Here is a 64,498-nt window from a genome sequence, read left to right as displayed (position 1 = left end):
AGATAGTTTGGCTTTCCAATTAGACATTATTGCCCCCTCCCCCTCTTGGCAATCTCAGTGGGCATGTGGGAATGATGATGATTATCAGATAACCCCTTTCCCCTAGTTTATTGGCGGGGGGGACCCCAATTTTGTACTTTGCTTGACGGTTACTAGAGTTCTATACGTTAAATGACCTGTGATCTGTGTGGGTGGGGGGAGTAATGGCAGAGATTCGTATTTTAATAGAAGCATAAATGCGAAAAACCGTTATTGATTTCTGCGATAACCGCGTCGGGATTGGAACAACGAAAACGAATACTGTCATAGCCAGTATACTCCGCAAATAGCCAGTTTACTCCGAGTGGAGTTGTCAACTAAAGAACCTGAAAATTTGCTAAAAATATAAAATATGCAAATTTGATGAATTGCATTTTTTAGCAGTATTTTTTACCGCTTTCTGCTAGTTACAAATTTGTGCAAGTTTTCACGGCTTGAGGGATGGTGAAAAGAGAGGCTCTTCGCCATAATAGCTCCCCATTACTCTTTAATACTTACTGTATTTATGGGGGTATAAATTCGTGGGGGGGGGGGGGGGCAGATAACGAAAAACACCTTTAAAATTATTCGCCATCAAGTTGACACTGGTTCCTGTTTTCATGGTTACAGAATACTTTAATCAAGCTTCCCGCGTTACCCCCCCCCCCCCCCCCAGTATACTGGACATGTAACGAACAACAAAAAGGGGTTATGGTTTTCATTGAGGGGCGCAATAATGCGCAAAACCCCCCAAATTTACATGAATTGATACATGATGACCAAGTTTTATGACAAGTGTTAGTTAAATCTGAACTAACAGCTAAACAGTGGCGACCACCTTAGCTGTAAATAGCAAGAGCATACATGTCTCGAGTATGCTATGCATTCACAAAAAATTTGGATAAATTCTGCAACCCCCCCCCCCCCCCCCCCCCCCCCCAACCAGTTAGTGAACATATAATTTTCACGCCCCAGGCGAAGATAATATTTTACACATATTAACTTGTTAAATAAAAGAAGTGAGAGGTGGAAAACAGAACATATCCAAACGTACTCCAACGCTTTTCACGGCAATTTGTCGCTAATTTACAAAAAAAAAATACTTTTCACCATAAATAGGTGTGAATCTGTACGAAACAATAAAACATTTAAGGGAGAATTCCGAAAAAATTCTCCAAAAAGTAAGCTGACTATCATGAAAAAACTTCACCAAATTACATATCAGCGATATTTTATATAAGATGAATATTACTACAATATTCCTTTATCCGCTTGAAACTTGGAGGAAACGGTGCAAAAAATTTCAACTTAGTATTTTTTTGAATTGGTTTTTTGTTGCATTTGACTTTTTAGAAACAGCCATAAAAGTAGGTATAACTGACGATTCATATTATGACTAAGTGATCACGACAGTCCAGAAAAAAATTCAAATTAGCAACCGAATAGAGAAAAAATGGAAAATCCCTAAAAAAAACGGGTTCTTCCAAAGAAGAAAATCACATTTTTCAAGATTTTACAAGAACACAAAGTCTGCTAACGAAAAGACAAAAGTCAACAAGAGCTATTCTGAGTTGGCCACAACATTTGTTTTCACATAGATTATGATCAGAATGTGCAGATTCTGGATTTATGGTCAGATTTTCCAGCTCGTAGCTACTAATTTAAGACTGTGAAAGTCTCGGTTGACACCCCGTAAGCGACCCTAGTGGATCTGCTCAGAGCCTGCTTTGGATGCGGACCTCATTTTGTAAAGTGTGAACAGTTTGGCCAGCAATTGAAATTAGTATAAAGTATATTCTTATAAGATCCGTTCAAAAACCACTCCAGACGCTGCTCTAACTGTCATGCATTACCCTAAGTTATTATTATACAATTTATGTCGTGCTAAAATTTACACAAAGAGTACCCATTGATTCGGAGGGCATAACAAGGGGTCATAATTTTTTCATGTATTTTGTGTGGGTTATTATTCACATTTATCTCTAGAATCAATGCTCCCTGTCGCAAACTACTATCTGTTCATATATTTTAACTGATGCTAAATCGATTTTTGTTTTGTGCACTGTGTAGAAGATGCACATATTAGTTTTCTACTTGCCTCTCTTCTAAACAGCTGGGCTACTGAGAAACTCATTGTATTCGCTCTGCAAGTCAAAAGTAAATAACTTGCTACGGGTACTTGCTAAACAAAATCCGTTTCTCCAATTTTGAAAGCAAGCTCAATCTTGAAAGTTTTCTAACGACCAAGTGTAAAACATGTCGCAGGCTTAGGGATCTCACAAAGAAAAATTTTAGTCATCGAGTTATTTCTGGAAAATTTGGCTTGGAAAAGTGGCAGATTTGTTTGAAATCAGAACACTTTGCAAAAGGGGAACGTTATACTCGGCTTAATTCTTGGCCCACAACCTGATCGTATTCAATTGCCTCTGAACCCATATGTTATGGTTAAGTGACTCTGCTTGAAGTCACTGAGAATTTCTGGCGTCTATCGAGAACCGCGAAGCGGTTCGAGATACTAAGTCAGAATTTCGAAGTTACTTCTGCAGAGTCACTTAACCATGCTTAAAACACGAAACTCACACCGTTTAAAATGACGAAAGTCAACGAAATTCGACTTGTGGCTAAGTAGCAACTTCTGGCATTTTAACTTCTGGCACTGCAGACTTTCGGCATCTTAAAATGTGCACGTGAGTGTTTTATATGAAGATGCAATCTCTAGAGCTTTGAAACAATCTGAATGCAATAGAAATGCTGAAATTGTCCAACTCAAGCTGGAATGGGATTTTAGATGTCAAAAACAACTGGAACGTGATATAATGTGGAGATCAATCTTGGAATCAAGTTGATCGAGGAAATTTTTTTATAATCTATCAACAATTTGTTGATGTTGTTTTGTCACGTTCATCTCAAGATGGATAATCTCCCCACAATTGAATTACTGGTGTTTAAAAGAAGCTTTCATTTGATGGCACGATGTACTCACCACTGTTTTTTAAAACAAATAAGAGAATAAACAGAACAGTTCTTCGGAAAACTGAAAGATTTTTCGGGAAACTGTTGTCCTGGAAATTAGGAAGACAAATAACTCTCAATGATTTTACTCCCAACGAATCTAGCTAAAAACATTGAACTTGGAACTCGTATTCAAATGCAATTTTCTTGTTGTTATTCCGCTCCGCATGTCGACACAGTTATAAACTAAGGCCCCTTCTGCAACTCGAAACCCAGACCTACTCCAAACAACCCCCAATCCCCAACCATGCAACTCAAACAACAATTGCCGAAATTGCGATCTTCTCTGGTTTCCAAGTCGCAGGTAGAAATGTATCGCCAAGGGACTAGCAATAACTAGGTTTCATAAATCTTTTGCACCAGAAAAAAGTTCAAAAACAAAGCCCACCCCACAATTGAGACAATCGATACAACCGATTCCTTTGATGATACTGTCAGTGCAATAACTAGCGAAGATTACAACGCTGAGTTTGATTCAGCGATTGAAAGTTAGGATGACATATTGAGGCAATCATCAATAGCAGTACATTAAAAGATTAACAAAAGATCAAAACACTCTTTTTCAAACTAGCATCATTTAACAGGGCCTCTTTGTTGACTCTTTGAGAGTATGCAGGATTTCTAATCAATGCTTAGCGGAAACGATTGTGAAGACTTCTCGACACACAATTCATCGTTGTATCAGATGGACTCAGGTCCCCCATTGACCGTGAAATGATCGACGCATTCGACCTCGCAGTTACTCAAACAGTTAAGCCTGCCAATGCTAAGACGATCAATAGCATTGCAGCGTTATGGTATGAGCTTTTACATGGAAAATCCTGTGAAACGTGAATATCTGGAGAAGTTCCAAGTCAGCGCCTTTTTAGAGAGGTGATGCAGTTGAAAGTCTCTATCTTTGGAGTGATCAATTGAAGGAAGATTTTCGCAAGGGTAAGCTGATTTGAATGAGTGTGTTGCTCCATATTCAGTTGAACATATAACGAGGAATACTAGGGACGTTTTTGGCTGTCCTGGAACGAAAACCGTTTCAGTCGAGTTGCCAACTGAGTTTGGTGTTAGTAAGAAGAACCGTCAAGTGTACGAATTAACAGAAAGGCAAGCTTAGCAAAATTTTGTTGTGAGTATACGCTTGGGCACATAAAATGGATGGAGAGAATCAATAGCGAAAGTGGTTTATGGATCACAGATGTAGATCGTTACTGGTGAGGTTCAGGCAAGTGTTGATTTATCCAAATTATCAACACATCACTCTCTGTGTGAATTTCTCTGTAGTGACCGTGAGGAAGATAATTTTCAACGGCGAAGGAGGATGAAAGTTGTCGACTGGAAGTCGATTCTTCTATCATATTGCCAAGGATGTTATCGTTCTGCCCAGTTTTGCCGCTCATACCGTTGTGACAGAGGCTAAATTTAATGCTAATGAGCGTAAATGTTGGTCGCATGTCACTGGATTTGAAGCAATAGGGGAAACTTTGATGCTGGAAGATGACTGACACTAGTGAATCGCTTTGCAGCAGGTATCAAAGGAGGTGTCATTGACAAAGGAATAGAAACTGACGGTTTAGATAAACTTGTGCGATTACTAAAAATAAAGGAGTACCGAATCCAAAATGGTGATCAGACTCCAAGTATTCAAAGACATGTGAAGCTCTGTCTCTGTTATGATTACGATTTGAAGGCTAGTTTGGCAAGTATTGATCCGAATAAGTTAGCATTTAGGCATCAGCGTCCTGCCAATCTACCCTGTGAACTGCCTGATTATAAAACTAAGTTACCGACGGCTGCAGAATTGAGGAATTGGATATGAGAAGTGCTAATCGAGCTGGACAAGACCACCAAAAGAAAGTTAATACTTTTAATCAAAAGAATTGTTTTTTTTTGAAATTTTTGCCTGAAAAAAATTGTACCAGTTTGTTTGAACTGAATTGTATATGCCAGGCCAACGGAAGCAGCATTGTTTGCTTGCATATAAAACTTGCAAGTAAAGGTACTTTGTTTTTTCAGCACGCCGTTATTACAGAATTCGAATTTGAAACAGTTTTTGAGGCATGTTTTGTTTTGGATTTCTCGATTTTTTTTTGCTTTTTTTTTCAATAAAAAATTTCAAAGTGTGTTCTCTAAAGGTTGTTGCCAGTGTTTTTAGCTATCGAATGGGCTATCGGTTGTCAAATTCGGGTTGGTATCTATGAAACGGTTGGACGTACAGGTATCAATTTTGACCGACGGTTTTTAAGGGTCAATTTAATTAAGCTGGTTTTTTTTAAATTTCATAAAATCCGCCACTTTTTTTTAAGTTGTTGTCAATATTCATGGCCAGAATATGAGCCATTAATAGTTAGAATTAAGTCGATAGTTACGAAACGGATGGACCGTAGAGTTGTCAATTTTGCCAGAGCAAGCTTTCGGAAGATTTGGAAGATTCGGTACTGTTTCGTTTTATTTTGCAAACTGCCTTTCTTTTGAGGTTTTGCATAATAAATCTCAAAATTGTTTAGAAGTGGAGCCTTGTTTTTATTGTCAGGTTTGCCAGTAGCGTGTTACCCATTTGATACTTGAAGTCTTCCTGCAATCAGGTTTTGGTTTAGCTTATTTTCTCTCAGCTTCAATCAGAATGTTTGTTTGAAATCGCAAGCTCGATTGGTAAGAATTGTGACTAACTGTGACTGGTTCTAGCCTTGGTGGATTCCGTAGTGGTTGGGGTAGTAAAGATATGTGACAGTAGGTTAGTGACGTTTCTCTAGTTGGTCTGTTTTTCATTTTCTTTCCAATTTGGCAGAGTAAAGGCTTATTGACGTTTTCAATGATGAAGAGTTATCAAGTTTCTAAAATTTTAGGTCGACAAACCGAATTGTTGCCAAATCATGATTAGCATGTCCAAAAAAGTTGAAGATATCATTTTGAAGACAGAACCTCTGTTCAGACTGCCTAAACCACTGTCCTTTTCGGGAAGCGCTAAAGTGTTCAATCTGTAATTCAAGACCATGATCTTCAGATTGCATAAAGCCTTCGGGAGGTTATAATATGTGGGTTTTTACTGTCATGTACCTCTTGGTGTCAAGATTGAAGATAAAACTGATTTTGGCGGGGTGTTGTTATGACAGAATTGATCCAATTTTTAAGTGCTTTTGCATTAAGTGTTTTTAAGTGTTTTGTGCCAGCACTTTTATCTTTGGATAGATGTTGTTCAGGTGCCTGCCTAAACCTTCCCATCTTGAAGTCACTGGATACACGGTTGGCATCAGAGGCTGGTGCGGTCAAAATATTGTCATGCCTGGTAACTGAGAATAGGAGGCGGATTTTCTAAAACTGACTAGATTTATGTCCTTATTTTGTGTGCGTTTTTCCTGTTTTGTTGAGCTGCGACTTGATTCTTGCTGGTGCTTCACTATGCTGTGTTAAATTTGGTCTATTTTAGTATCCCTCGTTGGTTTTTTTTAATTGTTTTGACCTTGGCACTGATTCTACTCTAACTGTCCGTTTTGTCTCTCTGCTTCTGCTCGCCGCGGTACTTTGTTGGGAACATGAAGATTCGTTGTTAATGAAAATAGTGCCCCATACTTGAGTTTTTGGAACGGGAAAACTGTAGAGCGTTCTTTTTTTGTCCCAGTGTAATTTTTTCCTGGGAAAATAGAGGCTTGGTTTTGCTGTTTGAAATGGATTGGGTTTATTACTACCGGTTTCATGAACAAGAATTGTGTCATCAAACTTAAACGAGATAGGGGCGTTTGGCATGTAAATGTCTTCTTGATCACTTAATGCTGGAGAATTAGCTTTATTCCGAATCCTAAATGAGCACGCAGTGCAACTATGATAACAGCAATTTTTACGACTTCTCTTGATTTGTTGGTATTGGATTTTTGTTTTCTGTCGTTGAGTCATATGATGTTTCAATTGAATAGTCATCAAAAAATCCTGGCTGGCTTTTGTCCTCTTGCCATATTGGATCGCGTTGAAATTGTTTTGCATCAACTGGAAAAATGTCCTCAATTGGTGTGTTGATCGTCTTGCTTCTAATTCAGTGCACGGACTGTCTGTAGGTTGTTCTTACTTTTCTTACGATGTTGTTAGCGTCAGTCAGCTTTTTTTTCGATTCGGTACAACGGTATCCCTATTTGAACTGGCTTTCCATGAAACAGCTTGTGCGTGGTAAACTTGAGATTCAGGCGCTGACAAAGTTCTTGCTCTGTCAGTGGTTTTGCTGCTGCTTTTTGAACGTAAAATTTTTTTAGGGCTGATAGTATTCTAGTAAACATAAGTTGTTGTCTTTGAAACTGACTAACATTGCATCTTTAGGCTGTTCTTCGAAATCTGAGCTGGCAGTGACTGCTTTCATTGCTCTTCCCGAAAACTGCAGATCAATTGGCTTTGATAGCTCGTGTTTATGAAAAAGGACTGTTGGGCAGCAACCTCTTGACGTGTGATGCGATGTGTTGTGTCTTTTTTCGGCCAATAGTACTTATGTCAACTGCTCAGACTTTTTTGGTATTTTTTTGGAACTCGTTCAAGAGCTGCATGAAAACTTTCAGTACCACCAGTATTTTGGGGATTTTTTATTGAAGCAGGTTTCAGTATAATTGTGAGTAGTTGGGCTAACATATGCAGTAACTATGACGTAAACGTAGTGCCCAGGTCACGCAAAACTCTGTCTGGTATATAACTGTGCTTTAGAAAAATTTCAAACGTTCCCCTGCAAAAGTATCGGCGCCATTTGTGTGTGGTACAGCTAAAATGTTTTCCGAAAATACATCGATTCCACTTCGAACATGTTTTTAAACTGGGGACATGAATATGCTCATTCGATCGATTGGTAACATTTCTCCTGGAAACGCTTGTACATGTTTCTCTGTTGCATGCTTCTATAGGAGGCATGTTTAACAGTTCTTGATGATATCAAGGAATTCTTCGGTAAATCTCGGAAAAAATAATCTAGTTCGGAATTTTTATTGACTCGTAAGATTCTGATTTGTCCTGCCAATGTCGAAATATGCAGCCTATATAAATCTTCAGAGATGTTTGGGGGAAGCAGTGCTGTAGTGTCGTCAAGGAATGGTCTGTATGAATCTCCGTCTTGTGCCATTAGTCTCGAATTTTAAATGTAAGGACTGGTTGTTTTCTTTACAATCTACAACTTTATGCGCCATTGCATCTTTGTTTTTCTTGTAAATCAAAACTGCAATTGCGATCATGGAGATCGTTCAGAACGTCCAATGAATTTGCAATCTGCATTTCATTTAATTAAGCTTTATTTGGCGTAAAGATGTCAAATTTTCAGTGTTTTCTGCGCTGTTTTGACGCTCGACAAAAGATTCATACAGGCCGCACGGTTTTAATTGTTGGACAAATTTAGTATAATTGTTTCGTCTTCAAAATGTTCAGCAATATCTTTAATTGAGTTCAGTGAAACGTCTGGTGATTCCGCTGTGGTATTGATTCCTCTATTTTATCGGGATTATGTCTTGCATTTTGAGTGATACAGTTGCTTCTCACTCCGTTTGTATTCTTGAAAAAAAATGGCAGCATAATTTGCGTCTCAAATTATATCTGCCCTAAGTATATTTAATGATACAACTCGGACGAGAAGGTGCCAGAATGTTTGCGGAATTGTCTGTTTGAAAGAAGAGTGTCAGGTTTTTGTTATCGCTTATAATTATTCGTGGCCTGTTGGAGCAACAAAGGTAATCTTAAAAGTTAGTTAGGAGCAAAGTATAGAACAACTAATTCATTAGAATAAATGAAAAATTTCATTTGAGCTGTGTTAAACAGATATGAAGCAAGAAAAACTGGTGAAAGTGCCTTTTATTGTCCGGCTTCTTTGTTTTTGAGGTAGTCTTCCGCCGCGAGTTCAATGCCGACGCCAACTTAACTGGCATCACAAATTAGAATGTATTATAATTCTGGCTTTGGCAGACATAGTGTCATTTTCATGACCAAGTAGATCTGTTTCGAGTACATGTACTTGCAATTTTTTTACGAGTTGATCTTTTGTAAAAATTGTTGTCTTCTCACAGAAGTTGCTAACATGTCTTAAGTTTTTCCCTAATCTAGGTATTTAGTTTTAAAAAAATTAGGGAAGCATTCAGTTTTTTCACCTAGTTTGTCGTCTGTGGCATTTTTCTTTGTTCTAGGACTTTTGTGATCTACCATGGTTTTGTGGACATTCCTCTGGTTGTAATGACGTGATCGAGGAATTTCAATGATTAGGTAGCTATCTCGAATTTTTCAGGTGACAATCTCAGGCCTGATTTACGTATTTAATCAGATAACTGTTTCTTTGTTGGAATAAGATTATCGAAGTTTTTTTACAGCGCATACTATCTCGTCAATAAATTTTGTACACGAATCTGCCTCATGGTGGTTCCTCCAAATAGAGTCTAATGAAGAAACTGGAACCCGTTACTGATTTTCTAAGCCCTTGGGCCAATCAATTGTAGGCATATATGCTGGAAGCAGACTTAAAATTTAACAGTTGAACTGATAAGTCATCCGCCATTTAGACGCAACATTTTTCTTGTGAGCGATCAAATGTCCTTAGTTTTGATTTTCTTGCAAAATGATTAGTGGCGTCAATCATATTTGCAAAATTTGGTTCCGGATAATCATTCTTCAGTAAATGGTTCAATCTTCTCGGGTCAATAAAAGGCGCAATTTTCTGTGGGAGAACAAATCTCTCATATGAGTTGACTGTGAGAGGGTTGTTATAAGTCCATAATAATGCTTTAAAGCAAACTCAAAGTGCAATATGTTGGTGTTGGCGGGTTCTACAGTACATAGGTAAAAGGGGGTTAATTGATAGTAGTTTGAGGGGATAATTGTTGTTTCATGTTTCTTGAAGAATGTATTAAATATTATTGATGAGTTTTTTGTTGGCAGTAAAAGAAGATTTTCAGAAAAGTGTTGGTGTGTTAGGTTGAAAGTAACTTGAGTTTCTTTGAAACAATGGTTGTTTTGCTTCCAGACATTGGCATTTGGATCCAGTTTGGTTCCAGCTTTTTGGAAAAATTCAAATTTTTATCAGCTCTCAGCTCTACGTTTATTCTTTTGCTAATGACTTTGGCGCAAGCCACCATGTCTTGTAAGGCTCGGTGCTTTCATGTGGGCAAATATTTGAGCTTAATACAGTAGAGCTGATAGATGATGATTTATTAGGCAATAGAGATGAGATGAATAGTTGATATTTTTAATACTTTCTAATGGGCGGCTTTTTTCCCCCTTCATGTCTATTAAATGGGAATTGGATGCTTCTTTTTGAGCTTTAATGTCCTCTTTGTGAGCGTTGACAAGTTTTGTGGTTTGTATAAACACAAATATAGCATAAAATTTTACTAGATGGTGGCACTGAAAAATTTATTGAGCTTAGGTCTCGCATTTCTGTTCGGGGCCTTACATGGTGTCCACCCAAGATACTCCACTGGTTTATGGTTTCATTCAAATTTGTATAAACATAGCTTCATGGACATCCTCTTTAGAATTTGTGAGGTGTGAATCTAGGAAAATAGCTTTTGTATCCACCTCTTATTTGCGCTCTTTTAATAACCGCCTCTATTTGAATTAAAGGGGTTGTTGGGGGTTGATTATTGTCGATAATTGGGCTGCCTTGAGCAATAAGCATAGCCAGGTTGTTGCTGTTGTTGACTATTATCAGGAAACGGTAGTTTTGCTTGGTTTTCTTTTATTTTTTCGTCAATCGTTTGTTATCAATTGTCTATTGATTTTTGGGTTGCAAATTTTATCTTATGAATAATCGTCTCTTCGGCACATTTCAATTATTTTCTTTGTGTCATAACTCCGAACCTGATAAAATGGGATAAGTTTTTCCCGTTATCTAGGTATGTAGTTTCTAGAAAAATGAAAGGAACCGGTCAGTCTGTCATCTGTTTTGTGTTTGATCTTCCGTCATTCTGTGGATATTCTTCTAGGTGTACTGAAGCTTCTCAAAAATTTAACAGGATAGGTGGCTATATCGCATTTTTCTGGCCTGATCTGCGTATGCAACCAACTATTTTTTTAAATATTGGAACAAGATTATCAAAACTTGCTACTGTGCATACTTTGTTGTAAAAAAACTTTGTACATAAATATGCAGCAGGTCTTGGGTCCATATAGTGTCTACGAAGTTACTGAACCTGGCACAGATTTTTGGAGGCCTTCGTCCAAAAATTTGTATCCATATGTTAAAGGCTAACAATTGAACTGATAAATCAACTGCTATTTGGACGCATTGGCATTCCTGCGAGCAGCCACGTGTCGTGAAAATTGATTTTCTTGCAAAGTAATTGGTGGCGTCAATCATATTTGAAATGGCAAATTTTTTTTAAAGATAATCGTTCTTTAGTAATTGATTCACTCTTCTCAATGCAATCAAAAGTTGCAGCTTTGCCGATTTTTTCCTGTGAGAGAACAAATTGCGACAATGTTTTGAATGCGAGAGGGTTGAAATAAGTCCACAATAATTTATTAAATCAAGATCAATGAGCTATTTGTCCCGACTATTGAAAATTTGTCCCGTGGTTGGCGCGTTCTGATCGTACAAAGGTAATGTGTGTTGTAACAAATATCAAATCTACGCTTTTTAAAAATATCATAATAATCTATTAAAAGTGGTTCTGATTGGCGTTGTTCATCATTAGAAAGAACAGAGCTTTGCAACTGAAAGTTATTTTACGAAATCTTTTTGCTGTAAGGTTTCTTTTGGATCCAAAATCTCAGCTTGATGTAATTTTAAAATTTGATCTTAAATACCTCCTTGGAGTAGAGGCAAAGCCTCTGGCGAGGAAATTGTTCCGGATGGAGGAAACCACAACTTTTTGTGCTATGGTTTTAGTTTCTTTTATCGTGTTTGGCCTTTTTTTTAAAAAATCATGGATTAGTTGGTTGAACAAATATTTGTTTTGCGAGATAAATTAGTTCTGGGTCAATAAAATTAAAATTCTCTGCTTTCTTTTGGGCTTGGAATAAAAAACTTGGCGTTCTCATGATTTCAGTATCTTAATCGGATGATTGGCTAGCTTCATTGGAGGGATGAGGAGCGCGTTCCCCTGGCACAGAGTACTAAGTCAGGGCGTTAAATCGATTTGTTGTTTTTCAAGAATTTGGTTTGGAATTATAAAACCACCACCAGTTTTTTAATTCATCACTTGTCTGGATTGACCGACACGAATTTCTGACGTTTTGTTTCAGTTGTACGATTTGTGTAAATTGAGATTTTCCTTGGCCTAACCGTACGTCTTGGTTCGTGTTGATACTTTGCTTCATCTTTTTATACGGTTTGATCAATCAGATGAAGTGGACTTTTTGGCTAATGGTTATGTCACGTATCTTGACAAATGTATTACCTAAAATTGTTGAGTTTGCTAATGGCAATACAGAAAAACTTTCAGTAATTTGTTGTTGTATTTGGTTGAAGATTAAATGATTTTCTTTTGAAACTTGGACTGTTCAGTCTTCGGGCATTGGCAGCGGGCTCCAGGCCGGTTTTTAGTTTTGGAAATTTTGGCCAATGAGGGCGCGGCGCGTTCATGTGGGCAAAAATTTGAGTTTGATACAGGTTATTATAGTTCCGTTAGTTGAACCGTTAGTCAGGTGTAATAAAGGCAATTGAGATGAGTTTAATAGTTGTCTATAGTACTTATTTTGAAGGTGGTCTTATTAAATTTTGTCACATGTCTAATAAATGGGAAACAGTTGCCTCTTGAGTTCGAACGTCCTCTTCGTGAGCATTGACTACTTTTTGTGGTTTGGATAGCCACATGTGTAGCAATATATCATACTGGATGGTGTCACTGGGAAATTATCTGAGCTCAGGTTTCTGATTGCTCTCCGGGCCTTATTTGTTGTCCTCCAAATTTACACCATTGGATAAAATTTTGATTCGAATTTGCATACATTTAACAAACTTTCTGTACAAAATTCGAGGTGCAAAAAATCCAGGTCTATTGTTTCTGTATCCACCTCTTAGTTCCGAAATTTTGCAAACTGACTCTATTTGAATTGTAGGGAAAATTTGGGACGCTTGTTTGTTGATAATTTGGCTATATTGAGCAAAAAACCTAGCCAGGTTTTTGCCGATGTTGGCCATTATCGGTGAACGGTTTTATGCTTGGCTTTCGTTCTTTCTTCCATCGTTTGTATTCTTTTCTCTATTGATTCTCGTTACGCCGTTAACTTCGACGAAGCGTTCATAAGGTTGTCGTTTACTTTGGTAATTATTTCCTTAAATCCATCATGAGGGTAGTCGTCTTTTTGGCATATTTCTGCTATTGTCATCTGTTGACGGTCTACCGTCTAAGTGTTGCAGCTGCTTATTCCATCAATTTTGACCGCAGGCGATCTGGTGGGCTTTATAGATGCGCCTTACTTGTTCATTTGTATGTTCCTCGTCAGCTTGCAGGCGCGCTGCTCTTGCTGCCGTCTTGCCATCAAGGTGTGTCTGCTCTGCTGCCTCTTCTGCAGCATTTGTAGCATGAGCTGCTATTTTAGGTGCAATGTTTTTGGGTACCTCAAGTGTCGGACACGGCATTTGCAGTTTAGTCTAAAGTGTTAACAGAAAAGTATCTGGTGTGCCCGTTTTGGGGTAATTTTTTGTGCTCAAGTTTTAAGATATGCACCTCTTGTAATTGAACAATGCAAAAAAGATTACCTAAAGTTTTCAATGGTATTTCAACATCTGCTCGATTTACTGCATCGGTTGTCTGGAAATATCGAAAAAATGCGTTGTGTAAATGTAACAGGAGAAAGTTTCCCTGTTGTCTGGCTAGTAATGCTGCAACACCGGGTAGTCCTTGGAAGAAATGTTTAGTTTTAAATTCAACTTTAGGTTTCAGTAGTAACATGTGCACTTGCATACGTAATGTTTAAGTGTAGTAAGAAGCGAGAAGTTTAAATTTCAAATTAAAACTCAAATTTGACTTTAGTGAGATCAAAAAAACTTTCGGTTTTGATTTCTGATACTGCTGACATATAGTTGTCAAGATCTGAAAATGAAATGATCGTGATAACTCTTGTAATATAAACCTCAGAAAAAGCAAGGAAGAACGAAAATTTGAGTTCCCTGTTTACAAACACTCTATGAACCTCTGCTGAAGTGTTGGCGTCATTGTAGCTTCAATAAAGTCTGAGATCAACATGGATTGATTTTTTTCTGTGCAATTGATTGAATTCCCTGAAATTGATATTCATGACAATTCATTGGAAATAGTTATAGAAAAAGTTGAGGTTTTCGGGCCTGTCTGTCAACGGATAATTTAGATACTCTGTGTAGTTTCGTCCCATGTTTACTCGGTAGTCAATTTGAAACTAAATACTATTAATTTTCCCTTGTTGTACTCTGTTCCTCTTGATTTTGATGTACACTGCATTAATTCTGTACTGTTTTGAGCAATGTGACTTTGCTTAACAATACACAGCTCGGTTATTTGCCTAGCGAGTCAACACACTAATTTTCTATCGCAAAATCTGGGAGTGAAAGCGATAATCAAGAATAACTGATTGGGCAACTGTAAACGAGGAGAAAAATGAAGAGAAAAAATTTAATATATACTTGAAACTCAAGAACAAAATTTTTTTTCCATTTTACTGGTGAAGAATATTGGTGAACTGGACCTGACTTCGTAAAATCCAACTTTCAATAATTGTTACAATAAATTAGTATTAATTTTTACGGCAGTAGATTAGGATTAGGAATATCATGTATGAGTTTTCCCATTTCTTAACAGATTTTCAATTGCACAATTTGAAAACATTAATAACCAAAATAATGAAAAATTTTTAATTGTTCACCGATTCAATAGAACTAACAATACATGTGTTGGTCATGAATAGCTAAAGATAGCAATATTTCAAAGAGTTCTACGGTTTGTTGCTCAAAGTTTACTTTTGTAATTGTTCGTCATCAAGATTCATTTTGATTTCTTCCGGTCTGTGCTCTGCAGGGCGAATCAATGGGTCTCTTGGAGAGATATTCCCAATAACCAGAGTGGGAATTGGTTTGGAATAGGCTCCAATTGAGAAGCCTTGTCAACGATTGATTGAATCACACTTGGCGGGTGAGATTCAACACCTCCTGCTCGCTTTTGAATTGGGTGTTATTTGAAGCCAGGAAGACATGAATTCATAGAATCACCAGACGCACTGATTTTTATCAGTGATAAGTCATTGAATTTTTTATAAGTAATGGAATTGTTGGCTTTGTTCAGTTCTTCTTCTAGCTGGAGCAATTATTTCATGAAGGGCCTCTTGTGGTGCACATATGGGTTGAAGAATTAGTTCAGGTGGAGATCTTGGTGGAGCTGGTATTGATGGTTGAATAATTTCAAAAGGTTGGTTTTGTGGCGCGTACTCAATTTTCGCGTGGCAATTTCGAGCGAGTTGATGACTTTGTTGTCCTTTATTCGGTGGTTAATCTCTAATCACTCTTCTGAATTCGGACTAGTTTCATTGTATTTGTTGCTATATATGCATCGGTAGTCTTTCCGAGACTTCTCATTGATTGAAGTATTGTTTTATATATGTCGCATGATCTTTACGTGTTTCAAGTTTTGTAATGTCACTGTTTTAGACAGTTACATTTAATCGGCCGGGTTCTTGGGAGACTGATGCTTGTCCGCCCATTATTTCAACGGTGGAGCCGGGGACTTTGACTTCAAACAGACCGTCGAGATTCTCATTCAATCCTCAGTGGGATGTCTTTTTCTTGCCAACGTCAATTCCAGAGCTGTCTTTTTCAAGTGAATTGCTCGGGGCCAGAGGTTCGATTTCAGTAACCAGCTCTCGTCATCCGTAGGAGACTCTTCACTTGTTCCGTATTCGCAAGTGGCGGAACACATTTATTTCTCTATCTGCTCGTCACTACGGTAACCTAACCAGTGTTCATATAGGAGGAGTTCATTAGGGACAACCATTTCTTCAGCTCAATGGTATTTCATTAATTTATCATAGCTTAAAATTGTATACTTAGATGAGGTACTAATACTGTTCTGCGGCGTATGATCAAGACGACCAAAATATGCTTCGAAAGGCCAGACCTGGCTTTTTTGTTTGCATATTTTTAATTGGTAAAACAGTGGTATAAGTGCTGGCTTTACGTTAATGGAGTTAGTATCTCTGTGCGCTACTTTTATACAAGCAGGGCATGATTCTATTGTACCAATAAGTCTTTCTACAAAAACAATTGCACATTGTTCATTAGTGCGTGCTGGATTTAAAACAAAGTTCTTTCCACGAAAGTTTTTTTCTTGATTATCGATAAGACAACAACTTCGCCAAATATACGAGATCTGGAAACAGCATGATTTTGTATTTAATTTTCTGGAAACTTAAAACATTTGATGCCTTTGCTCAATCAAAAATTTCAGCCGAAGGAAAAATCTCTCTTCGAGTATTAATAAAAAAATTTAATATTCTTTTTCAAAAATAATTGGGCCTGCCAAGACAATAAGATTGGGAACTATACATGTTTTATGTAAAACACTCTTCTGAATTCGGACTAGTTTCATTGTATTTGTTGCTATATATGCATCGGTAGTCTTTCCGAGACTTCTCATTGATTGAAGTATTGTTTTAGATATGTCGCATGATCTCTACGTGTTTCAAGTTTTGTAATGTCACTGTTTTAGACAGTTACATTTAATCGGCCGGGTTCTTGGGAGACTGATGCTTGTCCGCCCATTTTTTCAACGGTGGAGCCGGGGACTTTGACTTCAAACAGACCGTCGAGATTCTCATTCAATCGTCAGTGGGATGTCTTTTTCTTGCCAACGTCAATTCCAGAGCTGTCTTTTTCAAGTGAATTGCTCGGGGCCAGAGGTTCGATTTCAGTAACCAGCTCTCGTCATCCGTAGGAGACTCTTCACTTGTTCCGTATTCGCAAGTGGCGGAACACATTTATTTCTCTATCTGCTCGTCACTACGGTAACCTAACCAGTGTTCATATAGGAGGAGTTCATTAGGGACAACCATTTCTTCAGCTCAATGGTATTTCATTAATTTATCATAGCTTAAAATTGTATACTTAGATGAGGTACTAATACTGTTCTGCGGCGTATTATCAAGACGACCAAAATATGCTTCGAAAGGCCAGACCTGGCTTTTTTGTTTGCATATTTTTAATTGGTAAAACAGTGGTATAAGTGCTGGCTTTACGTTAATGGAGTTAGTATCTCTGTGCGCTACTTTTATACAAGCAGGGCATGATTCTATTGTACCAATAAGTCTTTCTACAAAACCAATTGCACATTGTTCATTAGTGCGTGCTGGATTTAAAACAAAGTTCTTTCCACGAAAGTTTTTTTCTTGATTATCGATAAGACAACAATTTCGCCAAATATACGAGATCTGGAAACAGCATGATTTTGTATTTAATTTTCTGGAAACTTAAAACATTTGATGCCTTTGCTCAATCAAAAATTTCAGCCGAAGGAAAAATCTCTCTTCGAGTATTAATAAAAAAATTTAATATTCTTTTTCAAAAATAATTGGGCCTGCCAAGACAATAAGATTGGGAACTATACATGTTTTATGTGGATTACAACGATAGGCGGTTATACCGGAACACAATCTCTAAACACTCTTCTGAATTTGGACTAGTTTCATTGTATTTGTTGCTATATTTGCATCGGTAGTCTTTCCGAGACTTCTCATTGATTGAGGTTTTGTTTTAGATATGTCGGATGATCTTTACGTGTTTCAAGTTTTGTAATGTCACTGTTTTAGACAGTTACATTTAATCGACCGGGTTCTTGGGCGACTGATGCTTGTCCGTACAATTTTTTGACGGTGGAGCCGGAGACTTTGACTTCAAACAGACCGTCGAGATTGTCATTCAATCGTCAGAGGGATGTCTTTTTCTTGCCAACGTCAATTCCAGAGCTGTCTTTTTCAAGTGAATTGCTCGGGGCCAGAGGTTCGATTTCAGTAACCAGCTCTCGTCATCCTTAGGAGACTCTTCACTTGTTCCGAATTCGCAAGTGGCGGAACACATTTATTTCTCTATCTGCTCGTCACTAGGGTAACCTAACCAGTGTTCATATAGGAGGAGTTCATTAGGGACAACCATTTCTTCAGCTCAATGGTATTTCATTAATTTATCATAGCTTAAAATTGTATACTTAGATGAGGTACTAATACTGTTCTGCGGCGTATTATCAAGACGACCAAAATATGCTTCGAAAGGCCAGACCTGGCTTTTTTGTTTGCATATTTTTAATCGGTAAAACAGTGGTATAAGTGCTGGCTTTAAGTTAATGGAGTTAGTATCTCTGTGCGCTACTTTTATACAAGCAGGGCATGATTCTATTGTACCAATAAGTCTTTCTACAGAACCAATTGCACATTGTTCATTAGTGCGTGCTGGATTTAAAACAAAGTTCTTTCCACGAAAGTTTTTTTCTTGATTATCGATAAGACAACAACTTCGCCAAATATACGAGATCTGGAAACAGCATGATTTTGTATTTAATTTTCTGGAAACTTAAAACATTTGATGCCTTTGCTCAATCAAAAATTTCAGCCGAAGGAAAAATCTCTCTTCGAGTATTAATAAAAAAATTTAATATTCTTTTTCAAAAATAATTGGGCCTGCCAAGACAATAAGATTGGGAACTATACATGTTTTATGTGGATTACAACGATAGGCGGTTATACCGGAACACAATCTCTAAACACTCTTCTGAATTTGGACTAGTTTCATTGTATTTGTTGCTATATTTGCATCGGTAGTCTTTCCGAGACTTCTCATTGATTGAGGTATTGTTTTAGATATGTCGGATGATCTTTACGTGTTTCAAGTTTTGTAATGTCACTGTTTCAGACAGTTACATTTAATCGACCGGGTTCTTGGGCGACTGATGCTTGTCCGTCCATTTTTTTGACGTTGGAGCCGGAGACTTTGACTTCAAACAGACCGTCGAGATTGTCATTCATCGTCAGAGGGATGTCTTTTTCTTGCCAACGTCAATTCCAGAGCTGTCTTTTTCAAGTGAATTGCTCGGGGCCAGAGGTTCGATTTCAGTAACCAGCTCTCGTCATCCTTAGGAGACTCTTCACTTGTTCCGAATTCGCAAGTGGCGGAACACATTTATTTCTCTATCTGCTCGTCACTAGGGTAACCTAACCAGTGTTCATATAGGAGGAGTTCATTAGGGACAACCATTTCTTCAGCTCAATGGTATTTCATTAATTTATCATAGCTTAAAATTGTATACTTAGATGAGGTACTAATACTGTTCTGCGGCGTATTATCAAGACGACCAAAATATGCTTCGAAAGGCCAGACCTGGCTTTTTTGTTTGCATATTTTTAATTGGTAAAACAGTGGTATAAGTGCTGGCTTTAAGTTAATGGAGTTAGTATCTCTGTGCGCTACTTTTATACAAGCAGGGCATGATTCTATTGTACCAATAAGTCTTTCTACAGAACCAATTGCACATTGTTCATTAGTGCGTGCTGGATTTAAAACAAAGTTCTTTCCACGAAAGTTTTTTTCTTGATTATCGATAAGACAACAACTTCGCCAAATATACGAGATCTGGAAACAGCATGATTTTGTATTTAATTTTCTGGAAACTTAAAACATTTGATGCCTTTGCTCAATCAAAAATTTCAGCCGAAGGAAAAATCTCTCTTCGAGTATTAATAAAAAAATTTAATATTCTTTTTCAAAAATAATTGGGCCTGCCAAGACAATAAGATTGGGAACTATACATGTTTTATGTGGATTACAACGATAGGCGGTTATACCGGAACACAATCTCTAAACACTCTTCTGAATTTGGACTAGTTTCATTGTATTTGTTGCTATATTTGCATCGGTAGTCTTTCCGAGACTTCTCATTGATTGAGGTATTGTTTTAGATATGTCGGATGATCTTTACGTGTTTCAAGTTTTGTAATGTCACTGTTTCAGACAGTTACATTTAATCGACCGGGTTCTTGGGCGACTGATGCTTGTCCGTCCATTTTTTTGACGTTGGAGCCGGAGACTTTGACTTCAAACAGACCGTCGAGATTGTCATTCATCGTCAGAGGGATGTCTTTTTCTTGCCAACGTCAATTCCAGAGCTGTCTTTTTCAAGTGAATTGCTCGGGGCCAGAGGTTCGATTTCAGTAACCAGCTCTCGTCATCCGTAGGAGACTCTTCACTTGTTCCGTATTCGCAAGTGGCGGAACACATTTATTTCTCTATCTGCTCGTCACTACGGTAACCTAACCAGTGTTCATATAGGAGGAGTTCATTGGGGACAACCATTTCTTCAGCTCAATGGTATTTCATTAATTTATCATAGCTTAAAATTGTATACTTAGATGAGGTACTAATACTATTCTGCGGCGTATTATCAAGACGACCAAAATATGCTTCGAAAGGCCAGACCTGGGTTTTTTGTTTGCATATTTTTAATTGGTAAAACAGAGGTATAAGTGCTGGCTTTACGTTAATGGAGTTAGTATCTCTGTGCGCTACTTTTATGCAAACAGGGCATGATTCTATTGTACCAATAAGTCTTTCTACAAAACCAATTGCACATTGTTCATTAGTGCGTGCTGGATTTAAAACAATGTTCTTTCCACGAAAGTTTTTTTCTTGATTATCGATAAGACAACAACTTCGCCAAATATACGAGATCTGGAAACAGCATGATTTTGTATTTAGTTTTCTGGAAACTTAAAACATTTGATGCATTTGCTCAATCAAAAATTTCAGCCGAAGGAAAAATCTCTCTTCGAGTATTAATAAAAAAATTTAATATTCTTTTTGAAAAATAATTGGGCCTGCCAAGACAATAAGATTGGGAACTATACATGTTTTATGTGGATTACAACGATAGATGGTTTAACCGGAACACAATCTCTAAACACTCTTCTGAATTTGGACTAGTTTCATTGTATTTGTTGCTATATTTGCATCGGTAGTCTTTCCGAGACTTCTCATTGATTGAGGTATTGTTTTAGATATGTCGGATGATCTTTACGTGTTTCAAGTTTTGTAATGTCACTGTTTTAGACAGTTACATTTAATCGACCGGGTTCTTGGGCGACTGATGCTTGTCCGTCCGTTTTTTGACGGTGGAGCCGGGGACTTGGACTTCAAACAGACCGTCGATATTCTCATTCAATCGTCAGAGGGATGTCTTTTTCTTGCCAACGTCAATTCCAGAGCTGTCTTTTTCAAGTGAATTGCTCGGGGCCAGAGGTTGGATTTCAGTAACCAGCTCTCGTCATCCGTAGGAGACTCTTCACTTGTTCCGTATTCGCAAGTGGCGGAACACATTTATTTCTCTATCTGCTCGTCACTACGGTAAGCTAACCAGTGTTCATATAGGAGGAGTTCATTGGGGACAACCATTTCTTCAGCTCAATGGTATTTCATTAATTTATCATAGCTTAAAATTGTATACTTAGATGAGGTACTAATACTATTCTGCGGCGTATTATCAAGACGACCAAAATATGCTTCGAAAGGCCAGACCTGGGTTTTTTGTTTGCATATTTTTAATTGGTAAAACAGAGGTATAAGTGCTGGCTTTACGTTAATGGAGTTAGTATCTCTGTGCGCTACTTTATGCAAACAGGGCATGATTCTATTGTACCAATAAGTCTTTCTACAAAACCAATTGCACATTGTTCATTAGTGCGTGCTGGATTTAAAACAAAGTTCTTTCCACGAAAGTTTTTTTCTTGATTATCGATAAGACAACAACTTCGCCAAATATACGAGATCTGGAAACAGCATGATTTTGTATTTAGTTTTCTGGAAACTTAAAACATTTGATGCATTTGCTCAATCAAAAATTTCAGCCGAAGGAAAAATCTCTCTTCGAGTATTAATAAAAAAATTTAATATTCTTTTTGAAAAATAATTGGGCCTGCCAAGACAATAAGATTGGGAACTATACATGTTTTATGTGGATTACAACGATAGATGGTTTAACCGGAACACAATCTCTAAACACTCTTCTGAATTTGGACTAGTTTCATTGTATTTGTTGCTATATTTGCATCGGTAGTCTTTCCGAGACTTCTCATTGATTGAGGTATTGTTTTAGATATGTCGGATGATCTTTACGTGTTTCAAGTTTTGTAAAGTCACTGTTTTAGACAGTTACATTTAATCGACCGGGTTCTTGGGCGACTGGTGCTTGTCCGTCCGTTTTTTGACGGTGGAGCCGGGGACTTGGACTTCAAACAGACCGTCGATATTCTCATTCAATCGTCAGAGGGATGTCTTTTTCTTGCCAACGTCAATTCCTGAGCTGTCTTTTTCAAGTGAATTGCTCGGGGCCAGAGGTTCGGTTTCAGTAACCAGTTCTCGTCATCCGTAGGAGACTCTTCACTTGTTCCGTATTCGCAAGTGGCGGAACACATTTATTTCTCTATCTGCTCGTCACTACGGTAACCTAACCAGTGTTCATATAGGAGGAGTTCATTAGGGACAATCATTTCTTCAGCTCAATGGTATTTCATTAATTTATCATAGCTTAAAATTGTAAACTTAGATGAGGTACTAATACTGTTCTGCGGCGTATTATCAAGACGACCAAAATATGCTTCGAAAGGCCAGACCTGGGTTTTTTGTTTGCATATTTTTAATTGGTAAAACAGTGGTATAAGTGCTGGCTTTACGTTAATGGAGTTAGTATCTCTGTGCGCTACTTTTATACAAGCAAGGCATGATTCTATTGTACCAATAAGTCTTTCTACAGAACCAATTGCACATTGTTCATTAGCGCGTGCTGGATTTAAAACAAAGTTCTTTCCACGAAAGTTTTTTTCTTGATTATCAATAAGACAACAACTTCGCCAAATATACGAGATCTGGAAACAGCATGATCTTGTTTTTAATTTTCTGGAAACTTAAAACAATTGATGCATTTGCTCAATCAAAAATTTCAGCCGAAGGAGAAATCTGTCTTTGAGTATTAATAAAAAAATTTAATATTCTTTTTCAAAAATAATTGGGCCTGCCAAGACAATAAGATTGGGAACTATACATGTTTGATGTGGATTACAACGATAGGCGGTTATACCGGAATTAGGTTTTTTACCATTCGGAGTGCAGGTTGTGCACACGATAGCACGAACCAGTAACTCTTGGTTCTCGTATGGCCGCCAGTAGTGCATGGCCAAAAAAACTTTTCCCCAATTGTCCGGGTGACTTGTATGAAGGACCTCCCCTCTATCATGGCCTCTTTGATTGCGCGTTGTGTACCGCTATTTTTTCTTCAGCGCAAATACAACCACTGCTAAAGAGGAGGTCTCGACAGCGAACAGGATTGAGATGCTTTAACCGGAATTCGTCATTGCGGGGAATACAAAGCCTTACCTCCTTAAGTTTTTTTAAAAGTTTTCCGCAGTACCTTATAAATGAGAGAACTTGGGGACCATCAGTGAGCAGGCAGTTTGCTTGAATTTGAGTTGGAGGGTGATATGCGATGCGTGTTAGCTATCGGGTCAATCAAAAAATTATTCGCGGGGCAAAGCACGTGCTGATGCGGTTTGGGTAGATTCCTCTAAAAGAATATGCTTGAATCATATTTGATGATTTTGAGGACATTTGATCACATTCGGGGATTGAGTTTACTGAAAAGTTGAGCAGGTGCTTCTTAGGATTAGAATAGGCAAAAAGCAAATTATATTGTTTGCTAATTTTGTACTTTAAAAAGCTGTGATTTTTTAGTGGATTTGATTGATAAATTGTCAAGGTTAGATCTTTTATAATGCACTGGATTTTGAGAAATTACAGACGCAATTACAATTTTTTGCAGCGCGGAATGTATTATTAGACTACTATTTTGCATTGTAAAATAATTTGTACATGTAATTTGAGCAATGTTTTTTTGGACATTTGAATAGATGCGCAAAAGGTAATTCATTTGGAGGGAATAACTGATTTTGAAATGGATGTAGTGATTTGCTTGGCAAATGTAGATTTTTTTTGAAGCAAGAGAACACGCAGTGCATGATCTAAAATTTGAATTGGGGATCGAAGTCAGGCTGATTTCTAATTGCGTCTTGCCCGCGAGTGAACATTTGTTTTGAGTTCTGCGTAGAGACAATGCATCATCAATGTTATATACTATGGAATTCTCAACGAATGGATTTTTGTGATATTTGGCTCTGCATTTTTATATTCCGAAAAAAACTTTGTTTGAATGATTGGCTGAAACAATTTTTTTTCTCTTTCGTTGTGTATTTGTGCCAGATATAACAATTAACAATGTTGCAACTAAACATAACTCATCATATGCCTGTATGATTTTGCTGGTTGATATGGATTGCGGGATATACAATCCGCTAAAACCATTTTAGCGCCAAGATTACGTTCTCTTTTAAATTGGAATTGTAAAAGTTGATGTACCCATTGTGAGAAATTATACGAATTGTTAGAGCGGTGTTCTTTAAGTGGAGGTGCCCGATGATCAGTTATGATTTAAAAAAATTTGCTTAATAATAATTTTTGAAAAAACTATTGACCAAACTAATCCTATTTATTCTAACTTAATCACACTATGCATCTTGTCATTAAAACTTCAAAATTGTGATGCGAAAGAAATAGTTTTCCATCCATTAACGGAGAATTGTTCAGGAGCTGCTACTAGGCCAGAGCGAGCGAGAGGCATCACATTTGGCACGTGCTTTGAGATGTTGTTTGTAGAGTATTTTTTGGTGTGATTTGCGATGCAAAGAGCACTAAAGCGGTTAGTTTTTCAGTTGATTTTTTTTGATTTTTCAGAAAGGGTTCGTAAAAAGTGGCACAAGTCGTCTAGGTTAGGTAAAGTTTTGCTCAGGTAATGTACAGAATCAAGAAAAGAACTAAGTTTTTTAGGTGTCATTGGGGGTTTGGTTGCAAGAATTACTGATGTTTTAGATTCAAGGCGTAACATACCTGATTGAGTTAAATTATATCCGAGTCATGAAGTTTCTGATTTTACGAATGACATTGTGGTAAGTTTATCCGGAGGCCATCTGAATCTAGTTTTGCAGGACATTCAATAACCAATATGATATGTTGGTCTTCAGAACCTTTAATGTCTATAAAAACATCGTCTAGGAAGCCAAAAATGTTTTTGAGACCGAGAAGTAAGTAGTCCATGGCATTTCGGAATTTAGCGGGTATGTCAGTGAGTCCATGAGAACCAGTTTTAAATCTGTTTGTACCATTCATATAACCAATCTTATGCTAAAGTTGCTGTGTTTTGCTGTTTTAGGAAAAAAATTTTGTTGAAAATAGACGTATTTAAGATTGATATTTGTAAAGAAATGAGGTTCTCTTTGAACATCTGTATTATTTGTGATATAGAGTCCCTTAATGTGTCCATGTTTGACATTTTGTATTTATTTTTGAGAATAGAAATTTGAATCAAGTGCTAATTATATGGTTTGATCTCTTTTTACGGTAAAAGCTTTTGGTTATATGAGATATTGGTCTTAGTAACTGTTTAATTTTTTAATGTGTCAGTCGGTGAGAAATCTTCTTATTGTCAGTTGGTGAGTAGTCTACTTGTTGTCTTTAGGTGTTTAGGTTAGAAATTTTGGTGGAATTTGGATTTTACAATGTATTTTTGAGCGGCTAATGCGGTTCTTTGATTTTTGAAAAGATGTCGCTATTAAAAATTTATAGGACATTATGTGGTAATGGCGTTAACTGTACTATTTTCGGTGAAGTTTGAAATTTGGTTGATAAAAATGCCAAGAGCGTAAAAGAGGTCTCGACACATAAAGAGTTTCACTTCATTGCTTTCTAGCACAAACTCCGAGTCTTCGCTTTGTCTACCATTAGTGGATACGAGAGTTTGTACTACTCTTATTACAGGAATCATTTCCTAGGCAAAAATTATTAAGTCTTCAGCAGATACTGTTGCTAGCCGTTGTGCAAAGGAGAAGTTGTCCACAATTTGAGTGGCTAATGACTCCTTCAGAATGCTGCATACAATTCGCGAATCAATGGAAAACCCATGTCTGTGTTGTCCCTATTGAGTGCTTTGCTTCGAGGTTCCATTTGCAGAGACGTTCTTGCAATATTGGCAAACCATGTTGTCATCTGAGTTATCATAAATGTTTTCAAATTCAGCATTGTACTTACTATCGATGATGGCATTTGATATATTCTCGGAATTAGCATTATGCGTAGCATTTAGCGTAGAATAAGCATTTCGCTGGAGATTAGATTTTGCTGTGGACCGCAATTTTTACAGGGTTTTCACTTTGCGACTCATTTAGCTTTATGAATTACAGATCAAAAAAGACTACAATTGCAACAGTTCTGATTCGTGCGACAAGTTTATGGTTGAAATTATTTGGTGTATTTGGTTTGCAAAAGGGCGCTGAATTGTTATGAACAGCACTCGGTGGGCGGTTTGGCTGTTAGGGACTTGCAGTTAATTGCAATTAACGAGTAACATATTTATAGCCAATCGCAATGCTTGAGCCCAATCTACAGTTTCTTTTCGTGTTCTCATTGAATTTCATTGTCTTGCATGTTCGCTATAAAAAGATGTCTTGTCAGAGTATATTCTTGATTGCCCAACTCACAGTTTTATGACTTTTTTTAAATTGTTACAAAGAAGTGATTGATAGATGCTCCTTTATCTTGTTTTGTCGTAAGAAAAACATAGCCTGCATGTTCGCTATAAAAAGATGTCTTGTCAGAGTATATTCTTGATTGCCCAACTCACAGTTTTATGACTTTTTTTAAATTGTTACAAAGAAGTGATTGATAGATGCTCCTTTATCTTTTTTTGTCGTAAGAAAAACATAGCCTATGAAAAGCTTGTTCTATGAGACGCCAAAGTCCTTGTGAAATTTATGTTTCTATCACGAGATGCAGGTTCCGGCTGCAATGACAGTTCTTCCTTCTGCTCAAAAGCTAGGATATTTTACTGATACCTTTTTTTGATCCGCTAGATTCCAAGGTTTATCCTCACACATGATTCCAACTTGTAAGCGTCGTTGACATCAATTTTTCCAGTTCAATTTGAGTTGCGCATTTTGAGATAGTCTTTCCCGTCTGATTGTGCTGAGGATTCTTCGATAGTTTGTTCTTAGTTCGGTTCGCGTGGCAATTGAACAATTATGCGCTGAGGGCCGAGTATTGTGTCAAGGGTGATACTCTTGTGCAACTAGGGCTATTTTCAGTTGGGTTTGCCATTTTTCACACTTAAGTAGAGCGTCCGCGATTGGCGTCACCCAGAAAATCTCAGTCTCCAAAGGCGTCTGTTCGTGAGCAGCTGACTGCGCCATGTTGCACACTGCTAGAATTTTGTGTTCTTTTCTGACTGGCGTGTTTGCTTAGCATTTTACAACAAGCCTCTTCGCCTTTTGGGTCAACTCATTAATTCTGTTTACAGATATCTGTGATTGAAAACGATTATCAAGATTAACTGAAAGAATTGGTATCAGTAAAGGAGAGGCAAAATGAGAAGAACATATTTATTATATACGTGATACTCAAGAGGAAATAACTGTTCCCAGTGCGAGAAGCATAATAGTAGACATGAACTTGAAGCAATAACTGTTGCAAAGAACTAGTGAACTGGTCTCGACTTTTGAAAATCAGACCTTATACAATTTAAACAGATTGTTTTAAATTTTACTGCGCTAGATTGGGATGGGGATATCATGTATGATACTGTTTTTGGATCCGCTTGATTCCAGGGTTTATCGTAAAACAGAATTCTAACTTGTAAAGGTCGTTGAAATCATTTTTCCCAGTTCCTTCTGATTTGTGCATTTTGAGCAAGTCTTTCCCGTTCTAAATGTGCTGAGGATCCTTGGATAGTGTGTTCGTAGATGGCTTCGAGTGGCAATTGGACAATTTCGGGTTGGGGTCCCTAGTCTGGCGAAGGTGATATTATTTAGGGCTAGTTTTTTTTGAGTTCGCCAATTTTCCTACTTGAGAAAGGCGTCGTAGATGGGCGTCGCTCAGAAAAGCTCAATGCCTAAATGCGTCTGTTTTTGATCAGCCAACAGCGCCATATCGTACCCTGCTTGAATTTTGTACCCTTTACTGCCTGGCATGTTCGCTTATTGTTTTACAGCATTGTTATTTATCTTTTGAGTGAGCTCAATGCTTCTGTTTCATAAGATCTGGGAGGAAAAACGATTATCAAGTTTCACTGATAGAATTGGCAACTGTAAAAAAGAAGCAAATTGAAAACAATAAATTTAGTAAATACTTGACAATCAAGAACAGTTTCCAGTACGAGAAATATAATAGCAGACTTGTACTTGAAACAATAAGTGTTGAAGGGCACTAGTGAACTGAACTCAACTTCTGAAAATAAAACCTTTTTTAAATTAAACACATTGTATTAATTTTTACTGCATTAGATTAGGAATGGGGATATCATATATGACAGAATTTACAAAAAAATAATGGTCGGTTTTTGGGTTCACGATTGACAGTTTTGAGTTAAAAAAATCTTTTTTTTCTCTGTAAAGTCTTAAATTAATCAGAGGCAAGTTCATTTTAAAGATAATTGTATTATATTTTTACAATTCTCCCTAAATTGTTTATTTGACATTAAATTTGATGAAAATATGCGAAATGTTTTTGTTTATTTCTCAATCTCTTATCTCATATCTAAAATAGAAGCACTAGGGGTAAATATGTTAGCTGCAAAAAAGCAGAAATTGTCAATTAAAAAATGATTTGATTTAAAAAGCGAACGTTTTTGAACTTTGCGTTTATCGTCAACTGATTCATAATCAAAATAATTGTCTACAAAGTATGTATTCGCGGGCTTCGCACTGTCTATCGGGTTCTACAAAATGAGTTACAGTAATATCGATTTTTCAAATTAAACACAGTTAAGATCACATTTACATTTCTCCTATATTTAATAATCCAAATAAACTACAATCTTCATTTGGGAGTTTTCAAAATTCCCGTGTATTTCGTTTTCACTTCATAAGAAGGAGTTTTTGCTTTCAATCTTATCTGTTATGTTTTGTTGGTGATGACAAAAATCTCGATATAAAATTTACAAGAAAAATTTTTGAATATCAAATTTTTTGTGTTTTTGCATTTAAACTAATACTTCAATGTGAGTTGACGCTCTCTTGTGGCGCGTATTTAGCTAAGGTTTTTTTTTCGATGCAGATTGCTTCTTTTGTCATTATTTGTCATCCCCGCTACATGCATCAAGAATGATCCATTCAAGATTTTGCGCTCTATCACTACAATCAAAGAGGTGTTGTCGCACAGGAGGATATTTTTTTTGATGATCCGAATTTCAAGTGGTAACTTGTCCGCTGGTTTTGCCAACATAGATGGACTTTTATCCATTACAAGTATCTTTACATACAACATGCGATTTCCAACTTTATCAATAGTTGATTTCAGTGTTTGCAAGCAAGTTCTTAAATTTCTTGTTGTGAATATGATTAATATGATTTGAATATCACCAAATTTTTCCAATCTGCTCTCAAAAAGTTAAGTGATGTTTTGTCTGTATTGAACAAAAAACATTGGTTCAAGCTAATTTTTGTTGAGATTTTAAATTGTTTTGAGATATTCATTTGTGGGGGGTTCTTTTGTTTTGTGACTATTTTATTCATCGTCTCATTAACAATACTGCAAAACCATTCAGTTGCATTCTGATTTTTAGCCAATATCTCCATATTTCTCTCAAGAGCTACGTCAACATAGATTAAAACATTGAGAAGATATAATTTCCAAATACATAAAAGTTTTTATATTCCGTATGAAGTAATTTCAGGATATCACTTAATTTTTCATCAAGGACCTGGACTTGTGTATAATTTTCAAGTAAATGAGTATGATGCTTTGCGCCATTTGTAATTTTCCCGCATTATATATAAAATTATCATAAAGTTGACATGGTAAAAGAAAATTCAGGCAAAAGATACTTTGAGCATGACAAAAAAATCTGAATGTGAAAAAGTTTCACGATGAACATAAACTTAGCAAATGTTTGTTTTAAATATTAGAATTAATTCTAATTTGAAAAGTTTGTTTATTCTATATCAATTATTTTGTTAATGTCTCGAAAAAAGGGCCTAAGGAAGGGCTAACTGCAAAATACTTTAAAAATTATTCTGTTTTTTAGCGTTTCAGCTGGTATGACTTATATAGATTATCCAAGATTGTGCACCTTTTGAATAAAACTTGCATCACCACGCTGTAATTAGGTTTCCATATTCAAGCAAAAAATAGTTTTTAGGGAAAGTCACATCGGTTCACGAATTTTTTTTTCAACAGAATTTCCACCAGAAACTGTTTCAAGAACGCAAAATATCACCATGAAGGTCATCTGAGCAAGAGGAAGGATTTGGTGGTTTGACACAATCTGATAATTAACACGATCTCTAATCACAAGTCAAACATCTACCAATCCTGCAGCGTACCGGAGTTGATAACATTATTCCTAAGCATAAACAAAGACCACTTCAGTGCTAATGTTTACCGTCAACAGGTTCGAAAAGAAACTAATATTCAGGAGCTGTTAAAGTCCAATGAACTGATGATAAGCGTAACGAAGCATCTAATTTCGACGCAGCTTGACAAGTAATGCGAGCTGAATCAGGAACTTGGATCGGAAGTTAGGACCCTCGACATAGTATTAGGCAACTAAAACTTTTTAAGAGGGATGCTCAGGAAACGAAAAGGGAAGAACATGAGCAAATGGCAGAAGAAAGCTAGGGCCATTGCAAGGAGTGTACAACGAACAAATACTGAGGAGGAGCTGCTGAACAATCGGGTTTCAGTACTTGCTGTCCTTAAGCTTCTTTGATGTATGTGCAAACATTTACACACTCAAAAAATCAAACTTTTACACACTCTATTTTGATTACTTAAAAACCCGAAATAAGGTCGCTAGCTGAAATTATTGATCTGAATTTTTAAAACAATGCATTAACAATTATATAATTCTGGATTTTTTGAGGTTTCGTGATCCTCAAATTAAATTTTTTTCCGAACGAGTCGCGCACAGTTGTCAATTGAAACTCCTGAAACAAGAAATAAACTGGGCTGAAAACGTTAAAAAGAGATCAAGGAAAATCTTGAAAGAGATAGTAGCAAATTTTGGGAGAAGGTGATACCAGAACTGATGCCACCCGTTGTTTGCATCATTAGGCGTGAAATAATTAACCTCTCCGGAATGGTTAATAATAGACTGATTGGAAAACTTGGTTAGCGGTCAGAGAGACAGGATAGACCGCACTGGAATGGCTCCCATAGTTATGTTGTTATAAAGGCTGGTGGTGAAATTCCAAAGCTTTTACTTGTTATCCTATTGTTGGGACACAAACACCCTGCGACAGACAACTTTAATGAGGTGAACTTCCTCGCAGCCGTTGACAAGCTTGTACTTGAAATACTCGATAATAACACGGAGGGTGAGAAGATTTGTTAAATTGAGGCGTTAGCTTTTTGGTAGCTATGGGTGCATTACTGGCTGTAATACTAGCAAAAGTGCTGATGAAATCATTTTAGCCATCACTGCAAAAACCAAAGCTCAGAAAGAAGATTTCAAATTCTAATCAAAACAGGAATGGCAAAGACTGCAATCGCAGAGAGACATTCCGAGGCAAAGGACTAAAATGTGAAGTATACCAAAATTGCTTTCATGCTTTATGCCAAAAAACAGATGAGTAGTACGCCGAAATGCAAGATGTTGTTTGGATTTGTATGTTTTGCAGCAATCAATAAACAAAGGGGCACTTTGAGGAGAAGAGTTGTTCAAAATGTATGTGGATGACATTATATGCACAGCTCTTGGTAACTCGGACGAGTGCTTTCAAATTGCAAATTCCGTACACAACAACGTGCAATTTACATTAGAAAAAATAATCATGTAAAGGAATTTGTCTTTTTCTGATATCAATTTAAATTTGAGCAAAAAATACCTGTCATTGTTATCAAACACCAGCAGTCACAAAATAATACTGAATTTTCCCAGCCGTGCGCCGCTTCAGCATAAGAAAAATGTGATTCATCTGATGGTTCTCAGGGTTTTAAAGAAACATCTAATTGATTGTTTTCAATCAGGCGCTTGAAAAAAACTAGACATACTGGTTGAAAAATCAAAATCCAGATGAATTTTCTTTGCAAATAAGGAACCACACCTTAAAAAAGATAAAAATCGGCTGTAAAGATTGAATGAAAACAGCAAGAAAGGTAAATCAAAAAAGCCACACTGGATCTCATGGTAAACGAACCATTTTACTAAAAAGCAGAAGCAACCTCGCCCAAAATTTTGCAATTAAATTGAAGAAATTATTTGACCTGCAAGTGGTATTCATAAAGTGAAAATTGAGGTCATGCCTCCCCAACCTAAAATCATCTTTCGATATAAACCTGATTTTCCACGTGGTATAAGAGAAAAAATGTAATGGATGCGGATTCCTCTATTTTGAGCAAAAAAAACTAGCATAATAGAGAAGTTGAGGATATCGAGTCATCGAAAGAAGGATTAACAGGTGGGTCAACATTTTGCTGATTGTAGTTACCACGAATGATAATGAATGGAAAATTCTGAGTACCTGTAGCACAGTAGAGAAGTTGATGACCATCGAAACTATATACATCAACAGGTTGAAGCCGGGACTAAGCAGAAACGATGAATATAGGGAAACGATGAATATACTCAAGCTAAAATATTAGTTCAAATCTTAATTTTGACTTGGGAAAAGAAAAATAAGGCAAACAAATCGAACATTTGCAAAACCTGTACAACTGGTATACATAGGGTTAGGGAAATTCGGAATGACCCTAGAAATACAAAAATATAGCCAAAATTGAAAAATTCGGAACAGGAACGTTTTTCAAAGAAATTGACAACAGATTTAAATTTGAAGTTGCAAATATTCTAAATATTGTGCACAGAAGAAATCGCTAATTAAATTTTGAAATGATTTTATTAAAAAAAATGAACGTTTTCGAACATTGCGTTCATTGTCAGTTAAAATCAAATAAATTCGATTACAAAGAATATAAGCTTGACTTTGACTATAATTCTAAGAAATGATTTAAAATAATAACTAATTTTTGAATTTGTTTACAGTTAAAATTTTATTTACATCAATTTAGTTACATTTATTACAATAAAATTACATCAATCTTTATTCCAGAGTTTTTGAAAAAACGGTTTGTATTGTTTTCCTTTTCTGAGAAGGAGGTTTTACTTTCAATCCTATCTGTTGTTATTTTTTATTTGTTGGGGTTGACAAAATTTCGAAATATCATGTACCAGAGAAATTTTTTGAATTTCAAAATAATAAGCCTATTGATGCCCCTATAAGTCTATTGATGCCCTGAGTGAGTCTATTGATGCCTCTATACAAGGGGAAAGGTCCGCTGATGTCACCAGATAGCTATTGAGGTATTGCCTTAATTCCCGTTTTGCAAAAGATTTATACCGCTCTGATTTATGACCGCTTAACAGATTGGGAGGAGCATAAAAAAATTCTACCCGACTGCCAATATATGGTTTCAGAAGGAACTGGAGCACTCATGATGCAAGGCAAGTGGTTGCTATGGCCCACCCGACCCTCTGGACTGTGCCTGCAGGCTCTGCGAGGAGCCATTTGTCGAGAAATTTCACCTCCTGTCATGTGCTGCCCTGCCCAACATTCCAATAGTCTCAAGGGTGCTACGCATTTACCATGAAAACGCTGAAAACTTGGCCTGTTTTAGTTAAAGTGTATGTTTTTAATCATAAAAAGTATCTGCACACGTGCTTTGTAATGATTTGCTTTTGATCTTAGACGCTGCATACGACTCTGTACATTGCATTTTGTTTTTCTTACGCGATACACGTTGTATATGATTTTATACAATGCTTTTTTATCTTACGCTTTGTTCTGTTATACTGTCTATATAGACGTAATTCATTTCTTTCTCTCTCTCTCTCTCTCTCTCTCTCTTTGAATTTCGAAACTGAAATTTCAAATTTTTTTTTTATAATTTTTGTGTAAATTTGGAAAATTTTCAATTGAAGTTTTAAGATAGTTCCTGGAATTGTTCATTTTGTGGTCTCAGGCAAATGTAAATACATATTCATTTTATCCGTTGACAATATGTGGAACAATTTTAACCTAAAGGTAAACGTAAATTTTGAAAACGTTTGTTTTAAAGGATCTTTTGCGTTTCTGCCCCCCACCCGCCTGTGTAGTGGTTTTATAATATTTGCACCCCAAGACGCACGTGCCATGTTCTTACGTAATGATTTACTATGTAATGGCACGTTTTCGGTAGCTGGGAGGAGCTTAACGTATTGGGGGGGCACAAACAAGAAAGATCATTTTAAAATATCAGAATTAATTTCAGTTTGACAAATTAGTTCTTCCACATGACTTGAACTATTATGCAGAATTTTTGTTTGGACGAAGTAACCTACTCGGACCAATGGGTGCTGCATTTTTTTGTTGTTGTTGGGGATTTACAGTTTTCACTGAGGGGATTTTCGTCCCAGTCGTCGTCTTAGAAAATTGTCCTATTATTTCTGCAGATCTGACAGTCACAGCATAGTTGCCAGCTACAGATGTTATTTTCGTCGAATCGCTGGTTTACAAACTTCCACATGAAATTTAAAACTCGATTTTTAAGGCCTTTTTTCGTATTAAATTCAATGTATTTTTCTATTCGATTTGCTAGTCTGCATGTACGGAAAAAGAAATCATTTCTAGCCTTTTCAGTTCTGGTTTTCGGGAGCTTGAATAATTCATTTGTTCTCCCTTTCTCTGAATTTTGTTTCAGCATTGGTAAAAAGCTATCGTCTTCTGTCAATTTCGATAAAAGTAGAATGTCATTTAGTTGCATGAACATTGGTAGTGGTAGTATGTTAAGAAGTCTCAGTTGATTTGGATACGGTATGACTTTTTGTCCAAGGATCCATTTGACTACTTTCTTTTGAAATCTTTCAAGCTGTTGTAGCTCACCTCGGTTCGGATTTGTGCATACAGAGCCATATAAGAGTACTGGCAAAATTAGTGACTTGTAGAGTCCGAGCTTGATCTCTTGTCTTACTTGAAGAGCTATGTTTCGTCGAAGTAGGTAGAGTACATTCCTCCCTGTTATGAATAGAAAGAATTATACATTTTAGTGTAATAAGTGTGAATAAAATGTTGTAAATGTAATTTTAACTGAAAATAATTTCAAAAATTCGATGTTATAACTCATTTCTTAGAATTATAGTCAAAGACAAGTTTATATACTTTGTAAATGATTTCATTTAATTTTTAAACCTGACGATGAACGCAATGTTCGTAAACGTTCGTTTTAGTTAATCAATTTAAGTTTTAATTGACAATTACTTCTCTGCATCTCCCTGTTATGGCATCATCTGAACAAATAATATAAATAATTGAAAAATTTCTGCCCCAATCCTTTTTGCCCCCAAACTTTCTGCCCGCAAAAACTTCCTGCCCCCAATCCTTTTTACTGTTACGGCGCGTGCTCTCGAATTCATGCATTTTTCATTGTCTCACATCACCAATTACATCTCAAAAGTCTGACTTTTGCTCCTCCTGAAAGTTTACCTGTTCTCAATTAGTGTATAACAAGAAGAGACCGATAGTGGATAATGAGCTGCATCAAAAAAATTTTTTTCAGATAAATTGAAATGGCGTTTATTAAAAATGGTGCTAAATATTGTGGTTATTGACGCAAACTTTCATAGTTATGTCAGTAAATAAGCTGCTGAATCATTTCTTCAGTCATTCTCGACTGAGTGTTCTGAATTGTGTTGGAATTTTGATGTGTTTATTCATGTCTGCTGTTATTGACAAGCATGCTTTAACATCTACCTCTTGCGGTCCTCTGGTGAGTTCGTGTGCAAGATTGGTGTGTAGTGTTTTCTAAATCAAATTATTTTTTCGTGAAAACTATAAGTTTTCGCCGCTAGAAGATTTCTGAAGTTTTCTGATGTATTTGTTTCACTAATTTTATAAAAATAGGAGACCAAACGTGAAATCATATGAACTACACGGTTTCCTCATAGCAATCTGTCAATGAAACCGTTACACCTTGGCCTTGTTGTAGTTGTTGCATAACCATTGAAAGTCATTTTCCGGACAGCAGACCTTTTTGTCAATGGTACGCCAAGTTATTCGCAAAATAAGTGAAACAAAAATATGCAACAAGGAAGCCATCTATCACTCTGTAGCATGCGGAGACTATGCATCGAACAACTCAAAGCGCGAAAATGTATTTGCCATAAGCGCCATAAACCAGAATGTGCTGCTTATGTGTAATTTGTATGTGCAAATCAGTCAACTAGACAAAGATCGCCATTTCACGAGAGAAGTTTCAGGAGAACGTAACACAAATAGCAGACAGTGCAAAAAGTCCATCAGTAGCTGCAGTCCAGTAAATGTAGACCAACTAGCCTTTGATAATACGCCCGAGCCTTTGGCAATAGCAAAGCCAAAAGCAATTAAAAACTGGTTAAGGAAAGTCACGACGATTTAAGACACCAAGGCATAGCAGAATCGAAAGCAAAAACAGGCTGAGGAAGAACTGAAAGTCAGTTCTCACCATTCTAAATGTAGCCTGCGTCATCGACGTTGTCAGAAGAGATATGAAGTTCGATTCAGAGAACGACTGCACACTGATTATCAAAGCATATTATCAAAGCTCTCTGCATATAAATAAAAGACCTATACACAAAAAATCTACATGAGCAAAGAAATAAGTTCAGAAAAGTAAATAAATAAAAACAAAGCTCTTATGCTGAGAAAGCACCTGATGACAGGCGGACAAAACTTCTACGATCTACAAATACGCAATCTGAAATTGCAAAGAAAACGAGGCAATCACCGGCAATCATATGTCAACATCTCTACCGATGAACACAGCACAGAGCAAAACTCAGTATAGCAAACTGAGAAAACAAAACTACAAGTGAAGAAGATTTGATAGTCTATAGATTTGATATTTCTAAAAGTTATCTTGACCTTGCCTTTATCCTAACGGTTATTTATCTTCTAATTTAGACATCCTTTTCAAGACTTTTAAACTACTGACCTCGATGTGCTTCGTCATTCGTCAACTAACGAAAGCACCATTGTCAGAATTTTTGTCGGGAGTTTTGGAACCATCTTTCTGCACGGCATAAACCAGCTATTTCTCTTTTCCTGTTATCTTCGGCCTTTAGAAGATAAATTAATAGAATTGGATTTGAGCTATCATTTTTTAACTTTTAAGACGATTATCTTTTAAGATTATGCATAGATTTGCAAGTTTCCTGCACGATCTTGCAACATAATCGTCCTCATTCAACTAGGGTAGTGTGTTAAACGTGAGTGTGTTAAACCCGGTTTTTTTTGATATTTAGACTCACAATGTGATTGGGACAATCAGCGCAGCCAACAATATCTACCCGATCGGGGTCATATGGCAGGGGATTAATATGTTCACCGTGGGCATTCGGTTGATGCACGGATTCTGCTTTTACAGATCAGTATATATACACACGCATTACACAATACCAATCATTTGTTAAATATATAAAAATGAAAAATCCAAATTTTATAACTCTAACAAAAAAATTTTAAGAATCACTTAAAACGCTCAAGTGCACACTTTAAAATGCCGAAAGTCTGCAGTGCCAGAAGTTAAAATGCCGGAAGTTCCTACTTAGCCAGAAGATGAATTTCGTTGACTTTCGTCATTGTAAAACGTGCGCGTTTCGTGTTTTAAGCATGGTTAAGTGACTCGACAGAAGTCAGTTCGATATTCTCACTTAATATCTCGAACCGCTTCGCGGTTCTCGATAAACGCCAGCGGTTCTCAGTGACTTCAAGACTTCAACGTTACTTAAAATCACGCACTAATTATATATAATGTTGGGACAGCCTTTCCCGTTCCTATTTTTCCCAGTCTATATCTTTGAAATTACCACCAAAGAGAAAGTTTTAGAAGTTGTTTTTTTTTCGAGAAAGAGGCTCCAACGGTAATGATCAGGACCATTTATATAGCTTGAGTTAAACGACTAAATGTCACACTCAAGAAATGAAATTAAACCAGAATGATACATGGAACCAGAAAATGGCTATTATAATTCGTATTGGGCACCATGAACAAGGTTTAATTCTTACGCAATTTTGTCTCAGACGAGGGGAAATGAAATATCGGTTAAGCGGCCCCGAATAAGTCTGAGAAAATCTAGCATTCCTCGAGACTCGCGCGAAATGTGGCATTGCATATAAAAAAGTCGGGCCTTTAAGACTCTGTCACTGCTGAGATCTGGCATATGTAAAGTCTTTAACAAGGGCTGGAAATCTTAGCCGTGGGTGTTTATTTCATGGGGCATTTCTTCCTATCAATTACGTTTAGTTAGCATTTCAAAGGAATTCCGGGTCAGCTCCAGTCGTTCTTGAGTGAGACCATTGCTTACTAAATAGCACTTTCAGATTAAATTTAGAACCAATATTTTGTCTATGAGATGCTGAAGTTTCGAACGAGCAGAGATATGAGTAGGTGCTAATGGAATATTTTTTAAACCCTTATATTTTTGAAGTTTTTTCGTTTCTGATTAACATATTGTTAAATTTTTATCGCCGAAATCAATGACAATGTAAGCATATATAAATAAGTTAAGTCTTGTCTTCTAGGCTGTTCAAAGATTTTTCATAATTCTAACATTTTGTCTGATTTTTTGTCTTCACATAGCAAAGAGTGACAATCAGACTGTCAATCATAAGAATACAGAATTGAAATATTATGATTCAGTGTTCATTTTTGCTCTGACGCTATGATCCGGGCGTACTCGCCTTATAACTAAGTTTAAATAATTAAATTTACGAGAATATGCGAAAGGAGATAAAAGGAGCCGTTAGTAGTATATAGAAGAGCGGAGCTGCCCGGGGGGGGGGGGGTGGTGACCCTCATGTTTTAAGATAGGCTATAGCGATTTCAAATCATTTTGGTCACCATTGAATTATCGCAGCCATGTATAAAGATAGGTAATAGATTTTACATGTATTAACATTAGAGTGATCAGAACGTATAAAGATATGTAATAGATTTTACATGTTTTAAGATTTGATTTTTGACAATAATCTACAAAGATAGGTAATAGATTTTACGCGTATCAAGATTTGAAACAAGACACCAGCCAATTAGGATAGGTAATAGGTCTTATGCATAAGATTTCTCCTTAAATTTTGCATCACAAAATAAGAATAAGCTAACAGATAGCAAATTGGAAAATGAAGCTGTGTTATTATATCTACCAAGCTGTAAGCTGAGCGTAGCTATAATGCGGTGCTCTTGGTTTTTTTTTCGTCTTCTATTTTCGTTTTACATTTCTTCTAGAACATTCTGTCTCGTCACTGTTTAAGCGGTTTTTTCACGCCTGATTTCACGCTTTCTGCGCGACCTAAACTGCGCGTATTCAGAAGTCCTCTGTTGCTAAATCAAAACTGATTGTAAGAAGAAAGATTGTAACGTCCGGACAGGCTAGTGATTAAGGCAACGGGCTGTTGATCAGGAGGTCAGTGGTTCGAACCTCGGCAGTGGAACATTTTTGGCACCCAAAAACATCCTCCTTTGAATTAAACTTTTTAGGCAACGGCGATAACTTTTATCAACTCACTTCTGTATCATTTTCCATCTTTATCTTACGGCACGCAAGGGGTCCATATTATCATCCAGGGTCGCAAGGGGTCCATATTAGCAATATTTTCATCCAGGGTTGTCTACAGATCTGGTCAACACCTTGAGAAATGAGTCAGAAAACTTTTAAATGCTCAGTCTGAACTTTAAAAACCCGGTTCAGGTTTCTCTTCAAGAATGATTACTTTAAACAGTGGACTCATCTACTTGACAAAACTTTATTACAATCACATGTTCACAAGCGTACAATTAATTTAACTGGTTAAAATGTATGAAAAGCAAATCAGAAAGGTTCGATCATCAAAGGTGTCGTATGAATTCCATCTGCATCCCCAATTCGTTTTTTAGTTTGCTCATAGGTTAGAATTTGGTGATTCATAGTTCTGAATCCTCTGTTAGTTGAGGCTATATTCACTGCATCATCCAGGACTCGTCTGTACTTCTGTAAAGGTCCATCACTGTTTTCTTCCAGAACACTCTTGCTGAGTCCTTTGCTGCTGAACTTAGTTTTGTTCGTTACTCAATTATAGCAACAATACGTTTTGCTACATAAACATAGCATTTCAGTACATCGGAACTCCTTGAATAATCCAGGCTCACGCTTGTCATGTTTTACATGTTTATCGCAACAAGTTCTCGGAAAAAATTTACTTGCACTATAAGCATGGAAAACATCTGTACAGTCATTACTTCTCATCTCATTCCAAATTCTTCTCATTTCTGGTTTAATGCACTCATAGAGATTTTCATGAGCCAGTGCCAGATAAAAAAGAATCAGTGCCCATTTCAAGCTCCTCAAATTTCTGAACATCACAGAACTTGTCAAAGAAGTTGTAGTAGAGCTCCAGCATTCTCAGTTTAGCATACTGTAAGATAAAGAATCCAACAATTATTAGTTCACGATGCTCAACAGTGCTTTTCACAAGCTCAATCTCATATATATCTGTCGAAACGCTGTTCAATCTTCTAAAAAGACGGTTATTAATAGCTTTATGCGTCTTTTCATCGTTAAGATATAGAGTTTCTGTGTGCCGACTTCGATCAATAATCTGATAACCATACGAGCTGTTTCCAAGTAGTTTCATAGTTTCAGCAACAACGCTAGAGTCCGGATTTTCATCACCTTCTCGCCTTGCATCAACAACAGATTGTACGAAACCGTTGAAACATTTTTGCGGGGTATACTCAACGAATCTTTGGATTTTGGTACAGCGTAGACCCAGCTTCAAATAAAACTTTAATAATGGTGTTATGACTATTCCATCGTTTAATTTGTAACTCGAAATCAACATTCGTTGAGGTTTTAACAATAACGCGTTTTTTTCAGCATATTCCAGCATGAATTTACCTATATTCTCTCTTCCAACATCACCAAACTCTCTTCCGGATACCAAACTCAAATTCATCCTCATTAAGATTTGGTCGAGTTTCCCTACAGGGACAGAAATGGTAGTAGCATCCAAGAGCTTCAAAAATTGTTTGGCAATGACCACAGAAGCGATCCACAGTAAAAGAATCAATTTTTCTCTGTTTTCCAGTTGTATAGAAACTCTCAATAGTACATTCGGGTCTGGTTCCCTGATAGAAAGATATTACCATGTTCTCAAACTTCCTGATGTTGTTTTGACGAGCTTTGAACTTTTGAAGATTTGTATCGAACTCCCATCTAGTGTAGAGTCCAGTTGGCATCGCTTGGCACATGGAGAAAGGATGCAATTGACTAGCATCTATTCCAACTATTGTTTTACAGATATTGTTTGACCTCCGGATGAACGTTTTGTCTACAACAGCTTTCCTCGTGAACACTATTGATGGACCACCAGTCATTTCACTTCGTATTTTCTCGTGCAAGTCTTTGTCAGCTTCGATGAAAGGGTAAAATTTTCTATAAGTCGATTTATGAAGACAGATATTTGCTAAATTGGGTAGTGTACAACCAAGCTTTAACATATCAATTTTTTGATCGTGGTAGAATTTCATCATTGTCTTCATTGCTTGCAGAGTTGGTACAACATCTTTGTTGTTATACCAGCGAAGGAAATCGCAAAAAGTTGTCATTTTCCCCATCATCCGCAACTTTTCAAGGAGAGCATAATTCTCTTTTCCAGATAATGGCTTCTCTTTCAAACCCAGTTCTCGGAGAACATCTAAATCCTCTTTTCCAGATTCCATCATTTTCTTGAACTGTCTGAAGTCCTTCTCCAATGGATTTAGATTTCAGTTTGCTGAAGAAGGAGTCATAGGGTGGAAGATGATTGCAGTCAAGTTTCGTAAACGAATCGAACCATTCATATGGGAAATAACCTTTTGTCTCCTCAGATTGATATGCTTTCAGAAAAGAATCCAGAGATGTTGCTCCAGCAAGAAAGTTCAAAATATCGAGAAACTGAATATCACCGAATTTGAAAGAAATAAATTGATTGGCCTTTTTGATTACCGTAGGTTGAATATCTCTATCGTTAAGGAGTTGGAATGAGATACGCTTTGATCAAGTTTAGGTCATTTTTTCCACTGTTGAATCCAGAAACTGGTAGAGTGTCAACATAATTGTTGAAATGACGCTGGAGATCAAGGAGCTGCTTTTGCTGGATTTGTAAAAAAACTTTTAGATACATTACTATCTTCTGTTTCACTACTGATATTCGGTTGAGTTTCGGAAACAATTTGCAGTCTAGAGGAAATATCACTCAACCTAGTTTTGATCTCTGCTTCCACCGCCAAGAACTTGGGTCTCAAGTCCGCTTTGTTTTTTGCTGCTAGTATTTCCAGTTGAGCTACAAAGGATATGATGAGACGATTGGGATCCTTTTCGGATAAGAAAACAGGTTCGTCCAACAAATTTGAAGAAATTGATACCGATGCAGGTACATGAGTACCAATCCATGATGTTGTCGCTGTGTTATTGATTTCCACCGATTGAACACATATTGCTTCGAAGTCGAAGACGACAAAATTTCTGAAGAGGATATGATCTTCTAGATAAGCGATTGAGAAGTTGTCAAGCTTCTCAAATAGTGTTTCCCGCAAAGAATAAGCACTTCTCTGATAGACATTTTTCACTCGTTCTTTACAAGTTTTCAAGTGACGGTTCAAGTTTCCTGAATGGTTGAAAAAGATATCACAGCTGGGACAACGAAACTTCTTGAAGAATTTGTTGATATCATTAACATAACAGATATGATTGTTGTATCGAAGCAGTTTAATGTTTTCGTCATATCGTTGAACGCTGCGTCGAACAAGTTCACCAATAATTTCACCGTCTTCAATGTCAAAACCATAGATGAAAATGTTTTCTTTGATTAGTTCTTCAATTATTGGAATTTGATCAAAGGAAACACGTGAAACTTTCAGGGTCGCAACCGCTTGCAGTAATAAAATTGTGAAATATTTCAGTTGCATGTAGTTCAACATCTACTGATCCAAATAAATGAATAGCAATTGCACGGAATAAACACAAATTATCGTTATATGGTTCATTGTGTCCATTTGAAACGAGACAATTTACTTCAGGATTCCTTAACAGGGGCTCTGGAAGAGGCAAATCTGTGCAACCCATAGGTATATTCATAAGAAGCGCTACAAAAACGGTAACATTTGTAATTACTGTGAATCGCCATTTTGAGTTTTGACGTTCTTGTTTACATGTTTCAACCAAGTCAAGTTTCTCAATTTCGTTCTGCAGGTTCAATAAATCGTTTCTATTGCTTAGCAGAAAAGCTCGGTCCAGCAGTAAGTTATTTTCATGCGGATAATAATATCGGTAGTCGTTTGTCTTTATATTTTGCAACAGAAACCCTAAAGCTAGGTTAATTTTTGCAGCACAGTTGAGGTTTGCAAAAACTTCATCAAGTTTTCTATTGATCTCCTTGGTGTCCAAATCAGATAAACTGAAGTTGAAAACTTCCTGTCTGCCGTGCTCAGCATGCATATCGTCAAGTAAATGCTGACACGCTGCCAGTTCTTCCTTCAATGACTCGCTATCGTTATCAACTTTCTGCATAATCTCACGAACACGGTTTGTACTTGAGGACCCAATTTTCGTGCTAGCTTGATGTACTTTTTTGCGATGAAGTTGAAGTGAGTAGAAACTTGGGAACTGTTTCTGACAGACAACACACTTGTTCAGTGTATTACGAATTTTTGCTCCGTGAGCCTTCGCAATATGGTATGACAATTCTGCAGCACTTTTTGTCGCAAAATTACAATTCCTTGTCTTACAGTAAAGCGTGCCCATCATACATGTCTTCCTGTTGCGAGCAATATGGGCCTTTACAACAGATTTTCCACATTTTTCACAGTTGATGGGTAGATTTCGATCTTCTGCAGGCATTTTTTTATAACTGGGTAAGTTCAACTATGGAAGAAGCAAAGAGATTTTCTAATTTTTGTCGGAAGGAAATGTCAACTGAACCGTAAAATATGGATAAACAAATGTCTCTCAAGTTCTGCAGAAATTAAAAGTATTCATGACTACATGCGAACAATCAAGTTGAAATTTCTTTTTACTAAAAATAGATTTTGTTTTGAGTCGTCAACCAATCAGCAAAGTTTGCAGAACTTCGGGAAATTGCGACAGCCATTTTTCGTGTACAGAACTTCGGTAAATTCCGACAGCCCTGATTTGTTTACTTAATGTCTAGACCGAATGTGTTCACAAGCAGTGAAAACAACCAAAAGTTTAACTCAGGTTAAAGATTGTAGAACTTTCGACAGCTTTGATTTAATTGCGGTGCTTCGGAAAAACCAGACAGCCTTGATTTGTTTACTTATTGTCTAGACAGAATTTGTTTACCAGCAATTAAAATAACAAAAAATTTAATCAATTTTTACCTTAGAACGACCTTGAAAATTTGAACGACCTCAACTAAAACCCTCTAATTCATAGAGGTAAATCACCAGTTGTTCACTCAGTTTAATCTCTTACTATGGTTGAGGCTATGTGCGAAAACAGTCCTGAATACTTCAAAAAGTTTCGAAAACGATTCAAATACACTATTTGCGAGACAGAACCAAAACTGCAAGATTCTGGAATGGAAAATTATGCGTACGGTCATCATTCATCTTCGAGTGTAATTGATGGTTGTTCCTTTGGTTCCAGCCATTGGCATTTTATTTTTGAGGATACAAGTTTGGAAGTTAATATTGTTTTTTCTCCGTATGCTCCTGTGCCGATACCTTGTCTCGTGACCTGTTTCAAATTTCTTATTTTGCCTACTGAGAAAAACTTTGTTTCATTTGGTGCTATTGTTTCTCGCTTACATATTGCCGTGGAGTATTTGTCAAAATCAAATCAACTTTCAATAAACAAAATTAAAAAACGACTCCCATCACCTGTTCGTGAAAAAGTGCTTTCAACAATTACTACTACAACTTCTAACAAGCGTCCCTCCCCAATTCCTGACGTAACTATAAAACGGTTTTGTCAGCTTATGCTCGGTGAACATTCATCTACTCTCTATCAGATTATGGATATTCTTTTGAGTGGACAAGGGAGTTTTGTACGAGAGACTTCAGACTATTTAATAAACTTCCAATTCTGTAAAAATTCTAGTGTTTAAAAAAGTGTTTTAGCAGAAAAATTTAATTCAATTTTACTCCATATGTTTTACAAATGCTAGCAATTGCAATTCATTTACATCTGGTACAAAAGGAAATTTACTGCTATGAAAATAGTGCGCAATATAGATACAAAATAAACAACACAGTTGTGAGTCTGCTGATTGCAGGGGGATATTGAATATCTCTTCTGTGCTCCATAACATCCATCATCATATGCAAATCAGTACATTGCTGTAAACGGGAGAAAATATCTTTGTAGGCAGTCAGAGGTAGTGCTAACGGATCTGCAAAGTATAGTACAGGGTATGCGTAGCGTTTGGCAAGCATCACCCAATTCGTTCCAAAAGAAGCAGCTCGTGATGCGTTTACAATTATAAAACTGTTAACAGGTAAATTTAATGGATAATTGTCAGCGGCATAAACACCTCGAAATTCGTATTTGAGATGCTTGCACTTTTGAACTGGAATATAAATTTGATCTTCATCCATTAGTATGCGTTCATAGGCAGAATATTTTCGGATACGTTTCTTGCAGAGTCAATATACACCGTAGATGATTTTTCGCCGAGGAAAAAAATTTCAACGTTATTTGTTAAAGCTGTATCAAATTTTAGCTCGACCGATATAGACGAATTTGTTAGTTCAGGATGAATAAAATCATGTGTGGCTTCTTGCGTACTAGTCAGGTCGAAAACCATTATAAAATGGTTTGAAAATTCACTCAATGGTATTCCATGACCGTTTTCTACATAGGCTAATGCGCTCATTGAATTGTAGTACAAACGCTTGTTGTCAATTGTTGACAGTGGTGTACCGGCTGTAGCGAAACCGTTTCGGAACACAGTAATCTCACGCAGCCCAAATTTTTGATAGTTGAATAGATTTACTGTGTTAGTTCCATTGAAAGCATCACCAGCACACAATGCAATTATAAGTCGACTTATGGGTTCTTTTGTAAAAATATCTTTGTGCCTCCAACTTTGCGGCCCCATTGTTGCAAGAAAAGTTTTTGTTATCACTTCATTGTATCGATATATTGCAGGTGTTCTCAAAAGTGTTTTCTCAATGGCTCCGACTACGTTGTCTGATACAGTCATCTCTCTAACAAAAAGATTGGCTTCGTCAATTTCTACTTTGTAGTTTTTGCCAGCTGCTTCACTTATAGTGGCAAAATCATCTTGTGACCTTCGGAAAGAAATTCTCAGGGTAACTTTGAGAAAAACTTTGTTTCATTTGGTGCTATTGTTTTTCGCTTACATATTGCCGTGGAGTATTTGTCAAAATCAAATCAACTTTCAATAAACAAAATTAAAAAACAACTCCCATCACCTGTTCGTGAAAAAGTGCTTTCAACAATTACTACTACAACTTCTAACAAGCGTCCCTCCCCAATTCCTGACGTAACTATAAAACGGTTTTGTCAACTTATGCTCGGTGAACATTCATCTACTCTCTATCAGATTATGGATATTCTTTTGAGTGGACAAGGGAGTTTTGTACGAGAGACTTCAGACTATTTAATAAACTTCCAATTCTGTAAAAATTCTAGTGTTTAAAAAAGTGTTTTAGCAGAAAAATTTAATTCAATTTTACTCCATATGTTTTACAAATGCTAGCAATTGCAATTCATTTACATCTGGTACAAAAGAAAATTTACTGCTATGAAAATAGTGCGCAATATAGATACAAAATAAACAACACAGTTGTGAGTCTGCTGATTGCAGGGGGATATTGAATATCTCTTCTGTGCTCCATAACATCCATCATCATATGCAAATCAGTACATTGCTGTAAACGGGAGAAAATATCTTTGTAGGCAGTCAGAGGTAGTGCTAACGGATCTGCAAAGTATAGTACGGGGTATGCGTAGCGTTTGGCAAGCATCACCCAATTCGTTCCAAAAGAAGCAGCTCTTGATGCGTTTACAATTATAAAACTGTTAACAGGTAAATTTAATGGATAATTGTCAGCGGCATAAACACCTCGAAATTCGTATTTGAGATGCTTGCACTTTTGAACTGGAATATAAATTTGATCTTCATCCATTAGTATGCGTTCATAGGCAGAATATTTTCGGATACGTTTCTTGCAGAGTCAATATACACCGTAGATGATTTTTCGCCGAGGAAAAAAATTTCAACGTTATTTGTTAAAGCTGTATCAAATTTTAGCTCGACCGATATAGACGAATTTGTTAGTTCAGGATAAAATCATGTGTGGCTTCTTGCGTACTAGTCAGTTCGAAAATCATTATAAAATGGTTTGAAAATTCACTCAATGGTATTCCATGACCGTTTTCTACATAGGCTAATGCGCTCATTGAATTGTAGTACAAACGCTTGTTGTCAATTGTTGACAGTGGTGTACCGGCTGTAGCGAAACCGTTTCGGAACACTGTAATCTCACGCAGCCCAAATTTTTGATAGTTGAATAGATTTACTGTGTTAGTTCCATTGAAAGCATCACCAGCACAATGCAATTATAAGTCGTCTTATGGGTTCTTTTGTAAAAATATCTTCGTGCTTCCAACTTTGCGGCCCCATTGTTGCAAGAAAAGTTTTTTTTATCACTTCATTGTATCGATATATTGCAGGTGTTCTCAAAAGTGTTTTCTCAATGGCTTCGACTACGTTGTCTGATACAGTCATCTCTCTAACAAAAAGATTGGCTTCGTCAATTTCTACTTTGTAGTTTTTGCCAGCTGCTTCACTTATAGTGGCAAAATCATCTTGTGACCTTCGGAAAGAAATTCTCAGGGTTACTCCGCTTACTAATTGTTTTTCGCACGAAAAAAAAATCAACAGCTAGTTTTCCATAAAGTGTAATTTGAGCTGATTCTCTCGCAGCCTGCTTTCTTGCATCTTTTAATGCATTAGCAATTGCGCTGGGGTTTGCTTCATACTCATAACCTTGACACTTTAACCAAGTCTTCTTTGCATCTGTCCCGTGCGAGAATTCTGTTTCTATGAAACTTTTGTGAGCATAGTGTCCATTGGCAGAAGAGATTTTTATTCCATTTGCAGAAACAGTGCAGTCAGCAAATAGGGAATGAAGGACATTATTCACAAAAAATGCGGAATAAGTATTAGCGGGATCACCTGCGTCATATCGTAAATCAGTTCCATCGACATTTTGTATACGGCATTTGATTTCCAAATAAATTTTTTGCAAGTCTTTGAAATTGTTGCGATCACCTACCACTCCAAATTCAAGTGACGATCCGGAGGGAGAATAAAGTGGTCCAGTTTTTTGTTCAAATGATTGATCAAAGGTAACAAGCAAAGGCGGTTTTTCAAATAAGTCCAATGAGATGTGAGTGGCTTACAATATTACAAGGTATTACAATATTAGTTCGCATTTCTGACTCGAGAGAAAAAATCCAGTCGACTCCTTCTTGGCTTTGGTTTTCGAGAAATGATTTTTTTAGTGGAACGTTTTTTGTACAGTCGAGGTTTAGCAAAAGGTTGTCTTCGACGTCTAATAGCTTGCCGGCCTCGTGTTATGCGTAAATGGAGAGAACCACCAATTTGTTTGCGGGCTGTTTTTGCAACCGTGCTTTTCAACGCCTGCTTTGCCGACTTTCGTTTCGTTGCTACTTCAACCAACTCAGGTGCACCCTGCACTAAAAGCTCTCGACCAATCCTTTTGGCAGCGGGCCATATAAACTTTCTTGCCAATGGTAGAGCAACTCTTCCAATACCTGCAGCGAGAGCTCCAAAGCCACTTCCTCTTTGACGATAATGACCGGAGAAATGTGGCATTGACTGTGATGCTTGGTCGCTGTAGTAAGCTTCCATTTCACTTGATTTTTTGAAACTTTAAGCTTACTATCACTTTTCCTGTTCCAGTAAATGGAATGAGTTTTCCGGCTTCGTTCCTCAACTCCTTTAATGTTTTGAATATTGTTAGAAAGTATGGGCTTGTAATCCAGAATTGTAAATGACTTGTGATGGATGGGTGTAACGATGTTTATGCTGCCGTTTCTCAAACGTCTTTCAGACTCAATGATTTTAATTACAGGAGCTCTCACGTCACCTATATTCTGATAATCTATGATGTCTATGTAGACAAATATTAATTGTGAGCCACAGGTTATATCGACTGGGAAATCACTCTGGTGTCTGTTGAGAGTTTTGTCTGCTTTGTATCCAATATGAATGTATCCATCATGCGAGTTGTCTTTTATACCCTTGCAGCCGAGAATACTTGGAACTTCTTCGTTTTCAAATGATAAACCCTCATTTGCTCCGAATTGTAAAACCAGTTTATGAGTAATTTTGTCAAAAGTAAAATCAAACTGTTTCAAATGAGCAATTCGCCTAAGTTCATCCATGAGTTGATCCAAGCTAGTGTAAATGACCTTTGCGAATTTTTCTAAGGTGTCCACTTCGATTATTTGGGGCATCGAGTTCGGCTCCCGAGTTTACATAAACGACCAACACGTTTGAATTGACGTTGTTAATGTTTGATGGGAAGGATATTGAAGATAAAGCTACTTGCCATTCTCCTTCCAACATAAGTGGTTGAGCTAACTGGTTACGAAGTTTTGCCACTGTGTTTTCACTGTAAATTTCCATTGATGCCTTGGGTATTAAGTCGATTGTGAATTCTTTAGCGGCATTCATTTTGTTCGTCTAACACGTTATCTTGGACTAATTCCGGTTCATAAAATTTTACCTTGAATTATAACGTTGTCTGCATCTATAAGATTGTACGTTAGTGGACTCACAGTTGCAATTTTGAACATCGTAAAAACTTCGTTTGTGTAATTTTGTTTATAACCTTTTCTGAATTTTTCGTCAGGCTTTGCAATCCGAACAAGGTCTCCTTCTTTGTATTTTGGTTTGTACTTTTTTGTGTCGATTGCTAGTGATATTAAAAATGGTTCATGTTTTTTGAACACTTTATTAGGTGCTAATTGGGTAACCCGGTTAACACGACTGTTTATTGTATTTACAATTGGGGCAAATCTTTAATATACGTCCAAGTCCATTTTTCCTCCAAATATTTGTAAATAATGTTTTTAAGCGATCGAATGTTCCTCTCCGCAAATGCTGACTTGGTTTCGTTTTCTGTTGTGTATAAATGAATTCCCTTTTCACAAAATTTTCTTCTTTGAACTCTGATCCCTTGTCTGTCCATACTTTTTCCGGCTGTTTTTTCTTGATCATTTTTTTGAATGCTTCATTGGTAGAATTTGAGCCTTCATTGGTTGAACTCGTAAGTAACGCGATAAAACATCCACAGCCACTAATAAATATTTTACGCCATTTTTGTGTTGGGCAACTTTATCCATATACGCAACATCAACCGACCAGATTTGGTTTATTCGGTATGCAATAGCTTTCAGTCGGGGGAAACTTTTCCCGAATTGTCTGTATTTCGTGTAGGGGGCTTTCGACTGAAGATAGCGAAAAATTTTACCTCTGGTATAGCCACTAGCCTTCTTTAAATTAGCAATACTACCAAATGCAGCACTGCCTTTAGTGTACAACTTGTCCAACTGTTTAACTTGGTAGGAAGTAATTTTCCCAGAGGCTGGTTGGTTTGATTTCTTCTTCTGCTTCTTCAAAGCTTCCCTCGTCCTTGTCAGAAGCTTTTGCTTTTTTTCTGCGGGATTTTGAAGCAACTTCCTTGTCTGACTCATATCCCAAAAATTGCAGTTTCTCTTCAGATGATAAATTTATGTGTTACAAGTCAAATGTGAACCAATATCGAGAAGTGCTAATATACTGAAATGTTCGAAAGATAGTTCACAAGTGGTTTGCTGTAGATTGTAGAGAAATGTAGCAGCAAGAACGTCCGTATTTGAACCTCTGATAAGCAATCTTTTTGATGAGTCCAAAGACACAGAATCGGATTCCTCTATTATCTCCAGTATTTTATTCGCTATTTCAAATTTTATCCCCTTCAAGATTTTAATATCATTCAACACTCCTTGTCTGATAGCTGATGTGTTGTCTGTCATAAATGATTTTTCCATAGACTCGTTTATTGCACTTCTATCATCCACTGAAGCGTCAGTTTGTTGCTCTGTATCCTGTTGCGAGGCAGGGGGAGCTGATGGTGACTTGTTTCTTTGGAGAAGCGATATCTGCTTGACTGGGTTGTGAACATCTTTGTTGCTGAGTAATTGAGATATATGAGGTTGTGCTCTTGTATACATCTGCTTAGCTATTAACACAAACTCTTCAGTATGCATTATGTTCCAGATACTCAATGCAGGGTAATGCTATGAGTTGAATGAGATTGGTGCCCGAGGGAGATTTAATCAGTTTTAATCGTTCCGTTTTCCCTACTTTCTTGTTCGAAAGTTGACGCAGTTTTTTCAAACTTTTTCAGTTCTTTTTTATTGATTGGAACAACTCCAGAGAGTACGTTCATCACACAATCACTCAGAAACCAAATGAAGTCACTGTCACTAAATAGTCTGAAATCAATGTTGGAGTTTTTGTTTGTACCATTTGCCCATTGCTTGAGCATAAGCAGGTGTCTCTTTTTCATTCGTAATTGGTGTGATGACTCCTTCATGTGCAGGAATGTAAAAAATTGAAGGATCAGGTCCAATAATTTGTGATGCAAATCGTAAACCTTGACTTGTTTTTGGATCCAGATCAATGATTAAATGTCCGTATGGCTAAGCTGTTGCTAATTTGTATGCGTCCTTGAGTAATTGGAGACAGTTCAACTGTTTTCCAAGGTATTCAATCTGTTGAATGTCACGCAGTGATTTGAATAAAATTATATAAGTGGTGTTTAGGTCAATTGTTCTCGACCATTTGCTTTGATGAAACAAATTATGCTTCACATATATAACATGAAGTTTACGATGGCGTCCAGACGTAGCTATTTTTACAAACTCTTTGTCATTAAAAATTTCCTCGCATGAGTCGTCAAATATAAGAAGACAGTTCGAAAGATTCTTCGTTATCTCCAATCCTGAATATTTGATGAATTCAATGTGTGCTATTCTACCTCGCATTTCTCTGAACAGTGGTTGGAACTCCTTGTAAAAGTAATAAATTTTCTCAAAGCGCGGATAAAAACTGTTACCCTGCAGCATGTGAAACATCAGCTCAGTTTTACCGGAACCGCGGGGTCCAACAATTGACATGAATATCCTGTCATGTGTCAGAATCACTTTGTTCATAGTTTTGGATTTGGTAAAATATAACCAACTAAGCTGGACAACAATGCAATCCAAATTGATATTTCACATCTTTTTGACAAAAGAAAGAGCATAGTGAAGCAAAGGATGATCATTAGAACTATGATACTGACTTGAACAAAAAATATTACTTCAGACCGTGGCACCGATGAGTTGGAACAGCAACGCCATGGAGGTCTCTCTTTGTTGTTTACATCAAACACTAAATTGCTTATACCCGCATCAGCCTCGTCTCTTTGATGCATTTGAAATAATTTTTTTGCCTCAAAAGTCAATTGCAACAAGAACGATACAAAATATCAGATATGTAATTTATTCACTGTTTTCAATGGGCAACTGTTTCATATACCAGAATTCAAACAAATTGAAACCTTTTATGTGACTTCTTATTTCTAGTTTATAACACAGTTGATGAGTCATTTTCTTTATACGATGGTTGACTGAAAACTTTCTCAACTTCGGGACGCTCCAAGACATAAACTCGCAACTCATTTGGCATCTCTTTCAGAGTTTGCTCACGTTCCGGTAGTATTTTTTTCAACCTAACGGGAGGAACTTTTCTGTCCGCCCATTGTTTCCAACGGGGGATTCGCTGCTCTTTTGGTGGCAGCGGTGGCTTCTCGGTTTTTTTGTTTGTAGCCATAATTAAATTGATTCTGCTGTTCGCGAGCTCTGTTTATTTTTCACATACAATTGGAAATGATAGAAGTTATCAATCGCAGGGAGGAAAGCTCTGAAGCTGTCTAGTTCCTCTGGAGATAGCGTAATTGTTGCGAAGTAACGTTTTGCTGCTGTGCTATACAGCGGGTTGTAGTGGGGTTGTTGTGCAACGCCGGGTATGCTGTTGAAAAAGTTTTCTGGCTTCTGTTGATCAACTGAATAATTGTTCTGTATTGGTACACAGGGATCTTGAACTCTATTGAATATTACTATGGGCTGATCGTCAAGAGGAGTCAAGCAAGTAAATATCTTCAAATTGTCTGACAGATAGGTGGTCAGTGTTGCCGTCTCTTCTCTGTGCATCACTTTGTGTCCACTGTGAAAATATTCTGGCTTTACGTTCTGCACAATGATTGAATACTTGACAGTTTGCTGTAAAATTATTGGAATGTAGACTGCAAGAAGCAACTGTTTCCTCTGGAAGTATTTCTGAAATGCGGGGACAATTTAAATCTTCTAGATTGTAAACTTTTTTCTGTAACAACTTGCTGAGGACCTCACACTTTTCGGTGCCTTTTGCAAAAAAAATTTCCGGGTTATTTGGAAACTGAAACTTAAGCAAACTACTTTCAGGTCACTGTAAGGTGTATCGCCGTCGTCCCAATCGATGCAGTGCAGGTTGTGTCTCAACCAAATAACAGTTTGATGATCGTGTGCCGGTAATTCTGCAAAGCTAACTGGAGGTTTGAAAAATATTTTATCGTAGTAACTGCAACACAAGCTGAGTTCTTTGACAATGAATCCAATTGACTTCTGTTTGAAACCTTCGAGATCGAGAACAACAATATTTGCGGACTTGCTTCCAAAATTTTTCAGCATTCCAGCTCACGGAATAATTGAGAATGGAAAATTTTCACTGATAGCACAAACAGTATTCCTGTCAAATGTCCAAAAAGACAATTATTTATTGGTGAATAACGGAAAGCGTATACATATCCAGGACCTTTGTTCCTACAATCTTTTACGAATCCAGCTGCATCGTGTAAGGCCGCAGGAAGTCTTAAAACTTTGCTATATTTCAGTAAAGGATCTAGTCGTGAATTATCAACTCCTATTAAACCACCATAGGGTCTGAATTTGAGTGCTATTTCTCCGTCAATTTGCGGATCTAATAATGCGTAGGCTGCAACAAAATATAACTGACGATGTGATATGTGACTAAAATTTTGAATACCTCTCAGTGATACAGTTTTTTTGTGAATCAGCTTTATGTTCTATTCCAATTGTATTCATTACTAAGTGTATACTGAACGCATGGTCTTGCAGCTAGAAAGTTTTATTTATTCAAAAATGATTGGCTGTCAACTTGAACTAAATCCTCTATTCTGATTGGTCGGTTTTGTTCCTCAAATTCTAATGTGTTTCTCACACTGAACATGTTTGAACACGATCTTTTCTTTCTCTGCTTACTCCATCCTCGAGTCAATCATTTTTTAATTTAAACAGCCACATGCAGGTTAGACATTTTAACTTTGTTGTCTGTAATTACGCATTCAAGAATATACATGTGCATGATCGCAAATGTGTACACACCTACACACTAACTTATTTCCTTTTTCAACAGGGCTGGAGCGTGTCTGTATGCATAAGTATTATGTAAGTTTGTAATTATGAGAGCTGACTACATGTACAGAGATAGAGAATAGCGGAGTATATGTATTAAGATTATTTATAACCACCTACATGTGTTATGATTAGATATAACTTGCTAGATCTATTAAGATTAGGTTTGGCCGACTACATGTATAAAGATAGGTTATAGCCGACATCATATACTATAGTTAAGGAAGGACCCGAGGAGAATGAGTCATCATGTTGCAAACAAACGTTTTCAAATCTCATTGGTTAAATTATCAGCCGAAGATTTCGTCACTGAACTCAACATTACGGTTGCATTACTTGGCTCTCTGTAACCAATCGTTCAGCTTCGCTGACTTAACTGATTTACTTCACTTAAAAAAAAAATAAAAAAAAGAATTCTAAGTCAAAATAATCAAATTTTATTGAGTTTTTGTTAATAAGTCTAACCGCAAATCGAAATTAGAAAATCTGTTTCCAACAATTTGTAGCCCTATAACCTCGCTATAACTATGCAAATGTTCAACTTTCTATTACAAAGATTACGGAAAAAGGGGTAGTTACTGTAAATGTAACTAATTGTAAATCAATTTTTTCTAACTTTAATGTTAGCAAGTACATGTATTAAGATTAGGATCGGCCGACTACATGTATAGAGATAGGTTATAACCGACCTCATATACTATAGTTAAGGAGGTACCCGAGAAGTCTGAGTCATCATGTTGTAAACAAACGTTTTCAAATCTCATTGGTTAAATTATCAGCCGAAGATTTCGTCAATGAACTCAACATTACCGCTGCATTACTTGACTCTCTTTAACTAATCGTTCAGCTTCGCTGACTTAACTGTTTTACTTCACTTAAAAAAATCAAAAGAATTCTAAGTCAAAATAATCAATTTTTATTGAGTTTTTGTTAATAACTCTAACCACCAATCGAAATAAGAAAATCTATTTCCAAAAAACTGTAGCCCTATAACCTGGCTATAACTATGCAAAGTTTCAACTTTCTATTACAAAGATTACGGAAAAAGGGTGAGTTACTGTAAATGTAACTAATCGCAATAACAATTTTTTTCAATGTTAGCAAGTTAACAACTTTAATGTTAGCAAGTACATGTATTAAGATTAGGATCGGTCGACTACATGTATAAAGATAGGTTATAGCCGACCTCATATACTATAGTTAAGGAGGTACCCGAGAAGTCTGAGTCATCAAGTTGTAAACAAACCTTCTCAAATCTGATTGGTTAAAATCTCAGCTGAAGGTTTCATCACTGAACACAGCATTAAAATTCATTATAGGAATAAAATATTTGTAAAACAAATGTTTAGTCGGATTGATTTTTCACACTCTTAACTAAGACATTTCCTTGTTTAACCATAATTTTTTTGTTGTACTATGTTTTAATTGATTATAAACAAATAACGTCATGGCGATTTCTTGAATGAGCTTAATGTCTTTTTGCTCCAATTTTTTCATCCTTGAATGTATACATGTGACTTTTGATTATCAGACTATTATAGCCGCCGTTACTGTAAATAGCAGCCATTGATTACCTATACCAAGATTCGGATTGAAAGAATGAAAAAAAAAGATTTTTAAACAAAAACATTATTAAATTTGATTTATTAAGTGTGATATATTATGTCATTTCGTAGTTGAACATACTCCTTTTTTCACAGTGAGAAGCTACAGGGCTATCATTAATAACAATGATCATTAGAGGTGGCAACTATAACTTATAAGAACATAGTTCAAGAGGCGGATATCTATAATTGAGCTTTACGGGTTTATCCCGTTTCTTTTCTGACTTCGATTTCTTGTTCTGACTGTGTTCATTTTGAATTCCTTGTTGAGCAACTGTTGTCTAAAAGCATTTCGAGCCGAATGAGTGAAGAGGGAAACTACCCTCCCTAGAGAAGTCAAAAACATTTCACGCAAAATGTTTAACAAGTTGTGAACTAAGGTAATGCGAAAATGTACTAGTTCTACGAAGTAAAAAACAAAATTAGGAGCGCTGTAATAGCCGACTCCTGAAGATGAAAGCTGGTTTTTGAAAAAATCAAAAGTGACGACACCCCTTATGTGAAAATTTTCAAATTGAAAATTTGTTTCTCTATACTTTTATCATTCACAAACATCTAATAGCAATGCTAGCATTGACAGTACAAATTTGTATCTTGTTCTAAGCAAACAAACACACACAAGGACGCAAACAATTAGTCGTAACAAAAACTGGGTCATGCTTGTAAACAAATTGGACAGAGTTATAATCAGCCGAAAGGTAAAATAGAAGAATTTTTTCGAAAAAAAAAATTCGGAGCTGAGCAGAACCTCAACGGGGGGGGGGGGGGGGGGGGGGGGCACTATGTATTAAGATAGGGAATGCAGAAATTGTCCCCCTAGGGGGACGCTTAGGGAGACATTTAGTGCGAATTGCATTAAATGTCCCCCTAAGTGTCCCCCTATGCGGGGACAATATCTGCATTCCCTATCTTAATACATGGTGTCCCCCCTCGTTGAGGTTCTAGTCAGCTTCTTCTACTACTGTCGTTGCCATCTGTTTTTTCCATCTTTTAGTTTGAAAAACAATAATGAGTAGCTTTCAGTATTAGTTTTTGTAGGGGGGGGGGGGGGTGGGGTGATAATTTTTCCATTTCTGAGATTTTTACCGTTTGAGCACCTTCACCACTCTTAATAGGTGAATATTATCTTTCCACCCCCCGCAGATTTCTCATTTGTTGTGATCATAACACGAAGCCACTTAAGCTGCGGAGAACAAACGGAAAGATCCGTTGAGTCATTGTTTTGGGGTGTACCACAAGTTTTGCTTCCTTAACATATGAATCAATAGCCTAGTTGTGTAATGCGTGCTACAGATTCCTGGTGACAAAACAGCCAATCAGCACCAAGCTTCTCTCTCAAGCATGTTTGCTCTTTTACTCTTTGGAGTGTGTGTTCCTATTAATGATCGCAGTTGTCCCCTCTCATGAATATCTGGGTAAGTTGAGTTTGTTCCTCCTTGCGTCATTTGTTTATGAGTTATGCTTAGATTTCAGAACGAAGAAAGTTTGTTTCTATAATGAGAGTTCAAATAACGAGATTTGAATCTATTCTGCCCCCCCCCCCCCAGCTTAGTGAGTACAAATCTTTTATGACCCCCAGGCGCACGTGCTATTTGCTTACATAGTAACGAGCTATATAACAACATATAATTGGTAACTGGGGGTCATAAAAGCACTGGGAGGGGGACGAAGCAGAATAGATCCTGAGATTTTTAGACCTTCTGTTTCAATTTGGCCTTAGAACTCAAGTCATTCAATTACACACTGTTGCTCCAGTCAGTTTCACTTCAGTTATTCATTTGATAAAAGACAACGCCAAAGTATTATTGATCGATTCGCTTACAACCACAATCACTTGAAAACTCAGTTTGACTAAATATATCACAAAAGAGTGCGTTCAATTTACAAACTCAACTTTAACCGTTTGTCTCTTAGTTATTATTTAGAGAATGTTGAAATCATACATTCATGCCCTTGTTTTAATTGATTTGAAAAAAACGGCACCACATATGTACTTCACTAAAACATTGTTACACACCAAAAACAAGCGTTTCAGTTCGTGACAATTTTCTGTTGTGTTCTAACAGAATGAAAAGGTTTAATTTGAGTGTTTAGTTTGATCTGTAATTCATATTATCTCTTCCATAGGTCGAATGCGTACAACAGTTCTTAAACTGGTCTGATAATGTCCTTAATGGCAATGCACTGGCTTATATTTTGAGGTACTGATATTCTGAGAACATTTATGTCACTTCCACGTTCAAAAATGAACAGCCAAACATGAAACATAAATTATCCTATTTTTTTTTGCAAATGATACTAAGTGATTTGAAATAGATGGATTAATAACATATAAATGTTCAACTTTCGGTTTTGGTCGCGAATGTACTTGTTTGAATTAAAAAAAAAATTATCTGCTGTGTTTGTGTTTCAGAGGTGCACTGTTGCATGTTTTTGGGCTTTTCTCTCAGTGCCTTTCTTCATCAGGGTTGTAGACTGCGAGAGTTCAAGCTATGTGGAAAACACTCGCCTGAGGTAATTACTGTTGACAAAATATAAAATAGTAGATAGTTTGTGGCATAATAAAATTAACTACGGTACGGTGCTTTATATCGATTAAAAAAAGCAAAATTCTTGTTCATTTGTTTAGATCTGTGTTCGGTGTTCATTTGTTTAGATCAGCTCACATAACTGGAATTATCTCATTTTTCTCCGATAGACATCTTACACATAACTAAAACTTGACACAGTTTTTCTTCAGGCAAATTTATGAGGTGCTAGGCATAATATTCAAACCTGTAAACCACTTTTGTGTGATTATTTGCCGTTGAGTTAATATATTTTGTTTTAAAGCGAAATTTTAGCAATAATTGGGTTTTATTTTCAGCTTTTGATAATAGTTTTGATATATGTTGAGCTTTGAGCTGAGCGAAGGCATGTTGCGGTTTATCTGGTTTTTCTTTGTTGTAACTGATTGTTTTTCGCGTTATGCCTAAAATTTTGTCTCAAAGTACCAAAAAGCGTCGAGTTAACGTTCTCGTCTTTCAGACGGTCAAAATTGCTTCCATCGTCGTTTGTTTGAATTTTTAATCCCAAACTTTAGTTAATTTCCCAAATGTGTTATTTGCTTCATTTTCTGGTCAGCATTTTTCAAAATGATTAATTAGCTTCCAAAATAAATTTTAATTGTTAATAGCCGCCATCAGCCTCTCAACGTCTTTTGTTTAGGCGCTCGCCTTTTAAATTCGCTTTACCTTTTGGTGACGTTTTTAGCTTTACATAATTCACGATTTTCATGTTTGACTCGTGATCTACTTCACTCACTGTTTCAACTGAATGGTTTTTAATTTTTTTCACTTATTGGATTACGGTCAAAGTTAAGAGAGCAAAATCAAGAGAAACGGGATAAACATATAAAGCAGGTTCATTAAGTCATAGTCCATTAGGTTATCAAAGTTCATTAAAGGGATTGTTAGCTGGCACTAGTATTATGCTAATTAGCCTTAAGTTAAAAGCTGAATTAAGTATAATTTCAGAATCTATTTGAAACTGCACACCAAATTAGAACACTTAGACACTTTTTCGATCTCTTGTTTTTTCTTTTTCTATTTCAATGCCGGTCTCTCAATGCCGGCTATTTTTGGGCGATTTGCCGGCTCCATTTAGCTATTGCAGTAGAGCAGAGCGCTAATTACCTTTTAAAGCCAGCTTCCATTGGCTTGATTTTGTTCTCAAATTTTCTTTTTTTAATGATGGAGTTATACGAAGCCTCCATCTGAAAACAGTGGTTCGTGTTTTTTTGCGCTCAACGCTTCTTCTGTGGCTCGATTTTTTTTTGCTCAACGCAGCAGTTTGTCTGACTTTCTGTTATGAAATGTTAGGGTTTTTATTCTCAATCTCAAACCAAAGAAATGCGTTTTGTACGCCTTGATTAAAGTGAAAATTAGTACTGTTTGGCTCATTAAAGCTTCAGAAACTGAATTAGTGGTTTTCGGGGTTTTCCACACCCGAGAAATTGAATTTTTGCTGATGGAAGTTTCGAATTCTCTTCTTTCAGATGACTTTACTCTCTACAATTTTCTTTGAAGATACTTTGATTAACTGCTCTCGAACGAAGTTTGAAGCAATTATTGTAATCTTGTTTGAATCTTTTTAAGGCAAATTTCTAAAATATTCGTTCACTTTTTGAGTGACTTGTTCACCATTCAGTTCTTCATCTTTGAGTGATCTAAGTTGCCATCGTTCTGAAATCAAATTCGTTGGTAGAACCGATTGTGAGCAAATGGAAAGCGAAGACTGTGTAGCGGAGCGGTTAAGATGTTAGGCTGCCAACTTGGATGTCAGGTTTCGAACCCGTGTGGCGAAGTTTTTCCCACCCATAAAAGGTTTCCAAGCTACGTCCCCTCTAATTTAAATTTCCCCCGTCTGTTGCTCGAGAGCAATTAATCCAACGTTAGTCGTTTTTTTTTCAAAAATTAATCCAGTCTCTTTCTCGTTCAATTGAAAAGCTCATCATTTTAGCGGGGAAACATTTGAGAAAATTAAATCAACTTTCTTTGAATGAACGACGCTCTTGCTGTTGTTCGGTAGATTTGCCTAATTACTTTTGAACAAACATTGAAGCATTAATTTAGGTCAAGTTTTTCATTACAAAAGTCTCAACACTTTTCTTGTACTGTTGGACCAACATTTTAATTGACACATTGTGCAGCAGTTCAGCTCTTTTAATCAAACCCTCTATAAGAGAAGATTTATATCTCTACTATTCTATTATATTCTTCTTGTTTTAGATAGCCAAGACTTACAAGAAGTTAAAGAAGATCTTCATAGGAGGGTCATTATTACTCATCACCGCACTGATATTCTCATTTCTCCATTTCGTCTCATGCGTTTCAGGAGGTCAGTAATTGTTGTTCAATATTTGAGATGTTTCAATCGAAAATGGAATCTATTTTGTCCAAACCCCCCCTCCCCAGTGTTCTTTATTACCCCCAGTTGCAAATTATATGTTGTTATAAAGCACGTTACTAGGTAAGAAAATAACACGTGCGCCTGGGGGTTATAAAAGACTTGTGCTCACTAAGCTGGGGGGGGGGGGGGCAAACAGAATAGATCCCAAAAATGAACAGTAGGGAAACGTACAGTATAGATTTTTTTCTACTGCTGCTCTAGCTGCTCTAAGATTGATGAAAGAGGGCGGGCGGCTAATATTAAATTTTTTGAACCATGTCAGTTCAAGTGATATTTCGACCGTTTTGTTTCAGCCTATTCGCTATTTGCTGCCTTCGAATATCTCTACGTGATTTATGGCAATATTTACTTCCACTACAAAGTGTTGTCTGCCGTTGGGGAGTTAAACAGTAGCCAACTGTTCACAATCTCAAACAAGCTAGTCATCAACAGAAAGCAATCTCTCAAATCTAGTCCGTTCTTTTCCACCAAGCCCTTTAAGCCCAAAATTTAAGCCTGAATTTGTTCTAAACTTTTAAAGAAATTTCTAAACTTTTTTTTTGGTTCAGAGTATATCTCGGAAAAGAAAATTACCCCCCTGTGGTGTTTGAGCTAGTGAGACGTTTTGCGTGAGTAAGTGACACTCAAAATATTAAAGTGTTAGATGTTAAAATATTATTGTAATCTCATGATGTATGCTCCATCTTTAATTCTGCTTAAAATCTGATAAATTTAGAGCAAGAGGTCAATTGTCTGCTAATGGCAGTCGGTTTGGTCTGTTTGAGATTTATTTCAATTTTTTTTGCGGTTTACGGTTGTTTTTTTGCATCAGTTTTCCGCGTCTTGTACTTTATGTATCATTTGACTTTTTGTTCATTTCTATATTTTTCATTTCAATTTCTCAAAATTTCTTTCAATCAGAGTTCTGATGTCAGCTGACCGCATCCTTAAGATTAAAACTATCGGAAATAGGACTCACTGATTTTTTTCAGAGGCTGCAGTTGCGTTGACAACAATTTTGAAATCAAAAAAGAATTATTAGCTGGAAACACGATCATCGTAGAGCTATTATCTGGACTTTTCATAACTTTTTTGGTCAAATTTTCAAAGGTGTTTGAGATATTTATTGCTGCGGAGCTTTATTTAAGGCTGTTGTTTGTATCATCATGTTTTTAATTGTTCTCAAATGAAGTTTGTAGCAATGATATTAGTCCTGTTGGTCTTTTTTATGCAATGTTTAGCTAGACCGATTTTTCGTCTGACCCATTTGACTTTTCGTCCTTGAAAACGGGATAAAGAGATAGCGCCAACCGGGCGTTAAGTTTCATTAGAGTTAGCCGCGTTTACTAGTCCTTCAAGTGCTTAGTGTGGTGAAGCTACTGGGAAGGCCGTAGTTTGAGGTAAAAATGTCATTTTAGGACTTTTTGAGCCCAAAATGTTGCAAATTTAGGTGTTTTTTGTCAGTTATTGAATTTTTTTTGGACCAGTCTAAAATTGAGGCTGGTTAAATTTGATGACTGTCTTTTGCAAGACATTACTTTTTATGTAAGAGCTGAATGTTTTGTTACTCCAAACAAAAACACGAAAATGTATTCTAATTTTTACAATTTTTGCCAGCCCCAGTGGCCAGAAAAACAATAAGGGCTTGATATGTTACTGAAAAATGTTTATTGGCCATGGAATAGTTCTCAACTTTTTATCACAATTTTTTCAAAGTGTTTTTGAAAGTTTTTGTCAGTTTTTAGGTTTCCCCAGCCTCAAGAACCAAGGATCCTCCTCTAGGGTTCGATAATAGGTTACTGTCTTTTTTCTAGATGCAATGGAATGTTTTTAAAGATTCAACATCACGAATTATAGGGTGTTTTGACAAAATTTGCATTTTTTTGTCATTTATTGTCATTATTCAGGCTTTCTCGGCCTCAGGGGTCAAAAAACCTTCTTAGGGGTTTACTAGTAAGTTACTGAAGACTTTTATTTGGCCAAGGAATAGTTTTCAACTTTTTAAATATCACAAATTTTAGTAATTTTTTTTTATAGAACTTGCAATTTCAATTCTAGAAATTTTTTGTCATGTTTTAGGTTTTTCCAGCCTCAGGAGCCAAGGAACCTCCTCTATGGTTTAATAATAGGCTACTGCATAGTTTATTGATGTAATGGAAGTTTATCAGGATTTAAATATCCCGAATTTAAACAATTTTTAAAATTATTTACCAGTTTTTTTAGAATATTTCTCGAATTTTTTCCGGCAGCAGGGTCCCAGAAACCTCTCCAAAGTTTAGTAATAAAATGCTGCATAGTTTTTAGAGTTATTGGAATGGATATCAATATTCAAATGACCCGAGTTTTAGCAATTTTTTCATAAAATTTTAATTTTAATGTTCGGATAATTATTATCATGTTTCAAGCTTATGGATCATTGAGCCAGTGAAACTATCTAAGGCTAGAAGTAGTGATAATGAATAGTCTCTTGAGACCACGATTGTGTTATGAAGTTAATAATATCACAAATTTTGACAAGATTTGGTTAAAATTTGCAATTGTTTTAAATTTTTGAATATTTTTGTGCTTTTCTGAGTTTAACGATCATTACTGGCCATCGTAACTTTTCAAGTTTGAGGATGGGGTACATCACAGAACTTCAGAGACAAAAAATACTTTTGAACATTTGACGCTGCGATATCTTGAAAGTTTTTTAAAAAGAATTTGATTTTCACTTCTCAGTTTTTTTCTTATCTGATTAAATTACTAACAAGGCTGGAAAACTAGAAGTTGCAGAGTCGAATCTCATCATGGAAAATATTCCTAGCTCTCCATCTCTCTCCCTCTGTCGGATGGGATTTCTTTCCTTCTCTTTCTCGTTCGCGTTTTATCTCTCTCACACTATCTCTCTCTCTGTCTCTCTCTCTCTCTCTCTCCCCTTGAACTCTTTTGTTGATGCCGCACTTCAGCTGCTGTTACGTGACCTCATGTCATCTCGTCTATTACCCTCATTGACACTGAATTATGGTATAATTGTTTCATCTTAAATGACTTAACTAATACTTTTTAGGAAATCATTGTTAATTGCTCTCAAACGAAGTTTGTTGCAGTTATATACCCTGTTGGTATTTTTATGCGACTTTTCGCTTGACCGATTTTGCGCCTGACCCATTTGACCTTTCGTCCTCAGAAACGGGATAAAGAGGCAGCGCCCAGTGGGCATTCAGTTCTCTTAGAGTCTTTCAGCTGACTAGTCTCCAATTATGTGATTCACAGAAACTGTTTTGGAGACCTATAGGGCGATTCTTAGAAATTGATTCCCCGCCCACCTCCATGCCAGCCCCTCACATCAGCCCGCCTCCAATCGCCACC

General features: G+C 36.7%; 1 protein-coding gene across 1 annotated transcript; it reads left to right on the top strand.

Moving 5' to 3' along the window:
- Positions 1–35,174: 35,174 nt before the first annotated feature.
- Positions 35,175–61,661, top strand: LOC142358151 (acyltransferase PGAP2-like). The gene is made up of 6 exons (XM_075409611.1): positions 35,175–35,809; positions 37,323–37,448; positions 57,492–57,633; positions 58,632–58,732; positions 60,988–61,096; positions 61,462–61,661. Exons 1-6 carry the CDS (start codon positions 35,669–35,671, stop codon positions 61,659–61,661), a joined length of 819 nt encoding a protein of 272 aa, XP_075265726.1. The 5' UTR covers positions 35,175–35,668.
- Positions 61,662–64,498: the final 2,837 nt, after the last annotated feature.

The sequence above is a fragment of the Convolutriloba macropyga genome, unplaced genomic scaffold (genome assembly GCF_964194025.1).
Source record: "Convolutriloba macropyga unplaced genomic scaffold, txConMacr16.3 SCAFFOLD_1131, whole genome shotgun sequence".
Lineage (NCBI taxonomy): Eukaryota > Metazoa > Xenacoelomorpha > Acoela > Convolutidae > Convolutriloba > Convolutriloba macropyga.
This window is presented reverse-complemented; position numbering and strand designations above follow the sequence as displayed.

Excerpts from the sequence above, each read along its gene's own strand:
- LOC142358151 (XM_075409611.1), top strand. The coding sequence starts at position 35,669 with ATGTCAGTAAATAAGCTGCTGAATCATTTCTTCAGTCATTCTCGACTG. Across the intron at positions 57,634-58,631 it reads CCCCTCTCATGAATATCTGG|AGGTGCACTGTTGCATGTTT; the intron begins GTAAGTTGAGTT and ends TTTGTGTTTCAG. Across the intron at positions 61,097-61,461 it reads CGTCTCATGCGTTTCAGGAG|CCTATTCGCTATTTGCTGCC; the intron begins GTCAGTAATTGT and ends GTTTTGTTTCAG.